Source organism: Bos taurus, chromosome 13 (assembly GCF_002263795.3).
Source record: "Bos taurus isolate L1 Dominette 01449 registration number 42190680 breed Hereford chromosome 13, ARS-UCD2.0, whole genome shotgun sequence".
Lineage (NCBI taxonomy): Eukaryota > Metazoa > Chordata > Mammalia > Artiodactyla > Bovidae > Bos > Bos taurus.
In genome coordinates this window covers 54094879-54160173 of record NC_037340.1, presented here as the reverse complement: position 1 = coordinate 54160173, position 65295 = coordinate 54094879, and the positions used below count along the sequence as shown (strand labels likewise).

General features: G+C 58.2%; 7 protein-coding genes across 22 annotated transcripts; 3 read left to right on the top strand and 4 right to left on the bottom strand.

Annotated features, from left to right (window-relative positions):
• Positions 1–476: 476 nt before the first annotated feature.
• On the bottom strand, positions 477–8159 carry EEF1A2 (eukaryotic translation elongation factor 1 alpha 2). 2 transcript variants are annotated; one of them, XM_005214699.2, is made up of 8 exons: positions 7971–8159; positions 6606–6826; positions 4881–5060; positions 4138–4434; positions 3617–3767; positions 2381–2637; positions 1542–1776; positions 477–885 (listed from the first exon to the last, which is right to left on the bottom strand). In XM_005214699.2, exons 2-8 carry the CDS (start codon positions 6747–6749, stop codon positions 758–760), a joined length of 1392 nt encoding a protein of 463 aa, XP_005214756.1. In that variant the 5' UTR covers positions 6750–6826; positions 7971–8159; the 3' UTR covers positions 477–757. The 2 variants fall into 2 exon arrangements, with proteins under 2 accessions (XP_005214756.1, NP_001032541.1); NM_001037464.2 differs by having other exon boundaries at positions 481–885; positions 8130–8155.
• Positions 8160–9313: 1154 nt separating this feature from the next.
• LOC132346927 (uncharacterized) lies at positions 9314–13548 on the top strand. The gene is made up of 2 exons (XM_059892972.1): positions 9314–10238; positions 13319–13548. The coding sequence occupies exons 1-2, from the start codon at positions 9314–9316 to the stop codon at positions 13546–13548; spliced, it is 1155 nt and encodes a 384-aa protein (XP_059748955.1).
• Positions 13549–22340: 8792 nt separating this feature from the next.
• On the top strand, positions 22341–23988 carry PPDPF (pancreatic progenitor cell differentiation and proliferation factor). 3 transcript variants are annotated; one of them, NM_001075294.2, is made up of 5 exons: positions 22341–22465; positions 22933–23013; positions 23244–23321; positions 23403–23499; positions 23583–23988. In NM_001075294.2, the coding sequence occupies exons 2-5, from the start codon at positions 22959–22961 to the stop codon at positions 23698–23700; spliced, it is 348 nt and encodes a 115-aa protein (NP_001068762.2). In that variant the 5' UTR covers positions 22341–22465; positions 22933–22958; the 3' UTR covers positions 23701–23988. The 3 variants fall into 3 exon arrangements, with proteins under 3 accessions (NP_001068762.2, XP_010809716.1, XP_024856181.1); XM_010811414.4 differs by lacking the exon at positions 22341–22465 and adding an exon at positions 22757–22784; XM_025000413.2 differs by lacking the exon at positions 22341–22465 and having other exon boundaries at positions 22821–23013; positions 23440–23499.
• A 1689-nt stretch (positions 23989–25677) lies between these two features.
• Positions 25678–31999, bottom strand: PTK6 (protein tyrosine kinase 6). The gene is made up of 8 exons (NM_001192682.1): positions 31770–31999; positions 29979–30100; positions 29537–29697; positions 28898–29051; positions 28127–28288; positions 26930–27111; positions 26051–26204; positions 25678–25865 (listed from the first exon to the last, which is right to left on the bottom strand). Exons 1-8 carry the CDS (start codon positions 31997–31999, stop codon positions 25678–25680), a joined length of 1353 nt encoding a protein of 450 aa, NP_001179611.1.
• A 627-nt stretch (positions 32000–32626) lies between these two features.
• On the bottom strand, positions 32627–40533 carry SRMS (src-related kinase lacking C-terminal regulatory tyrosine and N-terminal myristylation sites). Of its 2 annotated transcripts, XR_009496782.1 has the most exons (9): positions 40145–40533; positions 37550–37671; positions 37229–37395; positions 36275–36416; positions 36033–36191; positions 35430–35611; positions 35176–35332; positions 34086–34940; positions 32627–33817 (listed from the first exon to the last, which is right to left on the bottom strand). XR_009496782.1 is itself a non-coding variant. In NM_001192544.1 (8 exons), exons 1-8 carry the CDS (start codon positions 40504–40506, stop codon positions 34747–34749), a joined length of 1485 nt encoding a protein of 494 aa, NP_001179473.1. The 2 variants fall into 2 exon arrangements, 1 of the variants encoding a protein (NP_001179473.1); NM_001192544.1 differs by lacking the exon at positions 32627–33817 and having other exon boundaries at positions 34747–34940; positions 40145–40506.
• Positions 40322–44374, top strand: FNDC11 (fibronectin type III domain containing 11). Of its 8 annotated transcripts, none has more exons than XM_059892756.1 (4): positions 40322–40407; positions 40724–40772; positions 41084–41180; positions 43328–44374. In XM_059892756.1, the coding sequence occupies exons 3-4, from the start codon at positions 41160–41162 to the stop codon at positions 44330–44332; spliced, it is 1026 nt and encodes a 341-aa protein (XP_059748739.1). In that variant the 5' UTR covers positions 40322–40407; positions 40724–40772; positions 41084–41159; the 3' UTR covers positions 44333–44374. The 8 variants fall into 8 exon arrangements, with proteins under 8 accessions (XP_059748739.1, XP_024856577.1, XP_059748738.1 ...); XM_025000809.2 differs by having other exon boundaries at positions 41081–41180; XM_059892755.1 differs by lacking the exon at positions 40724–40772 and having other exon boundaries at positions 40328–40407; positions 41081–41180.
• Positions 44375–47312: 2938 nt separating this feature from the next.
• On the bottom strand, positions 47313–65085 carry GMEB2 (glucocorticoid modulatory element binding protein 2). 5 transcript variants are annotated; one of them, XM_025000448.2, is made up of 11 exons: positions 64987–65076; positions 59130–59232; positions 58423–58587; positions 58024–58121; positions 57341–57468; positions 53537–53640; positions 53075–53232; positions 51158–51229; positions 50754–50891; positions 50299–50448; positions 47313–49909 (listed from the first exon to the last, which is right to left on the bottom strand). In XM_025000448.2, exons 3-11 carry the CDS (start codon positions 58551–58553, stop codon positions 49251–49253), a joined length of 1638 nt encoding a protein of 545 aa, XP_024856216.1. In that variant the 5' UTR covers positions 58554–58587; positions 59130–59232; positions 64987–65076; the 3' UTR covers positions 47313–49250. The 5 variants fall into 5 exon arrangements, with proteins under 5 accessions (XP_024856216.1, XP_024856217.1, XP_005214680.1 ...); XM_025000449.2 differs by lacking the exon at positions 59130–59232 and having other exon boundaries at positions 64987–65085; XM_005214623.5 differs by lacking the exon at positions 64987–65076 and having other exon boundaries at positions 50326–50448; positions 59130–64796.
• Between the last annotated feature and the right edge of the window lie 210 nt (positions 65086–65295).

Below are 65295 nucleotides of genomic sequence, written 5' to 3'. Positions count from 1 at the left end.
GGTTTCTGGGGCCACTGTTCCTGGCTGTTTTATGAGCCCCACTGAGGAGCAGGGTGGATGTAGGACAAGTGACTGGCTTGCGGGAATGGGGTATAAGAGCAGACTTCGAAGAGCTTGAAAACCCAGGAGAAGAGCAAGGTGTGTGTGACAATCACTCGTGCAGGAGGAGCCTTCTGCTCATCCCTTTGTCAGAGAGACCCCCCCAAAACATTCAACCCCCTTTTGCGGATCTGAAGTGACCCACTCTTTGTCCTGGATGCCCCCACTAGGGGAACGCCAAAGCCCCCTCACCAGCTGGACTCCGAATTCAGCGACCCACCGCCCACCTGGTTAGCGTGGGTGTACGCCTGGGCACGTAGCCAGTAGGGGTGATGGGAGCTGGACGCGGTGGCAGCTTGGTGGAGGGCCAGGAAGGGTCCTAAGGAGCGCCCTCACGCAGGGCAGGTCGCCCACCCCCCAGCAGCAGACGCACAAGGTTCTGGGGTCGCTCAGTTTATTGGTAAAACGGGCACTGAGCGTGACAAAGGCTGGACGCGGAAGCCGGGGCGGCGGGGACGCTTTTCCTCTTAAAGAACTTCCACTGGACCTTGATGGCGAGCATCCAGTCGCTGACGGAGAGCCTCTTACAAGCGGAGGTGCAGACATGCGCCTGGCGGGGGGGCGGGGCGCCGGGGCCGCGCCTGGGACGGGGCCGGGGGTGGGGGCGGGGGCGGGGCGCGGCGCCGCCGGGGAGGGTCGCGCCGCGGGCGCCCGCGCTTCACTTGCCCGCCTTCTGTGCCTTCTGCGCCGACTTGGTGACCTTGCCGGCGCCGCCGCTCTTCTTCTCCACGTTCTTGATGACGCCCACGGCCACTGTCTGCCGCATGTCGCGCACGGCGAAGCGGCCTGCGGGGAGGAAGCGTGAGGCGCGGGCCCGGATGCAGCGCGCAGGCGCACTCGCGCCCGCAGCATCCTCCCCCAGCCCCTGGCCCTGGGGCGGGACTCTGGCGCGGAGCTCTCTGAGCCTGTTTGACTGTTTCCCGGGTGGAGGCAGGGGGCAGTGAGGTGCTAGGCTCCCTTCTCCTTAGATGGCAGGAATAACACATATGGGACTCCGCCAAAGCGTCGTTGTGGGAATTAAATGGCATGTAAACAGTCCTTAGAGCAGCCTGGTGCAGAATACAGTTCACCCTTTAAGGTATTCTGACGATGGCCAGCAACCTTGCCAGGCAGCTCTCTGATATAGATCTGTGGGTCATCCCTGGGGTATTGGTGGGGCAGGCCAGCTGGAGGCCGGCGGTCAGTCCTCACTCTGCCACACTGTGGGCCTGGAGTGGGTCCCCAGGGGACTTCATCTGCAGAGGGGGATACCATCCCCTGCCCACCCAGTGGGGCCACCTATGCTCCATGAGACAAAGACCAAGGGTGGGTCTCCTCTAAACTCTAAGCTGCAGCAGGAAAGTCCAGGACCCTTTATCCACCCCACCCCCACAGTAGTCCTCTGCCCTTGGCCTGGACTGGCTGCCACCTGATGGCTGCCCCTTTCCCATCACCCAGCTCACCGAGAGGTGGGTACTGGGAGAAGCTCTCCACACACATAGGCTTCCCCGGGACCATCTCCACAATGGCTGCATCACCGGACTTCAGGGACTTGGGGTTGTCCTCCAACTTCTTGCCAGAGCGCCGGTCAATCTTCTCCTTCAGCTCAGCAAACTTGCAGGCGATGTGGGCTGTGTGGCAGTCAATGACTGGTGAGTAGCCAGCGCTGATCTGCCCAGGGTGGTTCAGAATGATGACCTGTGGGCAGAGGTACACGAGGCCATCAGGCATGCCCAGGTGGGCACCGGGAGAGGGCCCTGAGCTGGAGGAGGCTCTGCCCACCCCAGGTCCCTGGGGCCCAGATGCTGTCCATGGAGGAAGGTCAGAATAGGGAGAATCCAGGCTCCCAGATCTGAACCCCAAGGTCCTCTTTGAGCATCTGAAAGGCCACAAGAGATAAACAATGACAAGGGCATAGTTTGAAAGGGCAGCACCAGAGCAGAGGCAGGGGCATGACAAAACTACACCTTAATTATCGTATTTCAGTTATATCTCAGCAAAGCCAATTAAAAAATCCTACTCACGTACAGAGGTGACCAAAGAGGGCACAGTAAGCGTGTAGAGAACAAAGTACCACAGGCCTGTTCCAGCAGTAAACTGAGAACAGCCTTTTCAGGACCAGAGCGGGGCCTCAGTGAGGCTAGGAGCACCCTGCCCTCTTCCTGCCTGCAACCCCGCCCGTCCTTGGGGACCTGCTCTGCAGAGCGAGGATCTCAGTCCTCCCTGGCACTCAGCAGCCCCCTTGCTGAGGATAGCCCTGGTACTGCCTGGGGTGGGCCCCGCTGGCCACTGGGCTGCCCACCTGGGACGTGAACTGGGCGGCTTCCTGGGGTGGGTCGGACTTGCTGTCCCCACACACGTTGCCCCGGCGGATGTCCTTGACTGACACGTTCTTCACGTTGAAGCCAACATTGTCCCCAGGAAGGGCCTCACTCAGAGCCTCGTGGTGCATCTCCACCGACTTCACCTCCGTGGTGATGTTCACGGGCGCGAAGGTCACCACCATGCCAGGCCGCAGGATCCCTGTCTCCACTCGGCCCACGGGCACAGTGCCAATGCCTGGGCCGAGAGGAAGGGAGCTGTGAGGGCAGGCTGGGGCCAGGGGTGCCCTGTCCTCCCTAGCAGGCAGGGAGTGGCCATGTGGTAGGAGCAAGGGGATGGGAAGCCCTGGGCAAGGCAGACGCTGGAACCTACAGACAGAGGTGGAGATCTTTCTCCTGCCCCATCTGGAGAAAAAGGGCCTGAGGAAGCAAGTTCCCAGAACACAGGGAACACAGGCAGGAGAGGCCCCATCTCTACCCAAGAGGAGGCAGCAAGGGGCCCTCCTTGTGAGACTGCATCACTAAGCGGGCTGTGGACCAGCCCCCCCAGGGTGGCCCACCTGGCACTGGTGCTGCCATCTCAAGGGTGAGTCCCAAGGGGGCATGGTGCCCCCATACTTCTCAGGATCTGCTTACACCGTGTGGCCAAACAGTGGGGGTGTGATACCCCCCAAGACAGGGGGCAGGGGGCTCGAGCCTGGTTTCCCTGGCTGTGGCAGAGGCTCCTGTGGCATTAAGGAGGCTGATGGCTGTGCTCTGTGCTGGGTGAGTGTGACACTCCACCTGCACCCAGGTCTTCAGCATCTCTGGCCACAGCCTCCTGGCTGGGAGTCCCCCACTATGGCCCGCTGTGGACCTCAACTTGTTTATGGGTCTGTATCATTGCGTGACCAGCTCTTCTCATTCCTAGAGTGGATGGTGTCTCCTGCAAGATGGGGACCTCCAGGTGGAGGGTGATAAATGAGTCTCCTGTGCCACTGGTGCTGGCATAGGGCTGGACACTTGGGATAGATGGATGAACAGATGGATGGATGGATGGATGGAGATAGGTGGATGGGTGGTCCCCCAGAAAGTGTGCAGCATGGTGGGAGGGGCAGAAATAACTGGGCCCTGGATGCTCCTGGCCTGGGGCCGGTTCTCAGGAGGGGTCTGAGGGCAGAGCTGGCCTGGTGGGCAGGGGCGCTGCAGCAGATAGTGGCCCTGGGGCCCTCACTCACCACCAATCTTGTACACATCCTGCAGTGGCAGACGCAGGGGCTTGTCTGTGGGGCGTGTGGGGGGCAGGATGGTGTCCAGGGCCTCCAGGAGGGACACGCCACTGGCGTTCCCTTCCTTCCTCTCCACTTTCCAGCCCTTGAACCAGGGCATCTGGGCAGGAAGAAGAAGGCACCGTCATAGCGCCCACCTCCCCCCACCCCATGCACCCCACAGCCAGGGTGGGCAGATAAGCCTGGGCCCCAGCGGCCACTGCCCCCACAGTGTCAATCTGGGGGTGTCCCTGGCCAGAGAAGGGGCTGCAGCAGCTTTGGCCAGCCTCCTGGGGAAACTGAACTGAGGGCAGAGTGCCTGTACCCAAGGATGCTGTGGTTCCCACCAGCACAACACCCACAGAGGGCTAGTACCACAGTCATAGGGCTGAGGGCAGCCTGGGGAAAGCTCCCTGACCCCCCACTGGCCATCTGTGCTCGTCCTGACCCAGGGCCCTTGGGAAGCAGCCCTGCCACTGCCGGGCACTCACGTTGGGTGAGGGCTCCAGCATGTTGTCGCCGTGCCAGCCTGAGATGGGCACGAAGGGTACAGTGGCGGGGTTGTAGCCGATCTTCTTGATGTAGGCGCTGACCTCCTTGACAATTTCATCATAGCGCTTCTCGCTGTAGGCGGGCTCCGTGGAGTCCATCTTGTTCACCCCCACGATGAGCTGCTTCACGCCCAGCGTGTAGGCCAGCAGCGCGTGCTCCCGGGTCTGCCCATTCTTGGAGATGCCTGCCTCGAACTCACCCACTCCTGCGGCCACAATCAGCACGGCGCAGTCCGCCTGTCCAGAAGGTCAGGCAGGGTGAGCTCGGGCCCCTCAGGGCAGTGGACAGGGGCCTGGGCAGTCACCTGGGGATGGAACCTGGGGGTCTCACCCTTAGAGGCAGTGTGTGTCTGTATGAATGCCCTGGCAATGTTGAATTGTCTGGGCGGGGGGAGGTGGTGCATTTCTGCCTATGTTCAGTGTCCCCATCCTGGCCTCTGTGTCTACTTGTCTGTGAAGTCGGCCTTGACAGTGGCCAGCTGTCCTTATAGGCACTCTTGCCTGGCTGAGATGCTGGGGCGCTTACTCAATTCTTTGAGGGGTGAGTGGTGACAAAGGTGAGGGGTCTCATGCCCTGGCGAGGAAATCCAAACACCGCTCACCAATTCCAGGGCCCCCAGGGTCTCCTAAATGGTGTCCTTGCCCCACCTCCAGATCCCCCAGACCCCCGAAGCCCCGCCCACCTGGGATGTGCCTGTGATCATGTTCTTAATGAAGTCGCGGTGGCCTGGGGCGTCGATGATGGTGATGTAGTATTTGGTGGTCTCAAATTTCCAGAGGGAGATGTCGATGGTGATGCCGCGTTCCCGCTCTGCCTTCAGCTTGTCCAGTACCCAGGCATACTTGAAGGAGCCCTTTCCCATCTGGAGGGGCGGGGGCGTGGCTCAGGACGGACCCGGACCCAACGGCCTGGTCACGGGTCCCCCTGGGCCGTGGGAGCAGCATGTCACAGCGGAGAGGGCCCTCGCTCCTGCCGAGACCGGGGACTCTGGACCCAGCTATGGAACGGGGGACACCCAGACCTCATCTCTGCCTGCCCAGACCAGCCTCCTGTAGTCACAACGGGCGCCATCTGAGCATCTACCAGTAGGGGGCGCAAGGGCCTGGAAGCCGCCCTGGGAGAGAAGCCGCGGGCGGTTTCAAGCCCTCCCCCGGCTGAGGGCTCCCCTTTATCTGAAGCCAGGGTCTCCCCTCCCCCAGATAGATTTCTGTGTCAGCCGACGACACCACTGGGTTTCACACTGTCCAACCAAAAAAACCCCTCTGTGATTTTTCTTTTTTTTTTTTTAAGAAAGAAATCAGATGAGGTCGCAAGGAAGGGCCTGGCTTTCCAGCTCTTTCTACAGATAAAGCTCCCCAGTGGCTCTGAGGCTCCTCCCCCCACCCCCGCCTCACCTGAGCAGGGGAAGCAAAGCCGGGCCACCCTCTGCCAACACCTGCGCCGCGTGCACAGCAAGACCCCCCACGCTCAGGGCCAGGGCTGCGGTCAGGACTGTGTGTTCACTGTCCAGCTGGGCAAAACCCCTTGCCAGGGCTGCGCAAGGACCGAGCTCTGCCCTCCAGGGAGGCTACCCAGACAGACACCCTGCGAACACCCTCAGCACCCCCCAAATACCAGGCCGGCAGGGAAGGAAAGACATAGCGTTGGGGCCCAAGAGCACCCCCACCCCCTCAGAGAACAGAGTTCAGCCCAGGCCAGCAACCGCCCCCTCCTGAGCCCTGGCACCAGTCATCCAGGTGAGACCCTCCACAGCTTCCCCGGACAGGGGGCTTCTCCCAGAGCTCAGGGGTGAAGGTAGGGGGCACAGAGAGCAGACCCCTACTTCATAGACACCTCCCACACATGGGTCTCAGAACTTGAGAGGATCAGCCTCCAGAAATGGGGGTTCAGCCATCAGGGCCCCTCCCATCCTCACTAAGTGACAAAGACACCCCTAAAAAAGGGTGCCACCCTGGATGAGTGGCCTGCCCCAGCCCAGCACGAGAAAATGGAGCTGATGGGCTGAGTGCCCATCAATTGGCTATTAATAGCCACTCTGAGTCCTGACCCTGCCCTGGGACAAGCGAGGACAGCGCCCCCCACAGCCCCAAACTCAGCCCCGGGGCTACAGGAACCCAACTGTGGGGCTCAGAGACAGTGACCAGTACTGGGAGAAGTGCGCCTCCCCCTGGCCCGGGGCAGGTCCAGCAGGTTGGTCCATCTCCTCCACAGGCATTTCCTCAGAGAGGTGCCCCTGCTCCCCTACCCCCCGCCTCTCCCATCTGGATGCTCTGACATACACGTCCTCTTGCTCTGGAGGAGACCATCTGAGCTTCGTGCCCCAGGGTCAGGGAAGTGCCAGTCGGGCTGCCACATGGGACCCCAGCCTCACGGTGGAGGCAAAGCAGGGAGCTCCCCCAGGGCTCACCTCGGCCGCCTCCTTCTCAAACTTCTCGATGGTCCTCTTGTCGATGCCCCCGCATTTGTAGATGAGGTGGCCAGTCGTGGTGGACTTGCCTGAGTCCACGTGGCCGATGACCACTATGTTGATGTGGGTCTTCTCCTTGCCCATTCTGCCTGGGGCGTGGGGAGGGGCTGGCACGACCTGGGGTGCTCTGGCTCAGGGTGAGGGGAAGCTGAGCAGTGAGTCTGTGGGTTGAGGCAGGGGCACAGGTGATGGGGGGCCTCCAGGAGTAGCCCAGCAGACACTGCCCTGCCCAGGTTGGGAGCACACCCTGCCCCACAGAACAAGATCCTGAGGCTAGAGCCAAGTCTCTGCATTTAGCTGAGCAGAGCCCAGGAGCAAGCCCAAAGAGCCCAACAGCTGGAAATGTCTGAGTGTCGTGGCTACAAACCACCCCCACCCCTGAGAGAGGTTATCCCCCCTCTGGAGAGACCGAGAAAGACCAGGCTGGTGAGCCCCATGACCAGTCAGGAGCCTGTTGATGAGTCACCCTGCCCAGCTCTCCAATGCCCTGTCCCCGGTGTTTGCTCCCCCACCCACGGTCTTGGGCTGGGACACTGCACCCAATCCCAGCACCCCCCCACCCCCCCGCCGAGGTGTCACAGTGGAAAGATGGTCAGGGCTTCCCACTCCCCTCCTCGAGCAGCGATGGCGCCATCTTCCTCTCATCCCTGCCCGGCAGGCTGGCACAGGGAGACAGGCTGGCCGAGACCTCAGGCAGGGTGATGCAGTGCCCAGATCAGGGGCCCAGAATAGCTCAGGCCCTGCCCAGATCTGGACAGGGGGCAGACAGTAGGGCAGGGAGGTGGGGGTCCCTGCTCTGTCCAAAGGGTGAATCTGGCCCTAGAGCCAAGCTCAGCAAATGACAGACAGATGCCCTCAGCCTGCTGGGGGCAGGGGGCCATCCCCTCCCCCTCCCCTCTAATCACAGAGTCGCAGCCCCTGCTCCATCTTGGAGGTCAATGGGGAAACCTAGGTAGCCCAGGAGGTGACAGGCAGCTGGGGGAGGGAAAGCTGGAGAAAAAGGTGCACCCTAGGGTGCAGATACCAAGTGGACATCGCCAGCGCGGGTGGGGGCGGGGTGGCAAGGACCCCTCAGGTCTGACCTCCTCCGCTCTCCCGCTACATGGCGGGTACCCACAGCACCCACCCTCACCAGCCCCCAGCACTGACGACCCTTCCTCAACCCGGCAGGGCCCTAGGCAGTCCCAAGGTCACGGCTGCAGGTCGATCGCCACTGTCCAGGAGAGTCGTCCCCGCCTCAGCCGCCGCGTAAACAAGCGATACCACGGTGCCCCCACCCCACCCAGGGCCGCCCCGGGGACTGACCCCGGTGCCGGTGCGGGCGCGCTGGGAGGGCGGCAGATCTCCGCAGGGAGGAGCGCAGCCTCGCCAGGAGCCGGTGCCCCCAGGACTGGTCCCCGGGGAAGGGACCCTCTGCGGAAAGCTGGGGGCGGGGATGGGGACCCGGAGGCCCAGCGTCCTTACCCAGAGCCGAGGTCTCAGCCAGAGGGACTGGCGGTGCCGGCGCCGGCGGTTTTATCTCTCCAGGAGGGGGGTCCACCTATCGCCCGAGCAGGCGCAGTGCACCGCGCCCCTGCAGTACGGCAATGCGGTACCGGCGCGGGCGGGGCCGGGGGCGGGGACGCGAGGGATGCAGGGTCCGCGGGCGCGCGCGAGCGCGACAGGGACGCGAGAGGAGGATGCGGCGAGGGAGCGAGCTACAAAGGCGGAGACGAGACGCACCCGGAGGGAGCGCAAGCTGCGAGAGAAAAACAGGCGGAGGCGGCGGAGAACCGCGACGAGACGGGGAGAGGGAAGCAGGAAAGAGGGAGGGCGGAGATGGAGAGAGGGACCAGGAGAGAAAGAGCTAGAGGCAGAGGACAGATAAAGCCAGACTGAAACGCCAGGCTCAGGCCCGCAGGGAGAGGATGGGTGCGCCAAGCACAAGACAGGAAGACATTCGGATCATAAGAGAGGTCCCAGGGACGGGCCCAGACCTCAGGGACCCGGCAGGCGGGGGCAGGGTGGGAGCGCACCAGGTCGAGGGTGGGTGCTGAGGCCGGGGTCTGGGTGGCTGTAGCGTCTGCCCCTGGTTTACAATGGACCTGTGTTCTGAGGTGTCTCCCCAGGATGGCCTAAGGGGTGCAGGCCCCCCTGGTGGGACTCTAGAATCTGGCCCTGTGCCCCCACATGCTTGCCACAGAGGCGTGCCCCAGCAGGCCCCCAAAACCAGGCTTCTCCCTACTGGGCCCCATGGTTCCCTATGACCTTGGAACTGTGGCCTCCAGGATCCCCTCAGCTTGGCCAAGTGGCCTAAGGCTTCACCACCAGCTTCTGAGGCCCCCGGAAAGAACTGTTCTCCACCCTGGACCCCTCTTTGTGGAGGGTACACTTGAAGTCTGTCCCCCAGAGCCCACTGAGACCTTCAAGGGCTGTCCTGGTCTGCATACATGGGCAGGGTTCCTAAGGACGCAGAGCTGACACGAAAACAGGGCTCCCAAAGAGAGTCCCGGGCCGTGGCCCTGGCGGGGTCAGAGTGCCAGGCCGCAGGGAAGTGGGGTGGTCACAGACCAGGGCAATGACCAAAATGGGTTTCAGGGAGGGGGAGGGGTGAGTGAAGACCACAGTCATGGCCCCTTCTAGGGACCCCCGACCTTGTCAGCTCACCCATGATCACGTTTCCCCATGGCCATCTCTCCCATCTCCCTCACATCCTGAGGACACTCAGGTTAGGGTTGGGTCTGGGAGAAGGTCAGGCAGGGTCTCAGAAATGTGTGGTGGGAGCAGAGGCCCAGGGCTCAGCACCTTATGATGGGGCAGTGCCCACGAGGAGCCCCCAGCGATGGGACCCCCCGGCAGGCCAGGAAGTAGAGATAGGAAGTAGAGATGGGCTGGGGGCCAAGCAGGTCTTCCTTGCCCGCAGTGAGTGTTTCTCGGGGGTGGGGGGGGGAAGGGGCCCTTCTGTTATGCTGTCCCTGTGTCCTCGGGTAGGCAATGGTTGGCAAGTGACCCGGCACTTCCTCGCGCTGCTGATTCCATCAAACAGGAGCCAGGAATTAAAAATAAACGCCTGCAGGGAAAGCGCAGCCCAGCCCGCCCAGCTGAGCTGGTCTCTAGGCTTAAGGTGTCCCGTCCTGCTGAAGGTTAGGCGGCATCTGGGAGACTCTGTGACTGGCCAAGGCTGGGATGGGACAGACAGGGCAGGAGGCCCAGGTCCCTGTGAACACCACCCCCAACTTCCTCCAGGGGACCTCCAGCTGCCTGCAACCTCAGAGGGTGTTTATCAGACACCCCCACACAGGTCCATGCCTCTCTGCTTCAGGCTCACCCACAGCTGTCAGCTGGCAGGCACCAAACCGCACTGGGGTGCCCGTGCCAGGGGCCAGCCAGTGCTGGAACCCTGTCCTGCTAGGAGCAGTGGCCACCGCTGCTGGAAGGCAGCATCCTTCCCAAGGGTCTGCTGGCTGACCCTGGGGAGGGGTCTCCAGTGGCTTCTCCAAGAGGCCTCTGTGTCCTCAGCCGTACTACCTGCAGAGCCCTGGGAGTCCGTGGAGATTCAGCGTCTGGGCTCACACAGTAGTGAGACACAGGGAGGTATGATGCTAAATAACACCCAGCGGCAGAGTGGAGCACTAACCACTGCATGGCACAACTCACTGGCAAACAGCTGCTAACTATTGCATAGTGTTTAATGCCTACTAACTACTGATTCATACTTAATAACCATGGAATAGTACTGAATAACTACTAATCACTGACTAGTACTGAATAACCACAAAATACTAAGCAGTACTAAACACTACATGATGTACTAGACAGCCACAGCCACCCAGCCTTGCATGGTAGGGCTCCCAGGCAGCCTGAGGGTCCATGGATCAAGAATCAACTGGGCACAGAGAGGCAAAGCACAGTGCCTGAGGTCACACAGCAAGGAGGGCAGAGCTTGCAGATGGCTTGGAAGACCTGAGCCAGGTCAGTGCTGCTTCTGGATAAGCCCATCCAGGTCCCACCTGTGCTCTGCTCCTCCCAAGTCAGGCTCCGCCCCCGTAGCCTCCCTTTCCCACATCTGAGCTCTTGGTCACTGTGGCCCCCAGGAGTAGCCAAGGTTATGGGTGGGGGAGAGCAAGGAAGGGGCTCCAGCTAAGGAGGTTGGTGCTGCCTCCCAAGGCAGCTTCTGGGGAGCAGGCAGAGGGAGGGGTACAGGCCCTGCCTCTTCAACCCCCCCCCACCTCCCAGGCCCAGTGAGCTGTTTGGGGCGACACACGCAGCCCCCTCTTTGGCAGGCGGGGTTTTCACCGGGGAAAGAAGATCCAGCTAAAATTAACCGTTATCAAGCTGTCAGCCCTGGAAATAAACCCGCCTCCCATTGGCTGCGGGTGATGTCACCGCCGGGCTAATAATAACCTGCAAATGCAGAGCATTCCACCTGTGCGGTGCGCCTTCCTGGGGGGCCGCGGCCTCAACAGGTGGGGACGACCACCCGGGTGATGGTCGCGAATAGCGGCCTGGGCGGGGCAAGGAGAGGGAGGGCCGCGCGGTGTCTCAGAACGACTTCACCCCCTGCCCTTGGGCTACACTGGCTGCCCTCTGCCCCCTGGGCATCGGTGAGCATCCTCATGTGCGGGGTCAGTCGCACCTGTCTCCCAATCTAGCTGGGCCGTGGGACCCTGGACGGCCTCGGGGACACGTTCCCCCGCCCCCCAGCTCTTCAGGCCGGGCACTCAGGGGACCGAGCTGCCCTCGAGGCCGCAAATTAAGTGTCTCCATGGTGAGGAGGCGTTCTCGGCAACCAGCTCCCCGCAGAAGAGCAAAGTCACGGCCCCTAATCAGAGAAGGGGCGGGGCCAGGGCATGTGTACGCCAGCAAGAGCCCAAGACCGCCGAGGCCCCACCAGCCTGCCAGCCCTGGGCTGGGTCTCCGGGCCTACTGAAAGAAAGGGGGCGGCGGGTGGGGGGGGAGTCGGGGTGACTTGCTGGGCAATGCAGGCCCCCAAACACGTCACCTGCCAAACTGAGCGTGTCTGGGAGGATGGGACTGACCTGAGTCAGCCAGAACAGCTTAGAGAGGGAGACACCATCCCTTATAGAGGGGGAGGGCAGCCAGCCCGCCCCGCCCCCACCCACACTGGGGCCAAGGGAGCTATCCGCCCACCCTTACAACGGCAGCAGCAGGGAGCCGTAGCCATGGTGATGGAGTCTTTAGACTCCTCCCCCCAGGCCCTCAGACTCCTCCCGCCAAGCCCTCACTCCCCAGGAACCCTGGCGGCCCCGCCTGCACTAGAGCAGCACCCGTGCTTCGGGGAAACAGAAGAGGGGGTTCCGGTGGGCTGGGCCCCTGGCTCTGGGCCACTGCGAAGGGGCGGCGATCCAGCTTGGTGCTAGCAAGAGGGAGTGGCCAGGTCCCCCCATTCAGTTCACTGCAGGTTGGGATCAGCCAGATCTTAACCCAAAGATCTTGGGTTAAGAAGGCGCAGCCCTGCTATGGGCCAGGGACACAGGGAGAACCAGGGGAGGGTCTGCAGGCCCGACGACCCCTCATGGCCAGTGTTCTCTGGGCCCAGTGGGCATGTGCTGTGTCATGGACTCCTTTCACACCTGGATGGGTTACCATGGACCCCTGCCCTGGTGTGGGGGAGGGAGAGGTCTCAGCCCTAAGCCAGCCTCCCACTCCCAGGTTCAGAAATTTCCCTGGGGAACAGGAAGCTCCTTAGCAACCCTGGGGCCCTGGTTTTCTGCTTTTGAATAGAGCTCCCCTCAATTGCACAGTTGGGAATAACCTGCCTAGGGAGCTGGGGGCCTCAGGAGATGTTAGAATGACTGATGCAGGAGGACAGGGGAAGGACTGGGCACTGAGGGAGACAGGGCTCCAGCCTGTCCTTGAACCACTTAGAGAAACTGCACGAAGCATAGTTGTGCTTGACCACCAGGTCAGGAAATAGAACACTCTGTTGTGCCCTCAAAAGCACCCTGACTTGGGCTTCTCCTGCCAGACACCACTTTGCTGGCTCTTAAGCTTTGCGTGAATGGTCCATGTAGCTTCTGTTCTTTTTTCTGGCCTCTTTCACCCGCCACCACGTGTGTGACTTGCACCTGTGCTCCTGCATCTGGGAGGTGTTTGCTTCTTCACCGCTGTGTAGCATTCCGTTTCCACTGCTGTGTAGTATTCCGTTCCCAGTTCTGAGCTGCCGAAAATTAAGCTGCTGTGAACCTCTCCTGCGTGCCACTTGTGTGAGCATTTCTGTCTGCTATAGGCCTCATGGGTGGGGTTTTGAGCCGTGTGTATGTGTGTACATTATTCCCGTCATTTGTGTACTGCCTCCTGGCTGGTAAATTCATCCTTTGATACTTGCTCTGTGACAGTGGACAAAATTACAGTAAGCATTTCTCCTCCTCAGTGAGCAGATCCACTTTTGCAAAGCAGGCAGTGAAGGGTGAATTTACCTCCAAGAGAAAACTAAATGACAGCTAGTGTTTTCCCTTGACAGGGAGGAAATTTTACTATTTTTTTGCATGTCTAGTGATTTTTACCAGACCACCTTACCTGCCTCCTGAGAAATCTGTATGCAGGTCAAGAAGCAACAGTTAGAACCAGACATGGAACAACAGACTGGTTTCAAATTAGGAAAGTGGTACATCAAGGCTGTTTGTCACCCTGCTCATTTAATCTATATGCAGAGTACATCATGCAAAATGCTGGGCTGGATGAAGCACAGGCTGGAATCAAGATTTCCTGGAGAAGAAACATCAATAACCTCAGATATGCAGATGATACAACCCTTATGGCAGAAAGCGAAGAGGAACTAAAGAGCCTCTTGGTGAAAGTGAAAGATGAGAGTGAAAAAGTTGGCTTAAAATTCAACATTCAAAAAACTAAGATCATGGCATCCGGTCCCATCACTTCATGACAAGCAGATGGGGAACCAGTGGAAACAGTGGCAGACTTTATGTTCTTGGGCTCCAAAATCACTGAAGATGGTGACAGCAGCTGTGAAATGAAAAGACGCTCGCTCCTTGGAAGAAAAGCTATGATCAACCTAGAAAACATATTAAAAAGCAGAGACATTACTTTGCCAACAAAGGTCCATCTAGTCAAAGCTATGGTTTTTCCAGTGGTCATGTATGGCTATGAGAGTTGGACCATAAAGAAGGCTGAACACTGAAGAATTGATGCTTTTGAAGACTCTTAGAGTCCCTTGGACTGCAAGGAGATCAAAGCAGTCAATCCTAAAGGAAATCAGTCCTGAATATTCATTGGATGGACTGATGCTGAAGCTGAAGCTCCAATACTTTGGCAACCTGATGTGAAGAACTGACTCATCAGAAAAGATTCTGATACTGAGAAAGATTGAAGCCAGGAGGAGAAGGGGATGACAGAGGATGAGCTGGTTGGATGGCATTACCGACTTGATGGACATGAATTTGAGCAAGCTCCAGGTGATGGACAGGGAAGCCTGGCATGCTGCAGTCCTTGGGGTCACAAAGAGTCGGACACGACTGAGTGAACTGAACTGATTTTTGGCTGAATAATGAACATTCTGTAAAGACTCTGGATTCTGTTACCTTCCTTGGAATACTGTTGGTTCTCATTTTAGCAGCCATTCCATTACTGGATTTTGGTGGGCTTGTTTTCATGCTTTGTTTGTGTCAATCTGGGAACCCCAAAGTGCCTCCCAAGACCCTACACTCGATAAGATTCAGCTTCCAGTTTTGTTCCCCCCAAAGCTCTTTATGGAGCTCACTTTTATCTCTTCTTAGATGGAGCCTAGAGTAGGCGTTGCTCTCAGTATAATCTTTTCTCCTAAAAAACAAGTGAGCAATCTCTTCACTCTGGCCAGGCCCAAGTGCCAATGCCAACCGGCAAGGCTGGTCTACTGGTGTTTTTGTTTCAATCTCAGCTCCTGGTGGACACAGTCTGAGGAGTCCTCCAAGGAGTCATGCCCTGGAATAACCTTCCCCCTTGAGGGCAGAAGGAACCTGTGGCCACATGTAGCCAACAGCACATGACCAAGGTGATGCACGGTCATGCTCTTGATTTGTCTGTAGTATTTAAGACTTGGTCTTTGCAGACCAGAGCAGGAGGTTCCCCTCTTGGCCTTGAAGAAGTGAGCTTCCGGGTTGTGAGAGGCCTGGGAGGGGCCATATGTCAGGAACCATGGGTTGCCTCTCAAAGCTGAGCATGGCTCCTGCTATCCGCCACCGAGAAAGCAGGAACCTCAGTACTACAGCCCCAGATGATTCTGCCAACCTCTACGTGACCTTCAAATACATCCCCCCAAGCCCCTGAAGGACACACAGGCACCTTGATTGTACCCTTTTGAAATCCTGAGCAGAAGACCCAATGAAGGCGCATCCACTATTTCCACATGGGCTTGGGGATTTCCCTAGTCCAGTGATTAGGACTCTGTGCTTCCACTGCAGGGGGCACAGGTTCAATCCCTGGTCAGGGAAGAAAGATCTCAAAAGCTGTGTGCTGCAGCCAAAGGGGCGGGGGGTGGGGGGATGGTTAAGATGGTAAATTGTTATGTGTATTTTACAGCAGTAAAACAATTTGCGGGGGGTGGGGGGGAAGTGCTGATGCATGCTACAATGTGGATAAACCTTGAAAACAGTATGCTGAGTGAAAGAAGGCCTAAGTAAAAGGCCAGGAAAGACTGTGTGATTCCACTCACATGAAATGTCCAGAACAAGTAAAATCATAGAGACAGAAAATGGATCAGTGGTCACCAGGGACTAGGGGAGGGGCAAAGGGAGGGAGGTGCTTAATGGATAAAATGGGTTTCCTTTTGGGGTGATGAAATGTGGAGAGAAGTTTACACAACCGTCAATGTATTAAATGGTTGCTGCTGAGCTGCCCACTTTAAAGTGGTTAGTTTATGGGAATTTTACCTCAATAAAAAGATTTGGGTATTGCTATTTCTCTATATTCTTATTTTTCAAATATATTTTAGTTATCATAGTTCCTCTGTGTTAGTTTTAGGACCTACATCTTCAAAGACCTTGCTGAGATTTTTACTGGAATTGCATTAAATATGTACATCAGTTTGGAGGGAACAGACATCTCTACTGTGTTGAGTCTCCATTATTTAGGCCTTCACTGGTTTCTGTCATTAGCATTTAATTTTTGGCATACAAATCCTATACTCATTTTGTCAGGTTTATACCTCAGTGTTTCATGGCAGAGTGTGGCTATTATATATGGTGTTTCTAACTGCTTCTAGTTGTAAATCATTAGTAAATCAGGAGTACAACTGGTTTTTGTGTGTTGACTGAGTCTGGCTAAATCTCATTCGCTCATTAGGTTTTTTTGTATATTCCTTGATGACGACCACCACGGTATCTTGGAGACGGACAGTTTTCTTTCCCACTTTCAATCTGGATGCCTTTTCTTTCTTTTTCTTGTCTCATTGCACCCGCTAAGACTTCTGGTAGACATCGAATAATCGTGGTGAGAGTGGACATCTTTGCTGCCTGCCTGGTGCTGGGAAAAGATCCTGTCTTTCTCCATCAAGGACCACACTGGCCTACTTGCCAGGAGTTGGTTGGCTGTAAGTGATGCTCTTTCCAAGACTGAAGACATTCTTTTCTTTCTTTTTAAAAAATTATTTATGATTTATTTTTTGCTGCACTGGATCTTCATTGCTGCCCCTGGGCTTTTGTCTAGTTGCAGAGAGGAAAGCGGGGGCTACTCTGTAGTTGCAGTGCATGGGCTTCTCTTTGCGGTGACTTATTGCAGAGTAGGGGCTCTGGGGGCATGGGCTCAGTAGTTGTGATGCACAAGCTTAGTTGCCCTGAGGCATGTGGGATCTTTCCAGACCAGGGATGGAACCTGTGTCCCCTGCATTGGCACGTGAATTCTTAATGGACCAGGGAACTCCCAAGGACCTCCTTTTCTATTTCTTGTCTGGTTTCGATCATAACTGGGTTTGTCAACCTCATTCCCCATCACTTGACTTGAATGCTCACAGTTGTGTGTTGGTGCATTTTTACATCAGTTGCTTTAAAGCCTTCTTTGGTCACTACAGCATCTGCCATCCCAGTAAACCTGTTTGCTGGGCGTCATTTCTCATGCCAACTGGGGTTCTCCTGGTGCTTCTTCACGGAGGAATTTTAGATCTTATCCTAAAGCTCGGTATTCTTGATGAAGAAACACTTTGTGGGTTGTTTAATGCCTTGGATGGAATTCCAGGGCATTGCAATGCTTGTTCCTAGGTTTGTATTTGCTTTTTAAGGGAGAATCTTCTTGACCTCCTCACTCCTTCATGCTGGAAATCTGTCATGTCTTTACACAATTCACCCTTTCATCAGATATATTTCTTAAATGCCCACAACAGGGCCAAGTCTTTCTTAGTTACTGGGACAGAACAGGTGCAAGCTCAGCCCTCCCAGATTTTACTTAACCAGCAAAAAAAAAAACAATTAGGTGTTTTCAGTAGCAAAAAGTGCTATAAATAGTGACTTTTAATAAGCACCTGCTATGTGCTAGGTCCTGGTACTTTCCTGTTTTACCAACAAGGACACTGAGGACAATGGATGAGTGATCATCTGGCCACACAAAGTGCCCCCACATAGTAGGCATTCATTACATATTAGTCAGTAGTTTTATTTCCTCTGCAAGTGGTGATGTCACTTACAGAAGCTCCAGCTAGTGCTGAAACCTGGCATAGCTGGGACCCAGGGAAGAGGGTGTTCCGACCTGAAGGGCAGGGGCAGGGCCTGGGCTGGAGTCCTACTGGGGAGCCCGTTCCCCAGGGGCAGGAGGAGAAGCCCTGAGGGCCCCAGCTCTGCTCAGCCTTTGGCAGAGCCCTCACCTCACACCCAAACACCTGTGGCAAGACTGACACACGGGGCCCACGACAGCAGCAGCCCAGGGTTTGAGCCAGCCCCTTGCCGCCCTGTCTGGTCTTCACAGAACACCTGTCAGGAAGGTGCTGCCCCTAACAGTCTGCAGGAAGGGACAGGGCTCAGGAATCCCACGAGGCCCTGGTGCTCAGCCAGGACCCCAACCTCAGGCCGAAATCCTGCCCTGAACCCAGGGAGCCCATGGCCATCAGCCATCCTGTTCCCTCTACAGTGAGGATGTCCTGCATGTGACTGTCTCTGGCCTCCCTATGGCTTTCATGCCACCGCTTCCCCAGGTGGCTGGAGCCTCAAGCACTGCATCCTGACCCCAGACTCAGCCTGCCCACTCTGAGCACCGGACGAGCCCCTGAGCACTTGGGCCACCATCCTCAAGGGATGGTGGAAGACCTGGGCCAGCCTCTCCCAAGCCTAGCCCCTGTCACACCCACCCTAAAGTTACAGCAGCCCCAGCCCAGGCCTCAAGGCCCAGAGCCTGTGTTCCCCCAATGCTGGAGCCGCACCCAGAGGTGTCAGCAATACAAGGACCTTGAGGTCCACTCAGCACCTCTGGGAATCCCCGACAGGGGGGTAGCCCATCTGGGGATCAGGCCATGCTGTCCACAGGCTGGGGCAAGACTAGATGGAGGCCGAGATCCCTACCCCTTTCCCCGCTCTAACCAGGACATGCCACCATCCACTCAGGGGCCCCGAGGCCAGCTATGGGGAGTGACTGGCAGAACCCCTACCTTCCCGGCTTAGTAAATGCAGCCTTTACATTAATGCTTAAAAAAAAAAAAAAAACTACCCTTTTTTTTTATTATTATTCCACTCTTGAAATCATTTGGTGAGATTGAGACTGGGGTGGAGGGGGACAGACTGGCCAGTGGGCCACTGAAAGGTGGCCTGGGAAGGTGGGGGAAGCCCCCACCAGAGTTCCTTCAGGGAAGGCCTCAGTGCCTAGCTGGGAGCGGCTCCCACTACCCCCTCCTCTAGGCCTGGCCTGGGCTACAAAGCTGTCATGCCCAAGGGCTCAATTCCCTGGTTGGCTTCCTGGGGCTCAATGCAGTTCAACCCTAATGATCTCTCCTCACTCCAGGACTCCTGATGGGCCCCATTGCAGCCCATCTGGGCCAACCACCTGAGCTGACATCACCCCTCACCCAGTCCTGCATCCCTCAGCTCCCTCCCGGGGTGCTGGTCACCAACACACATCTTGATCCCACCTTCTGTCTCAGCAGCTGCTCCCAAGACACTCCTACAGGAGGGAGTCCCAAACAGGAACCAGCCACAGCAAGTCACAGCCGAGTGCCCTGCCAGCCCAGGTTCCTAGATCTGGGCTGCCAAAGGTGACCCCAGGACATTGCTGGCCTTGACCTCAGCCAGGTAGAGGCTCAAAGGCTCTGACCAGTGAGGGGTGTCATATGGCCTGATCAGACTGAGCAGAGCCCTGCTGGCTGGAGCCAGGGTCCAGGGGAGGAGAGAATGGAGCCGAGTTGAGGACCACTGAGCTCTGGAGGAGCAACAGCCTCTGGGGGGTCTCAGCCCTGACCTGGAAAGAGGGCAGCCTGAGAATTCCTCCCAGTCTCTCCCTTGAGGATCTGAAGCTTCCCGTCACCCTGGGAGCTGAGCTCTGTTTGGATGTGGGGGCCCCATGGTTTCTTGAGGCCAGGAGGAGGGGTTTCAGGACCCCACCACCCCTGCACATCTTCCCTTCTTCCCTAGCCCTCCTACCCAGCTGCCCAGGCCTGATCCAGGTCCAGGGAGCCCCAGGGATGCAGGGGTCTGGATCCCTCAGGGAACAGATGGGCATGTGGCTGCATTAGGGCCATCCCAGGGGCCTGGCACTGTTTGGGATCCCCGAGGAGGAGAGGCTGCTGAGGTCCCAGGGGCAGGACTGGAAGGCTATGAGGCCTGCCTGCAGTGACTAAAGTGTCACATGCTCATCCACCCCCGCGGACTCGCTGGGACATCTTATCCTCTGCTCCCCACCAGGAGGCAGGACTTAACTTCAACCTCCCCATCCCCACAAGGCTGGGCTTCCCAGGTGGCACTAGTGGTAAAAAACCTGCCTGCCAATGCTGGAGACATAAGAGATGCAGGTTCAATCCTGAGTAGGGAAGATCCCCTGGAGAGGGAAATGGCAACCCACTCTAGCGTTCTTGCTCGAGAATCCCATGGACAGAGGAGCCTGGTGGACCACAGTTCATAGGGTCGCAAAGAGTCAGACATGACTGTAGCAACTTAGCACACACATACACCCACAGCCCAGTACATCAGGGCTCCCTCTGGCTCCAGGGCCTCTTCATCTCCCTGCACTGGTGCTAAGGCAGCACTGTCTCAGCTTCAGGGGACTGAGCCTGGAGAGGGCAGGGTCTCCCACTCACCGCCCCCGGTGGACATGTGGGTTATCCATGAGCTCTGGGTGGTAGAAGCCACAGCAGCAAGGTCAGCACCAGCCTCCAGATCTGAGCACCTCCCAGCAGAAGCCCTGGTGGCCCTCTGCCCCTAAGCTCTCTCTGCTCAGACCCCACCATGGAATGGGTCTGCCTCAGGGGTTCCACTCCTCACACTGCTGCTCCTCTCCCCGAGGGGTACTCTGTGTGCCTCCCGGGTCCCCAGGAATGGCAGCAGCCCTCAGTTTCCCAGCTGTGCCCCCTCCTGAGTAACCAGCAGGCCCAGGATCCAGAGCAGGCACCTTGCCAAATCTTAGCCCCACTTCCTGATCACATGAGCTGTCCATGGTCCTGGGCGGGCCCCTCAGGCTGGCCTCTTGAGCTCTAGTCCCTGGAACCCCGGTCCTGTTGGAGGCACGAGCGACAGGCACCCACGAGATGCCCACACATTTGGACGCTGACTACAGGGATGCGGGAGTCCAGGGAAGGGGCAGGGCCCAGTGGCTGAGACCCCTTCACACCAGATGGAGGGGTTAGACCAGATGGAGGCCAAAAGGCCTACCCCTTTCTCCACTCTAAACAGGACATGCCACCATCCACTCAGGTGCCCTGAGGCCAGCTATGGGGAGCAACTGGCAGAACCTCTACCTTCCTGGCTTAGTAAATGCAGCCTTTACACTATCACTTAAAAAAAAAAAAAAACTACCCTTTTTTCAGATTATCCACTCTTAAAATCATTGGTGAGGTTGAGACTGGGGTGGATGGGGGTAGGCTGGCCAGTGGGCTGCTGAAAGGTGGCCTGGGAAGGTAAGCGAGACAAGCCTGGGTCTTGCCCGAACATTCCACCCTCTTGGTACCAACTGCACTGACCTTATCAATGATCCTTCAGTGAGCAGTAGGCATGCCTGGCTGCCACTCCCATTGCAGGTCTTGCCATGGAACCCTGTCCAGGCCCAGAGGGCCCCCTCCTCTTGCCCAGCAGCTCTGAGCTCTGGGCCCCACCTCACCTCCTCCTTGCTCAGCCCCCAGCTTAAGCCTGACACCCTCTCTCCTGTTCCCCCTCCAGCACCTAGTGTGGCTACTCTCTCTTAACTGGCCCCTCTGCTGGAAGGGGCACCTGCCTCATTCACCACCAATCCTTGTGCCCAGGCAAGCCATATACTCACAGCAGGTGCTCAGCCCACCAGAGTGCCAGGTGGACAGAATGGCCCAAGGTCCAGTCAGGGCACCTGTCTCTTTCCCAGCCCACAGGACTAGACTGTCGAGCCAGGGCTGGCACCAAAGAGCCAGGAGGAGAACAGGGAGGCTTCCCCTTCAAGGGCAGTTGGGCCCTGGGGCATGGAGGAGGCTGAGGGTGGGGGAGAAGGCTACTTTCCACACTGGAAAGAAAGTCCTCCTCCTGGTTGCAGAGCCAGGGTGTGGCCCAGACTCCACAGGGAACATGCTGGGGCTGCCCAAACTAGGGACCTCACAGCTACTGGAGACATCCCCAAACAGAGCTCTCTACTCACCCCCACTGACATAAGCACCCCCATCTGTCTGCCCTACTTTCCACTCTCCTCCCCAACCCAGGCTTGCCAACCAGCTGGATGCAGGCTGGAGCTGGGAACGCAGAATTGGTTCTGGAGCCGTTAGCGCTGTGCAGTGAACATGGGTGGGCTCCCCAGCTTCCCATCCACAATGAAGTCGCTAAAGGGCTGGAAGGCCCTGGCACACAGCTCGTTCTGGGTACCACCAGGCCGACAGCTGGGGGAGGGCATGCACCAGTTGGGGCCCACATCTGGTTGAGGGCTGGGCATGCACTAGCCAACACCCTCTTATCTGTCCAGGGTGAGAGTGGGGGGGGCCCCATTCTGAGCCAAGGCCAGAGCAGACAGGCACTGCGGGGGCACGACAGGGGCTCAGCCCTGGGCTGTGGACAGCAGCAAAAACAGACTGGAAGTGCAGGGGCCACCGTCCAGCACGCCTGCCTCCGATAAGCTGGAAAGGTGCAAACAGGCTGGACTAGCAGGAGGCCTGGGTCCCAAATGATGGCCAGAGCCCAGGAAGCGGGGATGGGAGGTGGGAGAGAGACAGGGCCTGTTTTCAGGCTGGGGCGGCGGTTATTTAACCACCTCAAGCCCACACCAGGCTAGGATGCGCTGCCCGGCACTCCAAGTCAGACAGACAACAGGGCTGGACTTCTTCCTGGCCGGACGAGCGAGGGCCACGCCACGGGGGCGGGGCGGGGTGGGGCCAAGCTGAGGTTGGGGCGGGGCCTAGTTGGCCTCGCAATCAATTAGGCGGGGCGGGACCGGAGCCCAGCTGGGGCGGGACCGGAGCCTAGCTGGGGCGGGGCCGATATTGGGGCGGAGTCTCGCCGGGCTGGGGCGGGGCCGAGAGCGGGGCGGGGTCTCGCCGGGGCTGGGGCGGGGCCGAGAGCGGGGCCGTACAGCCTTATAAGGGGGACGCGTTCGCGCGTGCGCGCCCTCGCGTCTAGTTTGTGGAGTGGCCTCCCGCTTTTTCTTATGCAGATGGGCTCTGTGGCCTAGCGCCCCCGTGCCCACCGTCCGTGATCTCACGCCAAGGCCCTCGAGGGGTCGCCGCCGAGGTGGGGCCCGGGCGGCGCGTGGATGAAGTCGAGCGGCCCGAATGGGCGGCAGGGGGCGGCCGGTGCGCGACGGCTGGCGGGGCTGACCGCCGGGCGACCGGGAAGTCGGAAGGGCGCGGGGTGGGCAGGGGGCGACGGATAGGACCCGGGGCACGGAGCTAGGGGCGCGTCGGCCACAGGTAGGGCCGCTTCCCGGAGCCCCAGGCCGGCGGCCCAGCGCACAAAGCGCCTTTGTTGTCCCTCGCGGCCGGTTCGGGCTGGTTGGAGCCGCCCGCGCGGAGAGGGCGGGCCGAGAGTTCCGGATCCCCGCCTCGACTTGGTAAACAAACCCGGCCTCCGCCCCTCCCGGAAGCCCACGGGGCTGACCTGACCCTGGGGTCCGAACGGGTCGACTCAGCCCGGGTGGGGAGCGCCCTTCTGCGGAGGCAGCAGTGACCGAAGGGGCTCCCCGACCCCCGCGTGCGCAGGTTTCCACCAGCCCGCAAGCAAAAGCATGGCAGCCATCCCCTCCAGCGGCTCGCTCGTGGCCACCCACGACTACTACCGGCGTAAGTCAGCCCCTTGCCCGCGCCCCAGTCCGTCCCGAGCTCCCCCGCCTAGAGCTTGTGGGGTCAGCTCCAGTTGCTTGAGAACCTGTATCGGGTGGGGAGTGAATTGCTAAGGACCCTTAACACCGGCCTGCGCTGCCCGTGAAGCCAGTGCTTGGCCGGGTGGACTTGAGGCCCGGTGGACTTGAGGCCCGGTGCCCCGTGGAGCTGAGCGGGCCTCTTCTCTCCAGGCCGCCTGGGCTCCACTTCCAGTAACAGCTCCTGCGGAAGTGCCGAGTACCCCGGGGAAGCCATCCCCCACCACCCGGGTGAGTGCGGTGACCCCTCTGTTCCCAGGTCTATGCCCAGGGAGTGACAGCAGGACCTTGACTTTGCCTTGCTCCTCTCAGGTCTCCCCAAAGCAGACCCGGGACACTGGTGGGCTAGCTTCTTCTTCGGGAAGTCCACTCTCCCGTTCATGGCCACAGTGCTGGAGTCCCCAGAGCAGTGAGTGTGCCTTTCTGGGGACCAGTGTGGGGGGAGGGTCGGGGGCAAGTGGAAACAGCTTCTGACTTCCTGCTCTCCCCCAGCTCGGAGTCTGCCCAGGCCTCCACCAGCACGATCACATGTGACCTGGCTCAGAAAGCTGTGGGGAAGCAGCAGCCCAGCGGCCAGCCTGGCAAAACCAACTGCAGGCCCCCGTCCTGAGTGACCACCACCAGCTGCCAGGCTTCCTTTCAAGGCGCTAGGCTCATCAGAGCCCTCTTCCTCCCCCTGCCCTGTACCCTCCCTTTCCCTCTTCTCCCCAAGACCAAGCAGGCTACAGTCAAGGGAAGCAGTTCACTTTTTAATATCAAAACAGCAAAACACCAAAAAGGAAGTTGAGAGAATCCCACTCTCTGCTATCCAAGCCACACGAACGCCCCTTCCTCACACCCCATGACCCTGTGCCTTGCACCAATGCACCAAGTGGACAATAAACTCCAGGAGTGAGCAGCCTGGTGTGTGTGTGTGTGTGAGAGAGAGAGAGACCTGTGTGCTCCCCCACCCCCGAGGGAAAAGTCACTAACCCCTCAGCCTTCTCATTCCCAGGCATGAGAGAGCTGGCCATGCTCCCTGGGCCTTCCTGGAACCCCTCCTAGGGGCCGCCTCTGAGGTCTGGCCCAGGTTCATGTGGGCAGACAGCTCCAGTGAGTGTGGAGACTTGCATCTGAGAAGGGGTGGGGTGCCTGGCTATTTCGGGAAATCAGGGAGAGCAGGCAGTCCAAGAATCAGAGCGGAAGCTTCCAAGGCAGCTGCTGAGGTCATTCCACCCTTGGCCCCTCTTGCTGCTGCTATAGGAGGCCCGAGAGTCTCTACCTTGGGGTCAGAAGGATGCCAGTGCCCCCTGGAGGACCTTGAGGAGGCAGTCCTCAAACTTGCTTGCCCTCTTTTCTCCCACATGTCTTCTGTTAAGGATGTTGCCTCCTCTCTCCTCTTGTAGGACACACTCTGGACAGGGCCCCCAATCCCCAGAGTGGATCTGAGGCCCCTGGCATCCCACTGAGGCAGAGGGGAAGCAAGTGTGGGCGGCTCCTGTGGGTCCCTCTCACCAGGGAAGCCCAGCTTTGGGCAGAGTCTGACTCAGGAGGCCTATGTGGTATTGCGGGGGAGAGGTCCTCATCCTCTGCCAGCCCCCTGGGACCGGCCTGAGGGGGTGAGCTGGTGGTGCCCACATTCAGTGGCCAGCAGAGTTTGACTGGGGGTTGGGGTCAGGAGAGGGCAGTTCAGTGAGGCAGTGGACGGAGCTTTGGTGTGAAGTCAAGCTTAGAGGGGTGGCCTCCCCTGCTTCAAGGGCCAGGCTCTGCTGGAGGGGCCCATCCTCCTCTGGCCACCCCTCCCCAACTCCATTCTAAGTCACATGAGTCCATCCTGAGGCATTTGGGTGGCTAGTAGCCCCCAAAGCCTACACCATCTGTCCTGCCTGCCCTCTGTGTGTCCAGGCACGTTGCAGGCTCGGGGACAGGCTCTCCTGTGGTCCCACGGAAGGGTGGTGGTCAGTGCTAAGGCTGAGTCGGGAGGGTCCACCACAAGGATTAGCTTGACCCCCACCCAGTCCTGGCCACAGTGTCCAGATGAGGCCCCCAGACACCCCAGGGCAGGTGTTTGCCAGGGCAGGTGGACAGGAATAGCACTGGCCCTGGGGAGCAGGTGTCAGTGTCTATCTCTGCAGAGGACTGGGGGATCATGCCCCCACAAGTCCGAGTCTCAGGCAGGGCCAGGGGGCAGAGGGGGTGCAGCCAAAGCCTAGGTCCCCACCACACGGCCAGGGAGGCTTGACCCTGGTCCTGCTAGTTGGTGGGCTTCAAGTCAGGACCAGGGACAGGTCCATTCTGAGGAAAGAGGGGTGATCTTGCTCCTGGAGCCTCCAGGGTAGACGTTGGCTGTGGGGTGCCTGGCACTTTGCAGGTACTGGCATCAGGGAAAGGGATAGCCCCAGCTCCAGGCTGCACTGGGGAAGGCGTAGGCCCAGGTCTGCCAGAGCCCCTTCCCAGGAGTGTCCAGCTGGTTCTGGGAGTGGTCCGTACCTTCAGCAAATCCTCAGTGAATCGGGGTGGTCCACAGCCATGATCTGAGGTCCCTCAGGCCTTGCCTGACTCATGAGGGGTGGCCTGGCCTCTGGGCAACTGCAGGGAGGCTGTGAGCTCAGAGCGGGTTCTCGTACCTTGTTAAGCTGGAGAGCTTCTCCCACAGCCCTTTGAAGTAGGGTCTCTGCTCAGGGTCCTTGTGCCAGCAGGAGAGCATCAGCTTGTGTGTGGTGGGCGGGCACTCTGGGGGGCGGGGCATGCGGTAGCCGCTCTCCACCCTCAGGAAGGCCTCGTGGTTGGACATGCCTGCGGTGGGTGGTACAAGGACGCTCTGGAGGCAGGAGGCCAGTACCCTCAGCACCCCTGGTACTCCTACCGCCCTCTTCTGACTGGTGGCCCTGGAAGATACCCAGTGAGTGGTGCAGGGGGGTGTGACCAGGAGGCAGCCCCCCACTTCCCTGCTGACAGTCTGCAATGCTGGGGCCCAGTACCTGGATAGGGCATCTGACCCCTGCTGAAAATCTCATGGAGGAGAACCCCAAAGGACCAGATGTCAGACTTGATGGAGTAATGCCCTCGGGAGAGCGCCTCTGGGGCAGTCCACTTGTAAGGGATGTTGTGGTCATAGGAGAGATAGATGTCCTCCTGCAATCAGACACATGCTGGGTTAGCCACCCCTGGGGGCCACCCCTGCAGCAGGGACAGGCCAGGGGAGCCTGGCACGTGGTGGGCAACTGTGCGGTCAGGACCCACACCATGTCATGGCTTCCTGGGAGCTGAGCTGGCAGACCGTGCCTGGATACCCACAGGCCATGCCCTGGAAAACCAGTCGCAGAACCCAGAGGAAAGCCTCCCAGAACAAGGGGCAGAGAATCCCTGAAAGTGAGCTTCGAGTGAGCTTCAAGAAGACTTGGGCGGGGGCAGCAGGTTAGCAGCCAAGCTAGGGGAATGCAGGGTCTGCTTGAGGAGCAGTCAGGAATGGCTGACACTTAGCTCTGGGTGTCATGACTAAAGGAATCCCCTCAACTTCTCAGTGTGTTAATGGGAGTCCTAGAAGTGCTTATGTTGCCAGCCTGCTGGGCCAGGTGCCTCCCCCACACCCTGCTTGCCTGTGCGCCCTGTCCTGCCGTTGCCACCCACCCGCTCAGCAGGGACTTCCGTGTTCGCAGCTTCTGGGCACAGAGCTGTCCTAGACTTGTCCAAGGGCCTGCACTGCCCTCCCAGGAGCCTCCTAACCCTGTTGAGGGACAGCTTGGGCTCCATAGCCCATATCTCACCTGAAAACGTGAAGGCCACAGGAACTTCCAGTGACCCGTGCCCTCACTGCCCGTGCCCTGCCCCCTCAGCTCTCCACCCTGCTCCGCCCCTACCTTGATGAGCCTGGCCAGCCCGAAGTCCCCGACTTTGCAGATGTTGTTTTCCCCCACGAGGATGTTCCTGGCAGCCAGGTCCCGGTGGATGTAGTTCTGCGATTCCAGGTAGCACATGCCCTCAGCCACCTGTGCTGCAATGTCCATCAGCTCCGAAACGGGCAGGGCTTTCTCGTCGGAGTCTGCAGAGGCCAGGGGAGGCGTGGGTGAACAGGACCAGCCAGGGCCAAGTCCTCTCTGCAGACTCGCATGCTCAGGGGAGAGGCTGGGGCAAAGGGCAGATGGCCTGATTTTAAATTGGAACTGTGGAGCCACTGCAGGCCTTGTAGAGGCTGATACAGTCAGCACATAACCCTTTGGAATTTCCTTCTGGGAATCCACACTGAAGCAGTAAGAACTCAGACATATGTACACAGATGTTTGGCCCAGCATTATTTACATGAAAACCTCAGAAGATTTCAACAACAGGCACCTAAGTGGACATGGCACATCCACGTGGTGGCCCACAGACTTATCAGGATTTCATTTCTGATGAACATTTAATGATATGGGAAACTGCTTGCAATGATCAACTGTAAAGTATTCCCAATGTTGCTGTATTACACCCACATGCATACTGGGTGTAGTTTATCCTGCATGCACACTTCTTCCTTTTGCAGCATCTCTGCAGTCAGGCCACGTCTGCACACAGTGGCGCCTCCACTCACTGGCTGTGGTTGTCTGCTATGGGTGTTAAGTGATGGCTCTTGTTAGAGATGATGAGGTCTGTGCGTCAGTGAGATACACGGCATGTGAGTGTGTGCAGTTGTGTGGCTGTGTAAGCATGTTCACAAACACCAGAAGAAGCGACAGTGTCTTCCAGGAAGAGAGGACAGCAGTGAGACTAGGCTGTGTGTCCCAGTAGCAGGAAGGGTTTGCAGCCACACCAAGCCTTTGACTAACGAGGCCTCACTTCACTGTGAGTGCAGGAGTGATGGGGGGCTTTTCTTGTCTTTGATCCTATCTGTATTTTCTCAAATTCCTACAATGAACAAGTGGTACATTCATCACAAGATATTTTAAATCCTTTTGTAAGCAGAAAAGTGCTGAGGAAGCCCCCAGAACCCCAGGCTGTCCTGTGCGTGGTGTGGGGTACACATCTGTGCACGTCTCCCGTTCCCTCCAGCTGGCACAAGTCACTCTGGTGCCCCTACTCACCCCTCAGCAGCTCCAGCAGGCTCCCCTTGGGCATGAGCTCCGTGACAATGTACACCGGGTCCCCCGCGGACGCCACTGCGTACAGGGCCAGGATGTGCTTGTGCCGCAGCTTCTTCATGGCCTGGATCTCCGACTGGAACGTGTGCTGGTGCAGAAGGTCGGCTGTGGGGGTGGGCAGCCTCGCTGGGTGTGGCCTCTGGAGAAGCTGGGGGCCCTCTGCCTGCCCCTCCACCCAGCCGTACCAGCAGCAGCTCAGGAAATGTGGGCACCCTTCCGGATACCCCATCTCCCAGGCCAGGATGCCAGGTCAGACACAGCCTCATCCCCACTTTTCACGTGGGGGGTCCACTATGCCCACCAGCAGCTCTCCCCATACCCCAGGCACCACAGATACCCCATGGGGTTTACCCCTGCCCAATCTGATGTGGAGCTAGAACTCCCTCTAAATGTGCTCGCTTGCAGCCCTGGGTCCCTGGTTCCTGAAGTGGGTGGTTCATCTAAGAAGAGTCTAGATGAAACTTTTCAGATTTCTGGGGATTACTTATTCTAAGGGCTTTTCTTCCATTTACATTGAGAATTTAAAATTTCCTGTCAGGATAAGTGCACTTGGGTAGCAGCATGAAAGGAGAAAGCCACCCAGACGCTGCACTGGGTGCCACACATGGTCCAGGTTAGGGTGCTGAGTGGTGGGCGAGGCGTCGGGGCCCAAGGCTGCTGGGCCAGCCGACCCCCACAAGCGAGGCAGAAGTCTCTGGCCTGGGGCCCACTGACCTCGGGCGATCACCTTGATGGCCACTCGGACCTTGTCCTTCCAGAGCCCTTCAAAGACCTCCCCGAAGTAGCCGGAGCCCAGCTTCCTGCAGAGTGTGAACTCCTCCCGTGGCCTCTCCCAGTCATCACAGTGGGGCAGGGGCTCTGGCTCGTGCTGCAGGGACATGGGCGGGGGCACCCGTCCACATGAAGTCAGCCTCAGCCACGTCCTGCTTGGGAGGGTCCTGGTGTCCAGCATATAGCCGGGCTCACAGAGGCTGCCCCCAGCCAGGCTGACCTCTTCTGTGTCCAGCAGACAAAAACCACCCTCCATCTGCTCTGAACCAGTGACACTGGCCTGATTGCCATTCAGACAAAAGTCCTGTCTGGCTGCCGGCCAGGGCATATGGCCGGAGAGACTCAGGACATGGCAGGAACTCAGCTGACCTCTTGCTGGCCCAGGGGTGAGAGTGCCCACCCTCCCCCCATGCCCTGCTCTGTACAACCACAGCTGCCCGGGTGCCAGAGTCCCCAGACAGTGTCCCCAAGGCTGCCTGGGCAGTTGAGCAAGGACCCACACCCATCTCCACTGGAGGGTTCGTATCCCTGTAAGGGGCAGTGGGGAGGCCAGGGTCTGGCATGGGGGTCAGGGGCCCCTACCTTCCGGCAGGGCGAGGTCAGCCGCAGGCCGTGGGATAGGCTCTGGACCTTGTGGTGATCCACAAGCTCAGACAGGCCAGGGAAGGACACAGCCTCGTTGAGGTGCAGCCGGCCGGCCCGCCACCAGATCTTGTAGTGGCGCACGGTCTGCTGGTCCCGCACTGGACAGAGAGGGGCACTCATGAACAGGTGCCAAGAGGGGCCCCCAACGGGGAAAGTAAGGACCCAGCAGGACCTCGGGACAGGGGCCCAGACCTTGGGGCCCTCGCCCACCAAGGGTCAGAGCTCCCAGGGCAAGATCTAGACGTCCCAGCACAGGGGAGAGGATAGGCCAGAGGGGCTGAACTCTACATGCACGAAGGGTTTAGGGACCAGAAGTCTGGAAGTCAGGCCCGGGGGTGGGTGGGGGGGCTGTGAAATGGGGAGGGCAGGAAGTGGGTACCCGAGAGGACGTAATCGGCGCCTGGCTTCTCGCTGATGCGGATCAGGAAGGACCCCTGCTCATTGCCCATGGCCTGCAGTCGGTGCAGAGCTTCCGAACGAGAGATTCGGCCGAAGAACCACCTGCGGGATGGGGGCACTCTGAGCAGAGCAGATCCCCCCAGTGCCCCCGCCTTAAGTCTCGGCCCCTACCTTGAGTCCCAGCCCCACCTGATCTGACCCTCTGCCTCCTTGTGTCCCAACCCAAACCCACAGGTGCCCTCTGACACTCACTGACCCAGAGCACCCTTCTTTGCCCATTGCCAACCCCAAATGTCCCAAGTGGTCAATTCTGGATACCAGGAAAGGCCTGGAGATCCAGAAGTGGGAAAGGCCCCCCACCACTCTGCCTGGGGCATCCCATGTCTGTGGGGATAGAGCCCCCCATCCTGTGGGTGCAGCGACCCATCCCCAACTTCAGATGTGACTCTGCAGCCACGCACTTGGACTCATCTTGTTTGGGTTTTTTGTGTTGTTGTTGTTGTTTTGTTTTGGCCTTGCCAGACAACATGCAGGATGTGGGATCTTAGTTCCCCAACCAGGGATGGAACCCACACTCCTACAATGGCAGTGCGGCATCTTAAACACTGGACCACGAGGGAAGTTCCTGGGCTACACTGTCCTGTGACCCTGTGGCACCTTCTCCCCCTGGGGCCACAGACACACGGTGCTCAAAAGCCCTGGAACCTGAGGATTCACATGCACCAGCACACACCCATTCTCACACCCCGACTCCCAGCGCCAGGGCAGGGACCAGCCTGGACTCTGGAGGGCAGGGTGGGGCCAGTGGGACTCCCCAGGGAACCTCTGCTGCCAGCCACTCTGCCCTTTGCACCCTCGACTCCCCAGGCCCTGTTGAAACGTAAGCACCCGCACAGAGGACCACTGGCCCGCACTGAGCCCTGCGGGGTTCACAGCCCATTCGCACCCACCTGCCCAGCACCTCTGGAGTCTCTCCCTTTGCTCCCAACCCCACCTCCTTGCCTCCTTCCACTTCTCAAATGTGCTGTGTTCCCAGGGACTCAGGGCCTTTGCCCTGGCCATGCTGACCCTGCCTGAGGCCATCCAGTGTGTGCTGTGTCCCTCCAGGAGGACACAGTAGGCACTCCATCAGTGGGGCACATAGGCACACAGGGACTCCCTACCCAGAGTTCATAGAACCTCCTTGGGTCGTGTGAGCATGCCCAGGCCAGGCTGCTCCTGTGGCCCAAGATTCCTGGGCAGCCCCTCAGGACTGTCGTCACTTCCTGGAGCTACCTTGCCAGTGACAGGCAGTCATGCTGGCATAGGAAGCATGTCTGTGGCCCACACCCCAGCTGGCCTGTCGCAACTCCCACTCCCTCTGATGAGGCCACATGTCTGGTTTTGGGTATTTGGAAGGGGAGGAAAGCTTCACTCCCCAGAAGGCCCAGACTCTGCCCTCTCTGGGCCCAACACTGTGCACTGACCATGGGGAAGCCCAGGGAGGGGCCATAGCCTCAGGACCCCCTCCCCAGAAGTCACACACAGATGCCCAGCCAGGGATCCCAAGACCAGGATGGTAGGCCTGGCCTCGCAGGGGGACAGGGGTAGGGAGATGGAACCATGGGTTCCCAGTCTGTGGCAGCCCAGGGCGCCTGCCTACACCCAGAGCCCAGCCACAGAGGCACAGAGCTCTGTCCCCACACACCCCTGTCCCAAGCTCATATGGGGCTGCATAGCCCAGGGATGGGGGTGCCTTGGAGTGACCCACCAGGGCCACAGGGACACTCACGGCTCCGACTCCACAGTCTCCTTCTCAGCCAGGTAGTTGTAGGGCACGTAGCCCTCAGCCAGGGCCCGGCCTGCCCCATCCAGCCTCACGGCCCACCACCACTCCTCCTCCTTTCTGGCCACGTAGAAGAGGTCCCCTGCCTGGAAGCTCAGCTCCTCAGCAGTCCGAGCCTCAAAGTCCCAGAGGCCCATGTACCTGGGGCCCAGGGGAACCTGGCCCTCGGACCCCATGGCTGGTGCAGCAGCAAAACTGGGCTGTCTGGCCTTGCCACCTTCTCCGGTCCAGCTGGGAGCAGCATGTGGGCAGGGCTGTCCCCAGCAGTCCGTCCCTGCCCCACTGAGCCACCACCCATTTCCCTGTAATGAGGCAGCCGTGCCAGCCACACCTGTGCCACCAGGGACAACCCCTCTCAGGCCTTCTCAGGCACCCTAGGCTCCACCCTGAGGGCCACCCCCGGGCCAGGTCAGTCTGGGCACTAACTGATCAGTTAACACCTGCCGAGAAAGCTGCCCACCAAGTGGTCACAGGTGCCACTGGCCACATGGCCAGACCTAAGCGCCAGGAGAGGGGAGAGGGGAGTCACTGATCAGGCAGGAGGCGTGGGACTTGGAGCTGGAGGGGCAGGACAAGGCATGCCCTCCCCCAACCCCCCCGGACTGTTGTGGCTGAGCCCAGATCCCAGGACAGCCAGTTCCCAGCAGGGTCCTCACCAAAAGCCCAGGGCTGCTTCTCTGCCCGCCCCCGGAGGAGCTCCCCTGAGGCCCAGGCACCTCCTCCCCAGCCGGAGGCTGGGGTGCCAGGGACTCTGTCCAATGGGAGGGCTGTGAGGACAATGAGCAGGGACTCACACACTCATCCTGCTTGTGGGCATTTTCCCTTTTATTGAGAAGAGACTAGGCACCATCCGCCTCTCTGAGATCAAGAACAAGCCTGCTTGGTTCTGACCAAGGAGGACCCAGAGGGGACGGACAGACGGCTGGGCGGTGAGAAGTTCCAAAGCCCCCACCCCTGCACACCTACCCCCTCACCGTTGGCCAGAACTCTCTGACCCCCTTGGCCTTGGGCCCCGCCCCTGAGCCGTGTCCAGAGGGCCTCCAGTTCTGCCCATCACACCAGCAAATGGGAGGAATCTGAGGCTGAGGCCCGGGCCCTCACTAGGGCATCAGCATCAAACCTGTTTAGCTTGTGCTGATGATGCACCCCCAGGAAGCGCCAGTTACCCCCACGCACACCTGCCTTTCCCATCACCCCACCCAGCATGCTCCTCCCCGCCCAGGACGCCTGCCAGCCCCAGTTCCCACACACCCCAGGAAACGAAGAGGGTGAGTCCTTCAACGCGGCTGGAGCCCGAGCCCCACAGGCTTCTTGGTCTGGGAACCACCTGAGCCAGAGGAGCCCAGCCCTCACCCTCGGGCCCTCCAGCTCTCCCAGGACAGGTTAGAGAGGGGTTAGGGGCTGAAGGCCAGGGCAGAGTTGAGGCCCAGCTGCCTGGTGTCCCAAAAGGCTCAGACCAAACCCTCCTGCCCCCTCCCTCATCTGCCTGGTTGGCGGGGGGCGGCGGGGGGGATGCTGGGGACCATGTCTCAGGCTCTGACCCACAACCAAGGTGATTGGGGCCCCGAAGTGGCCTATTCTCATTTCCCCTCTCTGCCCAAGGGGTCCCTCACCCTCCCCAGGGCCCCCTCCCCTCCCCTCTGGGAAGTCCCCTGCCCCAATTTCTCCAACCCTGCACAAACTGTTTTTCTGAGCATCTGAGCAGCCCCTGGGGCGGGTCACTTATCTGCACCCTAGGGTCCCAGCTTCCCGCCCCGTGATGCCTCTGCCCCTTCTGTCCCACAGGCCTCTGGAGCACAGCTGCCAGCCTGGGGATCCCAGGATGAGAGTCAGGAACCCTGAGGGTGGACCCCACCTGCCCAGTCCCTGTCCATGTCCATCTCGTGGGACTGGAGCCGGCAGGGCGAGGTGAAGCCAACAGCGCATGTCCTGTGATGAAGCCGTGCTTGAGATCAGCCCCAGGGCAGCAGTTGCACCTGGAAACTGGCTGCTTCCTGTCACAGGAGGGCCAGTGGTCACCAGGTGCCCAGACGCCAGAGCATCAACGTCTGCACCCACCCCCCGACCCTGCACAGTCAGCCAGCACCCAGGACCCCAGCTCTGAGGCATGATTCCTCCCTGACCTTTGCCCCACCCACAGAGAACCGCCCAGAGCGTCACGCAGTCACCTAGTCACCAGTCTGAGCTTCCTGTGGCCTGACAACCCCCTCTCTCTCTCTCTGTCTCTGCTCCAGCCCCAGGGGCATGGGAAAGGCTCTTCACCTGGCCTCTGCAGCCTCCCCCGCCATCCTGTTCCTGCCCACAGCCCAGGGGGTGTGCTGCCTCTGAATCCCCAGATGTGGGCGCCAAGATGCCCTGGGGTGGAGGTGGGCACGTGAGGGCCAGCTCTTCCTTGGGCACGATCCACCAGATGGAGGGCTGAGCCATCAGCCCCAGGTCCTGTTCTGGTTAAGGGCTCAGGCCCAGGTGGCCCACAAGAGGGAGTGGCTATGCCAGTCTGTGCAACGTGGGGCCAGCGCCCTGGGCCTGCCAAAGCCCTAGCACCGGCAGCTGCAAGAAAGCCACAGCAACCCACTGAGGCTCCTGACTGTGGGAGGGGGCTCGATGAGGCAGGCACGGGCAGGAGGCCTCTCTGCCCAGTGTCTCCCTGAGGTCAGGGCGAATGTGGGCTCTGTCTGGGCTTCTCTGCTGAGACCCTCCCTCTCTGGGGAACACCGGTCATGCTGCTGGAGGATGCCAGTCCCTCTCCTGTCTGAGTGGGTGTCCGCATGTGTCTGCCTCATGTGCACAAGCTTTGTGTGTCAGCACATGTCAGGGTGTGAGGTCCACAGCCAGAGGCTCTGTGGGCTGGCACCAGTTCTGGGCAGCAGGTATTATTGGCAAACACTGTCCCGTGAGAGGGGTCCCTGGGCAGGAACCCGGGTCATGTGAGGGCGGGGCGGCGGCGCCTGCTCGTGGCACCCAGCTTCTCCCGCAGTGTGGTGAAGTCTGGCCGCTCTTCCGGGCAGCGCCTCCAGCACCCCAGCATGAGCGCGTAGACCTCAGCTGGGCAGGCGGCCGGGCGCGGGAGCCGGTACCCCCGTGCGATCTGCTGTAGAGTCTCGTGGTTGCTCATCCCTGGGGAGGGGCAAGAAGAGAGGCTGGGCAGGTGCTTCCTCCCTTGGCCTAAGAGTCACCCTGGAGCTCACCTCCAGCCCTGGGCAGACCATGCCAAGCAGGCAGCCTCCAGGCCTGGTACCCCTTCCAGGCTCAGCGATCCCTGGGCAGGGGGTGCCTCCTCCTCCAGGCTGGCTCCCATGCTTCCTTCCTTGGACTACCCTTGCCTCCTGCCTTGTGCTGCCAGGAGGCCCACCTTCGTAGGGACACCGGCCATATGTGAAGACCTCGTAGAGCAGGACCCCGAAGGACCAGACGTCGGACTTGGGTGAGTACACGCAGTAGCTGGCTGCCTCAGGCGCTGTCCACTTGACGGGGATCTTGGAGCCGCTGCGCGGGGAGTAGACGTCATCCTGGGAAAGGGGAGACCAGTGGTGCAATGGGTGGAGAGGCAGCCTCCCCCCGAGCCCCTGAGTCGCCCAGCAGCCCGTGGCCGGAGCCCACGCTGACCTTGAGCAGCCGGGCCAGGCCAAAGTCGGCCACCTTGCAGGCCAGGTCGTCGCCCACGAGCACGTTCCTGGCAGCCAGGTCCCTATGCACGATGCGCTGCTCCTCCAGGTAGCTCATGCCCTCGGCCACCTGACAGGCAAAGGTCAGCAGGAAGGGCGGGCTCAGGGCCTGGCCTTCAGGGCCTGCAGGCAGGGCCGACAGTCAGGCGGCAGGCGTCTGCCCTAGTCACTGCCCTCCGCGCCTCGGGGTCCCCAGCTTAAGTTGGGTGAGGACAGCACTGCCTGCCAAGGCCGCAGGGGGGCACTGTGTCGTGGTTCTGTGTCAGCCTGGCCCTGGTTCCCAACCAGGAACAGAAACAGACCAAAGTGGGGGAGGGGCGTACCCGGGGTCTGGTGGGGTCCATGCCAGAACTAGTGACCTAGTGTAGAATTAGTGACCCAGAGGGGCCCCACCTGGAACTGCAGTGTCCAGACCCCGCCCAACCTCACTCATGGCCAGAGCCCTCCCTGGCCATCTGGGCCTTGGACAATCAGCATTCAGTAAAAAGGCCTGGAGGACCATCAGGAAGGGCGAGGGCATCCCCATCCCCACCGCGACACTCACTGCCAAGGAAGGCCTGCAGGCTGCCCTTGCGCATGAGCTCCGTGACGATGTACACGGGCTCGCCCGCTGAGCACACCGCATGAAGCCGGATGAGGCGCTCATGCCGCAGGCTCTTGAGCGTTTGTATCTCCTGGGCCAGGTCGGCGAGCTTCACGTCGCCTGCGGGACAGGGCAGCATTCCAGGACCTGCCATAACCACCGCCGCCCACTGCTACCACCCTGGGGTCCGGGGTCCCACCCACCTGGTCTGATGACCTTGACTGCCACGGGCATGGAGCCCAGCCACAGGCCTTCCCACACCTCCCCGAAGTAGCCTTCGCCCAGCTTCCTCCGCAGGGTGAACTCCGAGTGGGGCCGCTCCCACTCATCCTGCTCAAGGGACTTCTGCAGGGGTGGGAGCACTCAGGGCCTCTGCCTGTGGTTCCCTGGGCAGAGTGCACAGCTTCTACTGGGGCCCCGGGCCTCCAGCTCTCTGCCCCTGTGCCCCAGCACACACTCGCCTCCGACCCTGCTCAGGGCCAGGGGCCTAGGTGCTGACCTCTGGAAGCCTAGCCCTAAGTGCTTCCGGACCTAAGTGGCACCTTTGCCGGTGCAGGCATCCATCCACACTCATTACTGTCCCATCCAGGCTGTCATTAAGAGACCAGAGGAACCAGATGGCTGCTCGGCCCCTGGCAGGACTGCCTGACTGGGACCATCACAGATACCATGGCTCCAGCACAGGTGTGGCCGTCCCGACAGGCATCTCTTCCCACGGGCTCCACGCTGGCCTGGGGCGGCTGTGGGTGCCATCCAGGACGCCTTCCCCAACTTGCCTCCCCCCCACCCTCCTGGTTGCTCCATGGCAGAGCTGGGCAGGGAGGGAGGGCATCTCACAGGCCTCATTCCCCTCCTCCCTCAGAGAAGAGAATCCCATAGGGATGACCCTGTGAGAGCAGACCCTACCCTGCGACCAGGGCAGGGTCACAGCCAGAGTGCAGAGGAGTCACAGGAGCTTCACCCAGGGTTGGGCAAAGCCATCTGGACACGTGCTGAGAAATGTCACAGGCCTGGCAAGGGGCAGCCTGGCGGAACAGGTGGGGATGGGCCCACCTGGGGTGGGCAGGGCAGGGGGGGACAGGCACAGCTGGGGCGGGCAGGGCAGGGGGCGATGGGCCCACCTGGGGCATGCACGGCAGGGGAAGGGATGGGCCCACCTGGGCTGTGCAGGGCTGCAGCAGTGGGCTCTGGATCAGCTTCCAGTTGGCCTTGTAATATGCCAGCAGCTCATCCAGACTGGGGAAGAGCCGGTCCTTCTGCAGGTAGAGGCTGCCGTCGGCTGCCATGGAGATGCGGTAGTGGCAGACTTTGGTCTGGGCCCGGACTGGGAGGGCACAGAGATGGAGACCCCATCTTGGCTGCAGCCCTGACCCTCCCACCATCTCAACCAGGCGACCCATACTGTTGGACCCAAAGTGGGCTGGGGGCTGGCACTGCCTGGGGAAGCCACCACCCTGAGGTCAAGGGCACCCTGGTACCTGACAGTGAGAAGTCCCCATGGCTGCTCTCACTGGGCCGGACGAGGAAGGCTCCCGGCGCGTTGGGGGCAGACAGGAGCAGCTGCTGGGCCTGGGTTCGGCTGATGCCACTGAAGTACCAGCTGCAAAGGGCGGACACAGCAGTCTCCATACTGGCCCAGCCCTGAGACATTCATGACTCCCATAGGTCGGGCCCCAGATGCCCACTCCACGCAGGAGGTAAAGAGAGGAACCTGGTGCCTGATACTGGGGACCCAGTCCAGGGTCTGCACATGCCCCAGCCCCAGGGCCCAGTCTCTGGAGTCCTTGGGGACTGGGCACAAGGTGGGGGCCCCCAAACAAAGGACCGGATAGACAACCTGGGAGGGGCTGCTGCTGGAGCCTGGGGTGAGAATGGGGCCTGGAAGAACAGGGGCAGAGACAGGCCCACCCTGGCACAGATAGACATCTGTGCCTACTCTGGGGCTCTATGGGGAGGGGGCTAGCAAACAACATGGCCAGAGTGAGCAGTGGGGCTGGGCTGAGGCTGAGGCAGGACAGGGTGGGGCAGGGTGATGGTGGGAGGGGCAGAGGTTTGTTAGGAGGTAAAATCAGCGGACATCTGGGGAAGGGTCAGGGACCTGTGGACGTGGTTCCCCTAGACAGGCCCTGGGTGGACAGCAAGCCAGAGACACACTGATTCGGAAGCAGGAGGCCCAGCCCCAGGCATCTGCGGGCTCCATCCACCGAGGGCCTCCTGCAGCCAGCCCCTGCCTCGGGGACCCTCTACCCAGGAGAGACTCTCGTGTGGGGAGGGGCTACAGAGGACAGTCCCAGGTCAGCAGTGCTTCCACATCCCCAGCCCCTGGACCCACATCAGGGCCTGGGGGGCAGGGCTGAACCCCCATGTACACCCAGACTTCTGATATGTTCTTGGACTCTAGGCCCTGGTTGCAGAGCAGTGGGCGAGATAAGCCTGGGGTGTCCTAGCATCTTGTAAAGTTGAGGGGTCTCCTCCTGCCTGGCTGGCCCAGGGGACAGGCAGCCAGGTGTCTGAGGGTAATGACACAGCAAGTGTGGCAGCCCTTTCATCTGCAGCCCAGACAAATAGTCATTAGCTACTCCTCCAAGCAGCCCTTCCCCTCCCCCGGACCCTGCCCACCTCCAGGAGCTGTTGACCCGGTCTGTCCTCCACCTGGAGGGACTGTGGGCCCCCTTCCCATCAGAATGGCTGGGGGGTGGGGCTGGAGTCCCCTCCGAAGGCACCTTCCTGTGACTCAGGCTTTCCCCCAGATGTACATCTCCAGGAGATGGTGGGTGCCCCAGGGGTCCCCAGGATGCCAAAGGTAGCTTGAGTGACATGAGACCTGCTGCTGGTCTGCAAAGATCAAGCCGGGTGCAGGACCTGGGGCCCATGTCAGGGCGAGGTCTGGGCAGCCTCCCTTTGCTAGCCCTGTTCACCAGCCAGTTTCTAGCCTTTCTCAGCCGGCATGTCACCTCTGTGGCACCAGGACTGGGAAGAGGTGCCTCTGCCCAAGGGTTCCCCAGGCGCCCCCTCCTTCTAGCAGGTAGGGATGACAATGGCCAAGACATTCAGAGGAAAGACAGGTAGGGGCCATGCCCAGGGTTTGGGTCAAAGGCCCATGTACTCTGTCCATAGCCACGTGGTGGGGGCCTGCCCGGCACCAGCACACACTGTATCCTGAGGACCCTGAGCCTGGGCCAAGAGGTCAGGGAGAGGAACGGGCAGGGACTCTGGCGGGAGTGGTTAGGTGGGGCCGCGAGCCGGCTGGACAGTGTGTGCATGCTGGACGGTGTGTGCATACTGCACCCGCCACGCCTGCCTGCTGGCACACGGGGATTCAGACATGGTGTCCAGCAGTGTTTGCTCTGAGGAGCCTTCTGGGAAAGTACCCAGCCTCTGCTCCCTGCCATGACCACACAACTGGCATGCAAACAGCCAAGGGTCCATGCCAGCCACTGCCCACCTGTGGACTGCCCTGGCCCTAGGGGCCTCAGGCACTCAGGGGAATGGGTGGGCTCTCCCATCTGTACCCACCCCGAAAACGAACCTCTTTGGGAGCAATCCCAAAGACCGTGTCTGCCCCATGCCTGGCCCAGAGCAGGAGGAGGCCAGGTGAATGTGCACAGGTGAGGGGGTGGACAAAGGCACAGGTCTGACCCAGCTTATCACCCCTTCCACACTGAGGTCACTATCTCACCCCTCACAGCACAAGAACGGCCGGCCTCTCTGCTCACCCATGTCCTCACCACCTCACTGCATCCTAGTCCTCAGCCCCCTGCCCCAAACAATGACCACTGAGCAAACACTGCTGGACACCAGGTCTGAATCCCCGTGTGCCAGCAGGCAGGCGTGGCAGGTGCAGTATGCACACACCCTCTAGCCGGCTCGCGGCCCCACCTAACCACGGCCGCCAGAGTCCCTGCCCCTTCCTCTCCTAGCGGAATCAGGCGCCCATCTTGCACACCATCCCGGTACCACACATGCGGAACTTGCTCACCTCTGGATGGCGGGGCCTGAGGAGTGATGCTGGATGTGCAGGCCTCAAACTACCCTGCACTTATTACTGACTCCCTAGAGCAGGTGGTACTCACGGCTGGTCTGAGAGCGTCTCAGGGGCCACCTTGGCCACGTAGGTGATGGGCACCAGGCCAGTGCAGGGCCAGCCCGAGAGCTTGCGGGCCAGAATGCAGCCGCCCTCCTCCCTGAGGGCGTGGAGCCTGTCCCCGCGGCTGACGCTCAGCTCCTCCGCGCGCCGCGCCGTGAAGTCGCACAGCGCCCTGAAGAGCTGCACGGGCGCCGGGGGGCTGCAAGGCTCCGCGGTACTGGGCTCCTCTGCGGCGGGCTCCAGCTCCAGGTCAGCGTCGGGGTCTGGGAACCGCGGTGCCCCGGCCGGCCAGATCTTGTCCCAGAAAAAGGACAGGAAGGCCAGCCTCTTCCTGAGGAAGGGCTCCATGCCGGGTTCTGCAGGGGGCGGTGGGGGCGCAGCGGCGGAGCTCCGGGACCCCGACGGGGAGACACTGGAGGGGCGGTGGGACGGCAAGCGCTGGGGCGGGGTTGGGTGGGGACAGACGCTCCAGAGGCCCCCACCAGCTCCCTGCGGTGCTCAGAGCAGCGCTGGGTGGCCCTCCAGCGCCGGCCACACGACAGCCGTTGCTCTCGTCGACCTCTAGGTTGTCTCGCCGGCAGGACTGGTCCCCAACTGCTCCAAGTCTCGTGAAGGTGGGGCGGGCCCAATCCCGGGACAGGCGTCAGGGCGGGACTATGGGGCGGGGTCCCGAAGTGGGGCCGTGATGGGCGGGGCCTCAGGGGTGGGGCCGTTGTGGGTGGGGTTTCGGTGGGGCGTGGTGGGCGGGGTCTCGTGGGCTGTGAAAGGTGAAGCCGGGGGGAGGTCCCTGTGGAGAAGGGGCAGTCTGCATTTTGACGGTCAAGGTCACTCTCGTGGTGTGATCTTGTAGGACAGTTCTGCAAGTTGGTCCCCTCAGGAAACGGGCAGAGGATACTTGGGATCTCTGTGTTATTTCTTGCAGCAGAATCTCAAAATTGAAAGTTTAATTTTAAGAAAATAGCTGAGAACGAGAAATTAAAAACAAAACAAAACAAAAACGGATGAAGTCAGAGATGGCAGAGGTGAGGATCTGCCTGACCCAGAAGAGGAGGGTAGACTGCTCTGTCCCTCACACTCTCTGTGGGTGGGCCGCACGGGTGGACGGTCTTTCTCTCACTGCTTTTCATTCCCTTCTCCACTTTCCAGCTCCCCGCCTCTCCCTCAACTTTGAGACAGCATCCCCTTTCCAAATAATTCAACTCTTGCTTCTCAGACCCCTAAATAACGACATAACAACAGCTACAACTTACAGACTAAGCGCCCAGGGAACCCCCCCACCCCCCACACGGTGATGGGCGCTTAGCCCGGCAAAGCCGCCTCCCATGAGTGAGGTCACCAGGAGGAGTGGGGGAGGGGCACCGTGGGAAGGGAGTCTTTGCCAGGGGAGGGGAATTTAGAGACAGACATCCTATGCTGGTACCTGCAAGGGGGTGGAGGTAAGGGCCCTCCCTTGACTTCAGGAGGCTTCCGGGTCGCGACCGGGAACGCGCCCTGGCAATCTTCCCGAGTCGAGGGGGCCCCATCCCCACACTATAGGCTCTCTGCCCACCCCGCCCTCTGGGCGGAGCGTCACAAAGACCCGCGGTCCCCATGGCAACCCGCGGGACGCCGCGGTGGGAGGTTAGGCGCCCCTGGTTCCGTGCACAGTAGGCAGCGCTGCTCCGGGAGGCAGGGCAAGTGGGCGCGCCGGGAGGCGGGCGAGGGGGGTGAAGGACGAGGGGAGTGTGGCGGAGGTGGGCAGGCGGAGGCGGGTGGGGGTCGGTTGAGGGGAAGTGGGCCCAAGGCCAGGGGAGTGTAGGGGGTCCCGGAGGCAGAGGAGGGTGTAGGTCTGGGTAGAGGGCCAGGGCAGGCCGCTTCTTTCCTGAGTTTACCAGCAACCCCTCCTGGCTTTTTCAACGGAGAAACTGGGGCCGTCTGGAAGCACCTCTGACCTGTAGCCCTACCTGGAGCTAAAGCTCCCTCCAGAGGCGGCTTGAATCTGTCCCAGCCTTGGGCTACTGGGCCACTGAAGGACGCAGGCCAGCATTCCTGGTCCTGGTCTGTTGCACCTCAGCCCAGACACTGGTGCTGCTGTGCCCAGGGTTGGGTCTGCAGCCTCCGTCCCAGGAAGGTCAAGTCCTGACATCTGGGGAGGGAGACCAACTTGGGTCCCAACCTCACTCTGCCCCTTGGGCCTTTCACACAGCCTCTCAGCTCCCGTTTGTAACTCATCCAACTTTCTGGGTGCTGCACAACCTCAGACCTCCCAGTGAAACCACGGGGTCTGTCTCGCTGTCCTTGGGGGTGGCTGGGACCTGGGACAGCAGCCAGGAATGCTGACCCCCTTTCTCCAAGGAGCCCCAGCCTTGTAGTCAGGACCTGCCAGGCCTGGGAGCGCAGCTATGCCCAGCTCTGGGGCGCACTGGACCCTCCTACAGAGGGAAACCTGGGTGGAGGAGGGGTGCTGAAGGAGATAGATTCTGGGGTCTACAGTGGGCTCAAAGCCTGGATTAAGAGCAAGCTACCAAGTGTTCTGGGCTCAGGCACCCCATCTGTGAGCAGGGGGACCGTTCAGGGGCTTTTCTTATGGGTTCAGGAACATCCTGAGGCCCCAAGATACAGCAGGGCTCCATAACAAGGAACTGGCATGACTGGTCCTCAGGGCTGAGGCCACCTTGCCTTCTGGGCTGGCCCTGGGCCTCTGCTCTGCACCTGCAGTGGGATGTGGACGGTCTGCAGGACAGTGGGCTCCCCAGCTGGGGTTTGGTGATGCTCAGACAGGATCACTCTGAATCCTGTCAACAGCTCCAGGGGAGCGGTGTAACCCATTCCAGATGGGGCTACACAGCTAGGCAGTGGCTGGACTTTCCAAAGCACAGGCCCAATGCCCCTGTCCCTGTGTCATCACAAAAGACCATCAGTAGAGTGTCGGCCCTACAATGTCCACTTTTATCCAGATCTGCAGCCTGCCCACCTGGTCCTCCAAGCAGCCTCTGTCCAGAGAGATGAGCCCTCCCCACGAGCCTCTTCCTGCTCCCACCCCCACCCCTGGAGGCCAGAGAGCCTAGCATGGGGGCCAGTGGGACTGAAGTCACACCACACAAACACTGCCCTGAGTGGGCCCCGGGTGGGCTGCAGAGGCCAGTCTGAGCATTCCGTTCACGCCCTGCCCTCTGTCCCCTGCTCCTAGACCATGAACTTCCAGGTGACAGGCCTGGGCCTGGACAAAATTAAGCTGGACAGTCCCCAGTCCTTCCTGGACCAGGAGGAGGTGGAGGAGGCCGAAGATGGGCAGCTGCTGGAGCCCGAGGCTTGGCGAACCTATGTGGAGCGCCGCAACGCTCTGCAAGAGTTCCTGACCTCAGACCTGAGCCCCCACCTGCTCAAGCGCCACCACGCCCGCATGGAGCTCCTCAAGAAGTGCTCCTACTACATCGAGATCCTCCCCAAGCACCTGGCTCTGGGCGACCAGAACCCACTGGTGCTGCCCACCACCATGTTCCAGCTCATCGACCCCTGGAAGTTCCAGCGCATGAAGAAAGTGGGCGCCGCCCAGACCAAGATCCAGCTCCTGCTGCTTGGGGACCTGCTGGAGCAGCTGGACCATGGCCGCTCCGAGCTGGATGCCCTGCTCGAGTCGCCAGACCCTCGGCCCTTCCTGGCAGGCTGGGGGCTCGTGGAGCAGCGCCTGGCGGACCTGTCGGCTGTCATGGACAGCTTCCTGGCCATGATGGTGCCGGGGCGCCTACACATCAAGCACCGCCTAGTGTCTGACATTGGCGCCACCAAGATTCCCCACATCCGGCTCATGCTGAGCACCAAGATGCCCGTTATGTTTGACCGCAAGGAGTCGGTGGCCCACCAGGACTGGGTCAGCCTGCGCTGGTTTGTCACCATCCAGCAGGCTGTGCCGGAGCAGTTTGAGCTGCGCTACAAGCTGCTGGACCCACGGACACAGCAGGAGTGCATGCAGTGTGGCATCATCCCCGTGGCCGCCTGCGCCTTTGACATCCGAAACCTGTTGCCCAACCGTGCCTACAAGTTCACTGTCAAGAGGGCGGAGAGCTACACTCTGGTGTATGAGCCCTGGAGGGACAGCCTCACCCTGCACACCCGGCCAGGGCCCCCTGAAGGGCTCGCCCCCAGTAGGCTGGGCAAGCTAGGCCTGTCCCTGACCACACCTTCCGAGAGATGATTTTCTAGTATTTATCCACTAATAAAGAGGAGTATAAACACACATACACAATTAAAGAAACAGACTTACTTATGTTTTAGAAGTGGCGGCAGCCACAAGTGTTTTTTCCTGACTCAGCACAGTCCACCCATGAGTCCCGCCCCCTCCAGCTCCTGCTCTCTTTTCCGGTGGGGAGCCCCAGGCTGGCCTTTGCAGGACACTGACCCCTGTAACAAGAAGCCTCAGCTTGCCTGGCACGTGGCTGCCACCATCAGTGGTGAGAACAGCTCCAAGGCTCTGGCACCTCTGCCCCAGCCCCTCGACGTGCCCCCAGCTCCTTCCCATCACAGTGAGCAGCCATGTGACCTGGGCACAGACTCTGGCCACCTTTCTTGCCTCCTAGGCTGGGGTTCCCCAAGCGGGGTGGTTACCCCCATGTCCTGCCCAAATCTCATTGGAGGCAGTCATGGCCCCATTACTATCTCGCCTGTCAAGGCCAGGGGGCCCAAGGCCAAGAGCACATTTTATCTTGTTTTTAATGAAAATAAAAGTATTATCTTCTCCCCAAAAGAAGCTGAAGTTCATCTGCAGCCCCATCCTTAGGTGGATGAGGATCCTAGCAAGGGAGACTGGCAGGGTGCCCTGCCCAGATCCAGGCCAGTGGGCAACCAAGAGAGTCTGCCCTTGCCTGCCAGTGTGGTCAGCTTGGCCAGCAGCTTGCTTGCTGCCTGTGTACATACCCACTCCGTAAAGGTGACGAGGATGCCGGCGGCTACCTGTTCTGGCAACTTGGCCCTGCTCAGGTCCAGGAGGGACGGCACCGTGTACCCGGGCTATGGCTGAAGAAGACTGTTCACAGCAAAAGGCCCAGAGCCACCCCCAGTACACAGCCAAACAGCCTTCCGTTGCCCACCGCTCACACCAGAGCAGTCACTAAGACTTCAGGCCCCTGGGAAGATAGGGTATAGCCAGGGCAAGGGGCTCAGAAACAGAGTCCCTGCCCCACTGAAAAGCGGTTTGATGAGAGAGGGGACCTCAACTGAGTAAGAGGGCCCAGCACCACCCTCCCTCTTCTTCTGCAGGGTTGGGGTGTCTTCACCTAGGGCTCCCCTCCCAGATCTCTCCAGGCGCCTGCTTGCTGCCGCATGCCAGCCAAGGGTTCAGCCAGACTGTCACGTGGTCTGTGGCATCATGTGGCTATGGCAGGGGGAGGGGGACTCCCTCCTGGGTGTCCTGCAGATGGAGTCACCCCAAGGCTCCCAGGGATCCAGAGCAGTGGAGGGTGGGGCACGGGGACGAGAAGCCTAGAGGGGAGAGGAAAAGGGGCCAGCCAGGGGACCCGAGATGGGGGTTTATGTTGGTCATACTGATCCAGAGCCCAGCACACCGGGGTGAGGGCTCGCCAAGGGAGGAATGCATGGGTTCTGAGTCCTGGCACATATGGAGGCCTTCCGGGGTGCACGCTTCCTTCCCTTGGCCCCTCCTAGCACCTTCCTCATGGTGCCAGTGCCGGTGCCAGGTTGTAAGTGACCCACAGTGCCCTCCCAGTGCAGCCCTGGAGGTCAGGGCACAGGTCTGTGTCTGCCCCTCCCCTCGTGCCTGCAGCTTTCTGCCAGCTTCTCTCTCCTCTAGATCCGTTTGCTGCCCTGCACTCACAACCCCAGGCTTCATACTGCGCCTGGGACTTGAAAGCACAGCCCTCACCATGGTGAGGCCTACCATCCACCCTTTGCCCATGACCCTGTCTCACACCACCTCTGCAAGCAGTTGCCTGACTGCGGAACTGCGGTGCTCAGGAATGCAATGCCTCTTCCTCCTGGAAGCCCTCCCTGATTCCAGGCTGAGGAGGGTTTGGCTCCATGCCTCAGTGATCTGGAGGGACTGCAGCCCCAACTGACCCAGCCCTCTTTACCACGCCAGGCTTGATGCCCGTGCACCCTGTCAGATGGGCTGTGCCTCAGTCCAGCTGCACATCCCTCCTGACCATGCAGACTGGAGACCAAAGCCAGTGCACACCATCTGCCAAGACTGGGGTTCCAGTTGGGGCCTCATGGCCAGAGCCCATGTTCTTCCTGGACACACAGGGAGGCTCACTCCTGAGACCAGAGGTTTATGTCCACACTCCTGGCCTCTGGGCCTCGAATTTCTGCCTGCAACTTGTGTGCCACCTACCAGGGAAGGTCCACTCCTGGCCGCGTGGCTCAATGGGTGTATGCAGGACCTACAGCGTTAGGAGGGGATTGGTCTCTGATGAAACGTTTCCCGAGTGGTGGATGCTGGGCTGCTGGGGAGATGTTCCTGTCTGGAGAACATGTAGAGCGCTGGACACAGCCACTGCCAGCATCAGGAGAGGTGCTGGGTGGATGACAGGGGTCCCAGGATGACCACCCCTGCACCTGCAGTCAACCCGTCTTAAAAGGGTGCCAAGACACAGAAGGGGCAATCTTCTCAACCAAGGGTCCTCAGACAGATAAACAAAGTCCCTGACTCACCCTCACAAAAATTAACTCAAGAGGATCATCTCAATGTCAAAGCTAAACTATATTTTCTACAAAACAGATGAAATCTTCACAGCCTTGGGGTAGGCAAATGTTTAAGAACATGAAAAGCCCTAAAAAAGTCAATAAACTGGATTTCATAAATATCCAAAATGCCTGCTCTTCAACAGATGTCAGTGAAAACAAAGAAAAGGCAAGGTGTTGGCTGAAAGAAAATATTCAAAGTACACAAATCTAAGGAAGAACTGTAGTTTCTTAATCTTAAAATTCAGTAACTTGGGACCTCTCTGGCATCCCAGTGGTTGACTCTGTGCTTCCCCTGCAGGGGGCACTGACTTCTCCCCTGGTTGGGAAACTGAGATCCACTATCAGTTTGGAACTGTAAAGGAAAAAGTCGTAGGCGCCCTGAGTCAGGGTCCTCGCCTGGTCCCGGTGTTGGGTGCAGGGGTCCCTGCTGGAAATCCATCCACTCACAGCCCTTCATCACAAGACACAGACACAGGTTATGAAAAATGTTTTTATTTGAAATCAAAGTACCAAGCAGATACTTGCAAAACACCGTACAAAGTAGAACTCAGAGGTGTCCCTTGCCCAGGCTGCCTCCGAGCCCCTCAGATCCAATCCTGCCTCCTGGAGCCCGAGCCTGGGACAGCCCCCGCATGCCTGGTGGGGGGAAGGGTGGGGCGCTGACAGCGAGATGGCCCGATCCCCACACTGGGCTGAGGGTTCCTGGAGGACAGTGGGCCCCTTCCCACACCTGGAGCTCAGCCCCCAGGGACCATGTCTGGGAGCAGCCATCACGGTTCTGTTTATATGGCTCTGAAACGAACTTTCCACCCAGTGCCCCATGGCCGGCAGGCAGAGGCACCTTTCCAGGGCGTAGCAGGTCTGAATGGTCAAGGTTCCAAGCACAAGATGCCCAGTTTCACTAGCAACATGTTCTGTTATGACCTGAGCCAGACGCAGGACTGGCTGGGGTGCCCCGTCCACAGGCTCAACTGTGTGCATCAGAGATGCGCCTGGAAGAGGAGCGTCTAACAAACAAGGAAGTGACACTGTGCTGAAACCAGCACACCCGAAATGGCAGCCAACCAGACATGACAGAAACAAAACAGCCTCAATGAGGGCGCTGAGGTGGGTCCAGGGGACCCGACGGACGGAAGGATGGATGGACGGAGCCCGGTTCCCTTCAAAGTGCGAGGCGGGTAGAGGCTTCTCTCTGGGTCTCCGCAGGTGTCAGATGGACAGGAGGCCCAGGGTGGCCGTGGGTATCCCCCACTGCAGTGGCTCAAGGCCTGCAGAGCAGCCCCTCCCTGGTCTTTCCAAGTCCAAGACCAGAAAAGCAGAGGGCTGGCCAGCCCACAGACACCCTCCCCACGAGCACCTGGATGCTACCTCACCCATGCTGGTCCCAGACGCCTTGCGGCACCAGTGTCAGCCAGTGGGTACAGCCCACCTCTAGGGGGGTCCCACTAGCATGGAGCTGAGCCCAGAGTTGAACACCAGACCATGAGCCCCAACCCGAGGCGTGTCCCCACTGGACATGGAGTGACCCCTCTACAGGCCCTGGTCGTTCTCTCCATGTGTCCTCCCCAGGAAAAGCCACAGGGCACACCCGCCTCTTGCCCCCGGGGCTGTCCCAACTGTCCCTGTGTACAAGACACTTCTGAACCCAGAGCAGATCAGGGAGCCCAGGCACTCTGCCTCATTTAGATTGAAAACACGATAAATCTGACTCTTTGTTGGAGCCTACTAAGGGTTCACTTAGAAACAGCCACAGAGCATGTGCAATGGCCCCTGAGCATCTGCGGGCAGGGGTAGGGGGCGTTCTGGCCTGTGCTGCTTGGACCCCTGGGTCCCTCTGGCCAGGCAGGTGTCCCAGGGCCAGCACCCCGACCCCCGGGTGCCCTGGAGGCCCCTGAGCCACGTGCAGACCTGAAGCACCACTGATGCTTAGGCCAGAGATGGGAGAGCAGAGTGCTGGCCACACTAAACCTACAGAAAACTGTGGGAAGAAACCAAATCCATAGGATCCATGGGTTTCCACACTTGGGGACAGTTCCCAAGACACGTGTTAGTAACGGGCTCCCCAGTTACGGGCCGAGGCCCTGCCCCTGCCCTGCCTCTGCCGCCAGCTGCACTGGGCCCCTGGCCCCCCATCTGGCTCCTCACCAAGGCCCCACGTGTAAACAGTATTAATAAGCAACAGATGGAAAAATATATTTCCCAAGAAAACAAGGGAGGAGGTTCAGAGCTCAGAGCCCCACATCCCAGGCTGCTGCCACGTCCCTCGCCTCTCCTCTCTTCTCCGTCTGTTTTGGCGTTTCCTCTCTTTGGTTCAGCAGCCCCGCGTGGCCCATGGGCACCGGTGCTGTGCCCCCACAGCCTGAGGAGAGGTGGCCAGCCTAGTGCCCACGTGGGGCCTCACCTTCCATTGGCTGCTACTTGTGCTCATGGCCCTCCGCCATGGCGGCCACCTCGATGGTGGCCGTGTGCTCCTCAGGTCCCGGGGCAGCGACGGCACTCTCGACAGTCCCCGTGGGCACCGTCACGATGGTGCTGCCCCCGGGCGATACCTGGGCCACGTTCTGCAGGGTGGGGCCCAGGCCGGGCAGGGTGAGCAGCTGCAGTGGGCTCACCACCTTGACCACAGTGCTGCCGTCCTGCATGGCGGCTGTGCTCAGGACCGTGAGGCTGGATGCGTCCGGGTGGATCTCCACTGTGTTGGGGAAGGTGGTGCCAGAGGAGGCCAGCACCGTGTAGCCGCCAAGCAGTGGCGAGGCGGGGGAGCTGGCCGGAGCGACCTGGGGCGCAGCCTTGCCCAGCACGGGGGAGGGCAGGGTGGACACCACTTTGCCCAGCGGCACACTGGTGAGCTGGGAGACAGGCACGCCGGGGGTCAGGGCGATCTGGGCAGACTGGGCGAGCACCTGCGAGGCGATGGCGGCCGGCCCAGACGTGGCCCTCGCGAGCCGAGGCCGCTTCACGGGGGGCGGCAGGGAGACCGGCGTGAGCGTCATGAGCACATTGCTGAGGTGCTGTGACTTGTGCTTGAGCTCCTTGGCCCGCCGGCGGTGCTCGTCACACTGCTGCTCCAGGGCTGCGGGGCACAGGCCGTCAGACCACCCACCACCGCCAGACAAGGACCTGCACTGGCCTGGGGCCTGACCTCGCGTGCGCGTGGGGATGCGGTCTACAGGGCCTTCTTTGCAGGGGACTCGCTGCTCTGAGGAAGCAGCAGAGAGCAGCTGGCTCGAGCCGCCCGACTGGAGCAGCCTTCCCTGTTCTGTCACATATTCTGCTCACGCTAACGTCTGCAGGCAAACTGCCTGGTTACAGAGTCAGCCTGCCTCACACACACCCACAGGCACCTCCCGGGAAGGCGCCACCTCACAGGCAAAGTGTGGGGTCGAGGGTGAATCTCGGGGAGGTCTGGCTGGGGCCGCCCCAGTGTCACCCACCCCAGCCCTCTTCCGCACACCCAAGCACCTGTGGGCACAGCCGAGGCCAGTGTACCTGCCAGGTCGCGGGCATACTGCTCCCGAGAACGGTCCATCTGACACTTGTGGCTGGCCAGCACCTTCTTCACCAGGTCCAGCATGCCGAAATTTTGGACGATGTTGTTGAGGAGGACGGCGTCTACATGGGCAGGGCAGGCAAACAATGAGAATGAGCCAGCCCATAGCAAGTCTGGGGCACTCCATGCCACCTGCTGAGGTGTGGGACCAGGCGCAACAGGTCCTGATTCTAGGGCTTGGCTTCCTCCCAGCAGCAAGGAGGGATCCAGAGAGAGCAGGGTAACTGACCACCCCTGCCAATGCTTCTGGGCCAGCTCAGAGCCAGAAGAAGCAGGCTATACTCACTGGCATCCTGAGGCCATCCCCACCACGCCAAGCCAGAAGAGGCCTTGGGGGCCCATGGACCAGGGCAGACGGACTGCTCACCTCGGAGCTGCAGGGGTGGGTCCTGCACCCGCTGCTGCAGGCCCTTCATGGTCTCCACCAGCTCCTGGTGGAACTCCTGTATGACCTCGTCCAGCAGGCCTGCGTCCTTCAGCCCCCGCCAGAAGGCGAACGTATCATCTGAGATGGAAGGAGGGGCTCAGAGATGGGGAGTCCTGCACAGGCAGCCCCTCTGGTTCTATCACAGGGAGGAGTAAAGAACTGCCAGGAGGACACAGCTCTGGGGGAGCCGTGTGAGTGTCCCCCGCCCAACCACAAGTGGGAGTCCAGTGGGTCAGCCCTGTGCATCCACCAAGACAATGCCCTGCAGCCCACAAGTCCCCGTGGCGAAGCCAGGAGCAGGTGGGAGCCCCACCCCCCAGCAAGAAGCCCAGGGAGGCCCGTACCTCCAACGGCTGTGGTCCAGTCCCCTGGGTCCTCGCAGGTCTCAATGGTGATGGTCGCAGGAGCCCCATTCACTGCAACCAAGACGAGCTTGGTGAGCCCTGCTGGTGACAGGCCAGCACTCCACCCACCACAGTACCCCCCCTCATACCCCCCGTTTTCAAAAAATTAATTAACGTGTATAAGCACAACAGAGGATCCACACGTTATACATTCACTGCTAAACATGGACAAAGAAGGAGCTAGAAAATGTCTCCGCAAAGCTGTCCCCACGTCCTCAATACTCTGCTGTCCTTATCAGTTATGACGAGCCTTCATGCCTGCCGGCCAGGGGCCACAGGCCAGCCTTCCTGCCTGGCCTGTTCTCAGTAGCCCCTCAAGTCTCTGTCTCGTTGACACCGTTGTCTGTCTCAACAGCTACCACGTTTCCTTCTTGTAAATCAGAAGAGGTGGAACTTTGAGAGGTGTAAGCCACCCAGGCTGGTTCACCTCTGTCTCTAGTGTCTTCAGAGTCCTGGACACGGTCTGGATCTGGCCATGTGGGGCTTAGGAACAAGCCCAACATCCCAACTTCTAGGTGAGTTTTCTGGCCTCATGCCGGCCTTTTCCACATCCAACAAATACATCGGCTGGGGAATATCAGATGCTTGAAATAGCTTTTTCACAGTCTGGACTGATATAGAACCTTTAACTAAACAATAGGTGACTCTGGTGGTCTGAGGACTCTGGCTGAAGAAACCACCACGGAGGTAAGTTTAAGTAAAGCAACAGATCGTCCAAACCATCTAGAGACAACAGAACTCTAAGAGCTAAATCCCAAACCCCATGTGGCCTTTACCAGACATGGCACTGACTGGAGGCTCAGTGTTCAGATCCTTCTTGGAGACCAGCCACTGTGGCCGCCTTTTACAAAGCAAAGAGAGTGTGAACCCAACCATCCAGAGGAGGTCCTGTTCCCACAGAAGCCACTGGCCTGCCAGGAGTGGTGTCCCCGTTTCTCCGGAGGGCAGGGGCCTTGCCATGACCCAGCCCCTCTCACAGTGTCATGCTGTCCCAGGGCCAGGCCACCACCCAATAACTGCAAGCAGTGACCACTGGATGAGGAAAGAGTCAACAAGGGCCAGCCCCAACTGCTGGCAGCCTGCACGTTCCTGGATCTCCCAGAGGACTCCCCAGCTGAGCCGGCTGCCAGTCTGGGCAGGTAGGGTGCAGTGACTTATTCAGGGTGAACTCCAGGAGCTCTTTTTGCCCCTGAGCCTCCCCTCCAGCTTCCCAAGTACAGGACAAGGCCCCTCAACCAACCACTGTCTGGTCAGCATGAGGACAGTCCCTGGCCACATGGCAGCAAGCCCAGAGTGACCAGTGGAGCAACAGCTGAGGGGCAACCCAATTCCCATCTTGGGAAAGGTAGCGCCACCAAGTCATCAGTGGGCAACATGAACAGGGAAACTGGGACCTGATTTCATTCCAACTTGTTTTAAAAAAAATCTCTGTGCTCAAACATCTGGAAATAATCCCAGGGAATACTGAGGCCTTCTACCAGTTACAGTACTATAAATACATCAGCAACTCAATGGCAGGGAGCACACACAAGCCCAGACCGGTGCTGAGGGGAGAGGCTCCAGGGCAATGGCAGAGAGTGCTCCCCAAAACGGGCAAAGGCGGAGGTGGGCACTGGACACTCGCCCTGTTAATCTTCATGCTCTTCTCCACCTGTGCATCATTTTATAATAAGAACGGCTTAAGAAAATAAAGTCCTTCACTCTTCCCTGTGGGTAGAACAGCAATGCAACTAGATTTCCTCGGTGAGGAAGGAGGAGGTGGGCGCAAACCGCTGGGGCCCAGAAGGGACAGCCAAGTTGACTGGAGGCCCCATGCAAGCAGCCAGCAGTGGAGGGAGCCCAACATGTGGTACCTACCGTCAGCGGTGGCCGGCGTGAGCGGGATGTACTCGGTGGGCGTGGGGCTGCCCAGGGACGCGCGCGCCCCAGAGAGGTCGATCTTGGTGCTGCGGCAGGTGTTGGAGCAGACCCTGTCATGCTGGTAGAAGTCCAGCTCCCCGGAGTCCATGATCTTCCTGCACGGAAGAGGATGGGCGTCACAAGGGGTGACAAGGCTGCGGAGGCTCAGGGCCTGCCTGTGCTCCACCCCAGCACCACTCTCTCAGCAGCATGGGGATGCCTGTGTGGGGCTCTGTCCACGAGGAGTGCGACCACAGCAGCTGGCACTCAGAGGGAGGTAGCTATCCCGGAGACTTCAGTCAGCACTGAGGGCTGGCCCTCTTTGAGAGAGTGGCCACAGTACTCCCTGATGGAGGGTCCCTGGCCAGTCCTGTGCAGGTCCCACCCCCTCTGCCCCGCCCCCACCCCTGCCGTGTCCACCTAAGCATGATGCCGTTCATTCGGATGGCTCGCTTCCAGTCCTTCAGGGTGGACTTGCCGGCTAGGTGCACAAACTCCTTGGGGCTGATGACGTGTTCATCGTACTGTGGACAGAAGAGCAGAGCAGGGTCAAGACGGAGCCTCCCCGATGCCCTTCTCTCTTGCCTGACCCTCTGTCCAGGGCCAGCCTGGGGAAGAGGGTGGATGGCAGGGCAGCCACTGTGGAGGCGGACATTCAGGATTTAGCCACTGGCAATCTTGACTGAGGTGGGAGGAAGAACCACCAGCTGAGCCACGCCTGATCCTTGAGCAGCAAGGCCTGGGTGAGGTGCTGGCCCTATCCTGCTCCAGTGGATGGTCAGGTGCTGCCCCTTGCAGGGAGGGAGCTGGGTGCTTGGTGATCTCCCTCAACTATATACCCAGTGCCTGGGACCCAGGGAGCCCACCCCACTCTGAAACACAGGGCACTCTCGCCCTCCAGACAGCAAGCAGAGAACTTTCCTGTACGTAACTTATTCCACAAATAACATTCACATACAGCCCATCAAGTAACAAGAGACACAATCACAGGGTCAGCTGTGAACACCCCTTCAGCCCACCTGGCCCAGCCCTAACAGCACCCTTCACGGCACAGGAGCACATGCCCAGTTCAAGTCAGGAAACTGCCCTCCCTCCTCGTGCATCTGCTAGGTTCACCCAAATGTGGCCTGAGAAGGTGAAGTATCCAACTCAGTCTTATAGAACAAGCATGCACTGAAACCAAAGAACCAACGCACAACTGCATTTACTTAGAGCACAAGCAGAGGGGATGGATGTGTCACAGTCGCAGCAGAGGCACAAACAAAAGCTCCGTGGCCTGGACCCATGGCTGGACCTGACCAGGGTGCCAGATGCCCCGGGGCCTCCCCTCCGCAGGGCCTCCCCTCCCAGGGCAGCTGCCCTGAGGGGCTCTGCAGTCTGTGTTGGGTTGGGCCCAGATTACCCTGCCACTGGAGTAAAACTGCCTCAGCTCACGTACAAGCCACACCTGCTCTGTCACACTTCACAAAGAGTACATACTCTACAAATGGAAGGCTTGCAAACACTCTGTTTCAAGCAAGGCTATCGGTGCTGTTTTTCAACAGCAGTTGCTCGATTCAGGTCTCTGTGCCACATTCTGGTGATTCTCCTAATATTTCAAACTTTTCCATTAGCTACAGTGATCTGTGATCAGTGCTCTTCAGTGCTACCACGACTCTGAGAGCTCGGATGATGGTTACCATTTTTAGCAATAAAGCTAAAGGCATGTACATTGTTTTTAGACACAATGCTATGACACCACTAACAGAGCACAATCCAGCGTAAATATACTTTTTATATATGCCGGGAAAACAAAAAATGTGTGTGGCTCTCTATTGCAAGGTGCCCTTCTCCAAGGCTGCCTGTGACCAGCCTGGGAAGCGCTCTTGATGGAAGCGACTGTCCTGATTTCCTGAGCCTGTGCACTGTCCCTCCAAGCCAGGAAGCCACTCTATCCCTTGCCTTGATTGGTTGGGAGCTGCCTCGGAGCCCAGGAAGGCAGGGATAGTCAGCACCCTCTCTGGCCACTCCCCAAGCACAGGAAGTCCATGGTGGACCCAGAGTGCCCCTCAACTACGTGATGCTTTCTCTGACCCTGCCCCCACCTGACACTGTAGCACCACCGATGGCCTGCCTCTCCCTTACATCCCGCCACCCCTTTCTGTCCCGCCTCCCTCTGAGGAACCAGGTTCTCTACTGGTGGGGCAGGTGTGCTCCATACTCAGGGTGGGCTAACTGGTCCCACTCACACCCATCCGACTGTACTGACTGCCCTGTCTCTCCTCTCCTTAACCTAGAGGAACATCTCAGACTGAACATGCCTTCCTGACCTCACCATCCGTGAAGCATGCAGGTCTGTGTTTCTGTAGACAAAGATAGCGTTCCTCAGTTTGTGTCTGTCTGATATCTTCCTGAGCAGAACCAGGTTGTGCGTTTATGTCAGGAAATGCCATAGAACCCCTGCCCATTCCGTCAGGAGGCTGTGGCGGAGACTGGCCTAACACTGACGCCCAAACATCACCACTCATTTAGCGGGTGCTCTGCAGGCTTCACCCTCTGTAAGCAGCACCTTAGTGATGGGGGTACTTGGAGACCAGCTTCCCCTGACTAGATGCAGCACCTCCTCATGGCGCTCTGGGTCCAGTACCCCACCTAGGTTTGTTAGTTGGTGTAAGAGTTTTAACTCTTCCTTGTTTGATGTAAATAAATGACATGAAATATACTGCAACAAATACGGGCAGATACTTACTTTTACTTGAATTACAATCCACGACCATCATTCATTATTCTGATGCTAAAATGTCCCAGAGCCAGTGGAAGGTCCTTTGCACTGGCACCTAGTGTAGATTTTGAAATGTGAAATCTGAATGTATTTGTTCAGTTTCGGATGTGTCAAGTTTCTTGAACTGCGGGTGGCTATCTTTCCTGGGTTATGAAAGTTCGCAGACCCTCTCTCCTTTCAGAAGTCAGACAAATATGTTAGACTCTCCCGTGCTTCCACTTTCCCCTGTGACGTTTCGCTCGGTAGTTGTCTCGATAACTTCTTCACTTCTGTCTTCCCGTTCACCAATTCTCTCTTCAACTGTGTCTAATCAGCTGTAAATCCACCCACTTAGTGTTCGATTTTAATTGTTTTTCATTTCTAGTTTTTTTCATATCTGCTTACGCTTTATTCGTGTTTGAGTCTCTTTATTTCTTGAAGTAATTAAACATAATTATTTTATATTTCGTGTCTCAGAATTCCAACCTGCAGTATTTGTGGGCCTTATTTTGCTGTCTGTGATTTCTGTGTGCACTCACTCAGGTGCTTTGCTTCCTTGTGTGCTCAGGGTTATGTTCTGCGTTACTGTGAGCTGCTCCTTTTTTTGGAACTTTGTCTACCAAAGTAACTTGAAACCTGAGGTAAAGGTGAGTTCTTTGAAAAAGGATTTCTCATTTGTTTTTGTCAGATTCCTGGGGGAGCTGTGAGCCAGGAACCATCTGACAACTGAACTCGTAGCTAAAGGTATTCACACTGTACAGGCCACACGTGACTCCTCAGGAGGGTCCCTACTCCACCTAGTGCTGATGTGGGAGGGGCGTTTTCCTTGTCCTGGAGGTAGGGGGGGCTGGGAGGATGTGATCAGCATGTTTTCTAGCCCCCAACATTGAGGGTGGAGACCTCTGGAAGCAGCAGCATCACAGGGACAATCCTTACCCCAACAACACACCCCAACTGAGAGCCCTGGGCTTTGGCTCCTCATCTCCTGCCCATAAGGCTGAGAAACCAGTGTCAGGCAAAAGTTAGCTGCCCTCTACAATCCACCTTTACTCAGGCCCTGGGCCTACTCCTCTTTTGCCAGCTTAAGGAGGCATCTTCTAGATGCCTTAAGTGGCATTTTTAGCTGTTTTCAGCACAAGGTGAGTGGGTACCTAAGCTACCATGCTGCAGGAAAAGCAGACCTCTCTCCTGTCCACCTTACCCACAGCTGCTAATGAATCTTTGCAAAGCAGCTCCCTTGTTTAAACTGCCTGACAAAGTCACTCCAGGAATGGAACTCACTGCCTTGAGGCTCTCTCATGCCTTGGTGATAGCCTGATTGTCCCTGAAGCCTCCTTGTCCTCTGCTCTCCCAAACATGGGATTTCTGCTTCCTGAACTCCCCACCAGGGTCACACCCCCTGCAGTTGGGGTCTCCTTTTGTCTGCTTCATAGCTGCGGCCCTGGGAACCCCTCCCTGAAGCCTGGCTGCATGGGAACTCTCACCTGCACACACTTCACGTTGATGCCGGGGCACACAAACTTCCTCCAGATCAGGTTGGCCCTGCTGTCCCCGCAGGTGATGGGGTAAACGATCTCTGCCTCCAGGCTCTCCTCCTCTTCAGCCATCTTCACTTCTCACCAGGTGTGTTGACAGGGAAAGGGGCAACACAGAAAATCAGTTACAACTTCTCCAAAGCATTTCCTGCAAAAGTACAAGGTTAACTACCTTGAAAGAGAAATCAGAATCCAGGAGAGACTGAAACAAGACGAAGGTGGGCAGAGGGCATTTCTCCTCAGCCCAAAGTAAAGACCAACTGATGGAAATAAAACTTCACCCAAACACTTACAGAGAAACCTATTCTTAATATTTGGAAGAGCTCTGAAGCCTTTAATGTCAGGCTACAGAAAAAGGCCAAAGGTGGTAAGAGTCTGCATTGCTGATCACAGACGGCTACACTAACCAGGACTGCAAAACGAGCTCTCCCTGCTAGCCACGGGCCAGCGCCACACCTGGGGACCCTGGAGCCAGGGCCTCCGTGGTGCCTCAGGCCCATCTCTGGAGAGGAGCCCCAGGAGGGCCTCGGGAACCTTTGCCCCCTTACTGAAGGGAGGACAGTCCCCTCAGGCAAAACCACTTCTGTCTGGAGCGGCCTGCGGGCGCCACTGCCAGAAGGCAGGCTCCCTACCTAACATGGCCTCCTTGAGTTGTGAGGATGCTGTGAACGCGGCTGCAGCAGCCGCCGCAGCATTTTCCGTGTCCATGTTGTCCTCCATCAGGTCACCGCTGGGGACAAAAGGGAAGGAGACAGAAGGGACATCAGCACCTCTGCAACAGCCAGCCCCACGCTCCACTACCATTTCTGCCCCGCTTTCCAGTCTAGCCAGAGGTCATGGCACCGCTGACCCCACACACGTCTCTCCTCACTTCACCTAGAAAACCTGGTTCCCAACTGGCCTGACCCTTCAGAGGAGAAGTTACCATGCATTTGGGGACACGAAGCCATGACCTCAGCAGCGGGAGAAGAGACATAGCCCTCAGCTCACCTGAGCCCCTCCACCACCGCCCCCCCGGAGCCTATCCTCACCCGTGCGGGGCAAGGTTGGTGGTGACCAGCACAGTCTTCACCTCCTCCACACCACTGCCGTCCGCCGCCGTGTCAGGCGTCGTCACCACCACCACCTCCTCCATGTGGACACTCACATCGGGGGTGGCCATGGCTCAGCGGACAGGAGACGCCAGGGCCCCGGGCCTGCAGGGCAACAGGGCAGGCACAGGGTCTGCATGGGGACCTTGCTACCTTCTGACAGTGGAGTGAGCACAGGGCGGAAGCCCCGGCAGAACCGTGGAGCTGCACCAGGCCCGAAAGCCCCACGGCCACACTCCGGCGCTGGGGAAGAGCCAGGATGCAGGTGGATGCCTCTGGCAGCAGGCCCCGTCAGAATCCAGGGCTTCGCACAGAAGGCCCTTGGGAACCCCCTGTCTCTGGTCTGGGAGACCCTCCCTGGTGTTATTTTGTCTTTGCCTCTTTGCCCTCTGGTGAGCCCCAGCCCTCTAATCTCTGATGGTCGCAGTCAGGCAGGCACTGAAAACTCCGGGGGCCTGGAGGTAACTCACTGCTCCGCTGCTCTCTACCCTCTGATGCTTGGCTCAGGGCAGGCCAAGGACTGAGGTGTTACAGAACAGGGGAAGAAATGCAGCTCTGGGGGTTGGAGTGAGCAAGAGACTGCGGAGAGTGGGGAGGTGGAGAAGGCCTGACCCCAGCCATGTGTGAAGACCCCGGTCACTCCTCACCTGTCTGTATGCAGACCTGGCCCGAAACAGTCAGCCAAAGTTTTCGAGGACTAACCTCCAGGGTCGACCACTGCCCAGGTCTCAGACCAGCCTCGGATGGCACCTGAGGGACAGAGACCCCGGCACAGGCTGAAGGCTGAGCTGACTCAAGACAACATCTGCCCACAGGAGGGGCTCAGACCCGTAGCCCAGGTACACTTCTTGCTATAACAAAATGCTCCATCCTCCACAGGATCTACAATATTCAAAGGATCTAGACGATGATCCAGAATAATCTACCACACAAAGAAGCAGGAAAGTCTGACCAAAATTAGGGCAAAAATAATCCGAAGAAGCCCAGTCCGAGGTGACCACTGGAACCCCCAGTGGCCTGAGCTGCGAGCACTCCTACTCCATGAGTGGAGCCTGCTGTCCTGACTGGATCGGCACAGGAACCAAAGTCACAGCCAAGTGGAAATTTGAAAATAAAACAATATAATAACAGAAATCCACCTTGTGGGCTCAGTATCAGAATGGAGGTGAGAGAGGAAAGAGATACAACAATGAAAATATAGAGCAGTACAAAAGATCTAATGTGAACAACAGAAAGAAGATGGAAAACAAAATGAACAGAGCTTCTGGGAATGCAGAACAAAAGAAGTTGGCCAACTGTATCACCAGAGTCCCAGAGGAAAGAAGACCGTGCGGTGCTGAAAAACAACTCGGAAGAAATAACAGCTGAACGCTTCCCAAGGGTAGTGAAAAATATAAATGTACACACTCAAGAAGTCCAACAAACTTCAAGCAGAATAAACTCAAGGAAATCTATGCCGAGAGCACCATCAAACTGCTGAAAACGGATGACAAAGTAAGAATGTTACAAAAACAGATAAAAAGGTACATATTTCCCACATGAGAAGAGCAACCTGAAGGCCTTCAGGACTCTCCCCAGAACCACAGAACCAGAGGCAGGGACTTCCTTACCATGCTGAAAGCAAAGAGCCTAAGGCCCGCATTCTGTGACAGGGAGAAGATCCTTCAGAAACGAAGGCACAATAGAGACACTTTCAGATAAAGGAAACTTAAGACAACTGGCCACAAGCAGATCTGCTCTAAAAGCAGTGTTAACAGGGTCCTTCAGACAGACGGAGATTACAGCAGAGGGAGGCCTGAAGCTTCAGGAATGGAGGAAGGCAACCGGTGTGGTAAATATCTGGTAAAACTCAGTAAACAGTTTCCCCCTCCAGTTCTTTTTTCTTGTGTATTTAGCTGTGTCAGGTCTCAGCTGCGGCATGCACGATCTTCCATTGCCACGCACAGACTCTCTAGTTGCAGCACGCAGGTTTAGTTGCCCGGAGGCAGGTGGGATCTTAGTTCCCCGACCAGGGACTGAATCTGTTGCTTGCACTACAAGATGGATTCTTAACTACTGGACCACCAGGGGAGTCCCCAGAATTAAGTCTTAGTTTAAAAATATAAAACATACAACACCAAAAGTGACCCCAATGTAAACTACAGACTCTGCTTGATGATGAGTCACCTGGGCTTTGTGGACTGCAACAAACGTACTGCTCTGGTGAGGATGCTGACAGGGACGGGGGCTGGGGAGTGGGTAAATGGGAACTCCGGAGGTTCCTGTTCAATTGTGCTGTGAACATAAACCTCCCCCCAAAATGAGGTATGTACATTACAACGGAATGAATGGACAGTAGAAAATGAAGATAACAAGCTACAGGTGGAAGAAAATACTTGCAAATCACATCCGACAAAGAACTTGCTTGCAGAATACCGAAAGAACTCGACAACACCACAATTTAAAAGTAGGCAGAATATGTGAACAGACACTTCAGCAAAAGAGAAGTCCAAATGAGCACACAGAAAGCTGCTCGACATCATTAACCCACAGGAAAATGCAAACTAAAACCACAAGAATACTACTGCACACCTATTAGAACAGCTTAAAAAGCACCAATGAAAACCTGATGATACAGAGACCAGGAGGATGTGAAGCAACTAGAATTCTCACACAGCTGTGTGGTGCAGCCACACTAAGAAGGGTCTGGACATTTCCATAAAGTTAAATACACTCCTCCTACATGACCCAGCAAACCCACTCCTAAGTATCTGCGAAAGAGAAACCTGTACACACAATGTTACGACAGCTTTATTCATGACTGTCAGAAACTGGAAACAACTCAAATGACCTTCAATAGATGGACATAGAAAGACGTTCCATGGGGAACAGGGACAGTCTCTTAGAAACACAGAGCTGGGAAAACCAGACCTCTGCAGGCAACAGAATGAGGCTGGACCTTCACTTACACCACAGACAAAAATTAACACAAGACGAATCAAAGATCCAAACATAAGAGCTTATACTGTAAAACCCTCAGAAGAAAGCAGAGGGGAAAGTCCTCCTGACACAAAATTTGGTAATGACATCCTTCTTTCTTTTTACTTTTTGGCTACAGTGGTACAATTTGTGGAATTTTACTTCCCTGACCAGAGACTGAACCCAGGCACTCGGCAGTGACAGCACAGAGTCCTAACCACTGGACTGCCAGGGGATTCCCTAGCAATATGACACCAAAAGCACAGGCAACAAAAAGCAGATCAATTGCCTCCACTGAAATTAAAAACTATTGTGCACAAAGGACACTCTGGGGAGACTGAAAAGGCGACCTACACACTGCAAGGCAGTGTCTGCGCAGCACATGTCCACCAAGGGATTCACACCCAGGATGCAAGTCAACGACAACAAAACGACCGGAACCACAGGCCAAGTATCATTTGGAGGAGACTTTTCTCTAAAGGAAATCTGCAAACAGCCCGTCAGCCATGGAACAGATGCTCAACACCCTTAATCATTGGGGAAATGCACACGAAAACCACAAGAAGATACCACTTCATACCCGTCAGGATGGTTATTAAAACAAACGGAAATTAAGTGTGGTCAGGATATGGAGAGACTGGAACCATCCTGCACTGGTGGCAGACCAACAAAATGGTGACGCCCCACGGAAAGCAGTCTGGTAGTTCCTCAAAAGTCACACGTACAGGGACTTCCCTGGCGGTCCACTGGTTAGGACTCTACACGTCCACTGCAGGCAGCACGAGTTTGATCCCTGGTCTTGATCCCTGGTCAGGGAATTAAGATCCCACATGTCACGAGGTTTTAAAAAAAAATCACTTTAAGATCGCCCTTATCACTTGAAACTAACACAACCTTGTTTTTTAATTGGCTATAGCCCAATAAAGTTTTTAAAAAAAGTTTCCCCGAAAGTAATGTTGTTCTGTGGTACTTGGCTCTCATGGAGGCACCTCTGCTTTCACCAGGTAGGCTCTGAGAAGACCCAAAAGCCACACTTGACCCCAGAGCTGCAGAAAGGCAAGGGCCCACCCTCCAAGAGTAGCTGTCCACACCGACATCTCAAAACTGTACAGAGCACTAAACAGGGAAAACCCACAAACTGGAATTTCTCCCTCTCCAATGGCAACTATATTAAGTTCTCAAAATTCCTCTTTCCCAATTAATTTTGAAGTAAAGAAAACATGACAAAATATGTCTAAAACAGCATTTTGGGGCATAAATATATAAAAACAGATAAAAAATGTGTGAGTGCACAGTCAGTACATCAGACTCAGATCTAGCTTTCCATGCCTTAAAAAAAATCAAATATTTTCCTTTGATAAAAATACGACCAGAAACAGCAGAGGGCCTAGGTCACATAGCAATGGTCCACAGACACAGTTTCTTTGATCCTCACCTTGTTACAAAATATTTAATTAGTTGCAACTTTTTCAAAGTTTACAGGCTTCACATTTTAGAAATCCAGATTTCTATTGTCTCTTGAAGAATGTCAGAAGTAGCCATTCCTGGAGGTGGCCCTCTAGCCCTGCTTTTCCTTGAGAATCTGGGCTTCCTCGCCCTGCCTTCCTGGAGGGTGAGGGGGCACAAGCACTAGCTGTCCAGTCTTGACCACACCCTGCATTACCCTGGCCAGGCGGCATGAGGCTCTTAAGTGAGCAACCTGTATGTATAAGTTTCTCCCCTGTCCAGTATGTCTTCCCAAAGTCTTAAGATACTTCCTACAAAGAAGTAATTTCTGACAAGTCTGCTTAATGTATCTTGTTACACTGGGGATTTATTTAATCCACTTGGTTTTATCCTAAACAGACTGGTGCACACTGTTGTACTCGGTTGTGCATGGTTGGTGGGAATGTAAATTGTGCAGCCACTATGAAAACAGTACCAGGTTCCTCAAAAGATTAAAAATAGAACTGTCATATGATCAGCAACCCCACTTCTGGGTGTATATATGAAAGAACATAAATCAGGATCTCCAAGAGACACCTGCACCCCTTGTTCACTAAAGCATTATTTACCACAGTTAAGATACAGGAGTAACCTCAATGTCCATTGACAGATAAATGGATAAAAGTTTGGTATACACACATAATGGAATATAACTTAACCTTTAAAAAAAAAAAAAAAAGGAAATTCTGCCATTTGTGCCAACATGGATGAATGTGGAGGACATTATTCTATGTGAAATAAGCCTGACACAGGACAAAATACTGCATGATACCACTTCCAGGAAAATCCCCTGGATAGAGGAGACTGGAGTGCTACAGTCCATGGGGTCACAAAAGAATCCAACACGACTTAGTGACTAAACAACAACCACCACTTATATGAGGAGTCTAAAACAGTCAAACTTAGAGAAGCAGAGTGTGGAATGACGGTTCCAAGCATTTGGTGAAGAGGGACCAGGACAGAGTACGAAGCTTCAGATACACAAAATGAGTAAATCCTGGAGGTCTGAGATACTGCATGAAGTGAAGTCGCTCAGTCGTGTCCAACTCTTTGCAGCCCAATGGACTGTAACCTACCAGACTCCTCCGTCCATGGGATTTTCCGGGCAAGAATGCTGGAGTGGGTTGCCGTTTCCTTCTCCAGGAGATCTTCCCCACCCAGGGATTGAACCCGGGTCTCCCACATTGTAGGCAGACGCTTTATCATCTGAGCCACCAGGGAAGTCCTGAGATACTGCATAGTGCCTAGTTAACAATATTGTATACTTAAATTTTTGCTACTTAAGCGTTCCTACCACAAAGTAATAATGAGAGCAAAAAATTTTTGGTGACTGACAATTTAATGGCATAGATCATAGTTTCACAGGCGTACATGAAACTCATAAAGTTGTATACTTGTTATGCACAGTTTTTTTTTTTTTAATGAAAAAAAAGACTGATGTAACTGAAATTTGTATTTGAAGTGTTAGCAAAGAAAGATAATCTTGGCTGTCTGGAAGAAAACTAAGTAAATAACAAAGTTAGGCAAGTATGTAACAGGTCATTATTGGCAATGGACCCCTACCAAGAGGTTCACGTGGCTCTGGTTCTCACCAAGTGTTCTGCAGGCATAAGGCCCCCACAGAAAGGGACGTATCAACGTGGCCCCAAGGGTAGAGGGTTATCCATGAGGCCCTCATGGGAAGCGGGGATTACCCCGCGACCCCCAGTAAAGAGAGAGATATCCACACGGCCCCCACGGGGTGAGGGGGCATCCCCGGGAGCCCCACAGCAAGGGGAGTATCCACGAGGCTCCCACGGAAACGGGGCAATCCACGCGGCCCCCACCCAAAGCCCTCCCTAGCGCCCGCCGCCCGCCGCCTTCCGGCAAGATGGAGGCCGCGCCGCCGCCGACGCGCCTGACGCGGACCCGTGACGCCCGTGACGCCCGCCGCGCGCCGCCGCCCCTCCCCCGCTCCCCTCCCCCCGCCGTAACGTCCTGACGCTCCGCAGGGACCCCTGACTGGACGGCGGCGCGCGGCGGAGCGAGAGGCCTCGCCGCGGGGGGGCGGCGGGCGCTTACCTGAGCCGCGGCCGGGCCTGCGCGGGCGCCGACGGGCGGGCGGGGGTGGCGGGCGGCGGCGGCAGGCGGGCGGCGGCGGCGGCCTCGGGCTCCGCTCCTTGTTGGGGATTCGGCGGCGGCGGCGGCGGCGGCGGCCCGGGCGCGCGCTTCCTAGTGACGCAGGCGGCGGGGCCGCGCACGCACGGGCAAGGGCGAGCCCGGGGATTTATTTGGCGCTAGGCGTGGAAGCGGGCGGTGCCGAGAAATAAGGCCCGGCGAGGCCGGGCGCGCGTGCGCTTGGGTGTGGGTTGGGCCGGAGGTGGATGTACC

Excerpts from the sequence above, each read along its gene's own strand:
- EEF1A2 (XM_005214699.2), bottom strand. The coding sequence starts at position 6,749 with ATGGGCAAGGAGAAGACCCACATCAACATAGTGGTCATCGGCCACGTG. Across the intron at positions 4,435-4,880 it reads TGATCACAGGCACATCCCAG|GCGGACTGCGCCGTGCTGAT; the intron begins GTGGGCGGGGCT and ends CCTTCTGGACAG. Across the intron at positions 3,768-4,137 it reads TGCTGGAGCCCTCACCCAAC|ATGCCCTGGTTCAAGGGCTG; the intron begins GTGAGTGCCCGG and ends CTTCCTGCCCAG.
- LOC132346927 (XM_059892972.1), top strand. The coding sequence starts at position 9,314 with ATGATCACGTTTCCCCATGGCCATCTCTCCCATCTCCCTCACATCCTG. Across the intron at positions 10,239-13,318 it reads CAGTAGTGAGACACAGGGAG|AGTACATCATGCAAAATGCT; the intron begins GTATGATGCTAA and ends ATCTATATGCAG.
- PPDPF (NM_001075294.2), top strand. The coding sequence starts at position 22,959 with ATGGCAGCCATCCCCTCCAGCGGCTCGCTCGTGGCCACCCACGACTAC. Across the intron at positions 23,322-23,402 it reads AGCCATCCCCCACCACCCGG|GTCTCCCCAAAGCAGACCCG; the intron begins GTGAGTGCGGTG and ends TGCTCCTCTCAG. Across the intron at positions 23,500-23,582 it reads GTGCTGGAGTCCCCAGAGCA|CTCGGAGTCTGCCCAGGCCT; the intron begins GTGAGTGTGCCT and ends GCTCTCCCCCAG.
- PTK6 (NM_001192682.1), bottom strand. The coding sequence starts at position 31,999 with ATGGGGTCCGAGGGCCAGGTTCCCCTGGGCCCCAGGTACATGGGCCTC. Across the intron at positions 30,101-31,769 it reads GAGACTGTGGAGTCGGAGCC|GTGGTTCTTCGGCCGAATCT; the intron begins GTGAGTGTCCCT and ends CCCATCCCGCAG. Across the intron at positions 25,866-26,050 it reads GGGTCAGATGCCCTATCCAG|GCATGTCCAACCACGAGGCC; the intron begins GTACTGGGCCCC and ends CACCCACCGCAG.
- SRMS (NM_001192544.1), bottom strand. The coding sequence starts at position 40,506 with ATGGAGCCCTTCCTCAGGAAGAGGCTGGCCTTCCTGTCCTTTTTCTGG. Across the intron at positions 37,672-40,144 it reads GAGACGCTCTCAGACCAGCC|CTGGTACTTCAGTGGCATCA; the intron begins GTGAGTACCACC and ends CGCCCTTTGCAG. Across the intron at positions 35,612-36,032 it reads CCTGCAGGCCTTCCTTGGCA|GCCCTGAAGGCCAGGCCCTG; the intron begins GTGAGTGTCGCG and ends CCCTGCCTGCAG.
- FNDC11 (XM_059892753.1), top strand. The coding sequence starts at position 41,749 with ATGGCAACCCGCGGGACGCCGCGGTGGGAG. Across the intron at positions 41,779-43,327 it reads GCGGGACGCCGCGGTGGGAG|ACCATGAACTTCCAGGTGAC; the intron begins GTTAGGCGCCCC and ends CCCTGCTCCTAG.
- GMEB2 (XM_025000449.2), bottom strand. The coding sequence starts at position 58,553 with ATGGCCACCCCCGATGTGAGTGTCCACATGGAGGAGGTGGTGGTGGTG. Across the intron at positions 51,230-53,074 it reads CACGCCGGCCACCGCTGACG|TGAATGGGGCTCCTGCGACC; the intron begins GTAGGTACCACA and ends TCTTGGTTGCAG. Across the intron at positions 49,910-50,298 it reads GGCCTCGGCTGTGCCCACAG|CCCTGGAGCAGCAGTGTGAC; the intron begins GTGCTTGGGTGT and ends TGTGCCCCGCAG.